The sequence below is a fragment of the Arachis ipaensis genome, chromosome B3 (assembly GCF_059453495.1).
Source record: "Arachis ipaensis isolate K30076 ecotype BB chromosome B3, ASM5945349v1, whole genome shotgun sequence".
NCBI classification, from domain to species: Eukaryota; Viridiplantae; Streptophyta; class Magnoliopsida; order Fabales; family Fabaceae; genus Arachis; species Arachis ipaensis.
The window spans coordinates 99,437,750-99,498,697 of record NC_142438.1 but is presented as its reverse complement, the minus strand read 5'-3'; the positions used below and the strand labels follow the sequence as shown (position 1 = coordinate 99,498,697).

Below are 60,948 nucleotides of genomic sequence, written 5' to 3'. Positions count from 1 at the left end.
AAATTATTTTACCTGACTGATCTACATATTTATTGAGTAAGTTCATGGGCTAAGTCATTAGCCATGTGATTTTTATCTACTCAGAGTGGAGAGTTATTTCTCATTGTGTAGGAAGTTGCTGCCGAGTAGGCAATTGTACCACTACAGTCCATGTAATTGAAGTATTGAAAGGAGAGTTTTACTTGCTCCCCGAGTCAGGTCGGACTCGGGTCTAGGGAGTCCAAATTTGATGTAGTTCAGGTAAATGACCCACCACGTAGATCTGACCTCGTTAATGGACCAGGTGGGACTCGCAGGTTTTACTCATGGGAGACTTTTCTTCTTTAGGTTTTGTAGAGATTTGACTCATTTTATGGGTCCAAATATGAACACCATATATTATATTTTAGAATAAACTACTTTTTTGACCCGCGAACATTTCAAAACGTTGTAAATCTACTCACGAAAAAATGAAACTAGCCTTATATCCACAAGATTCTATTGATAAAATTATCCAAATCCAAAAAAAAATTATTAAAATTTTCAAATTATCCTCTAGTAAAATCCAACTAACTCCAACTATAATACTACTCTATCCCCAATCACCAATCCTTCACCACCACCACCACCATAAATTGAGAGAACCTCAAAAATGTCATTAGCTACTGCCTTATAATAAACACTAGGCTTCTTTTTTTTGACATATAAAAAACCTATGATGTATGAACACTGACATGGATACGATATGACATGGGACACGCGGACATATGAATATAAATTTTTATAAGACATGGAGATACGGTATATATAAAATATAAATTATTTTTTAGATAAATTATAATGATATTTTAATATTTTATTAATATTAAATATAAATTAATTTTTAACTGTCTTTAATAATTTTTTTAATTATATAAAATATTTAGAATATCTTTTTGTTTCAATAAATAATAATATATACTAGTTTTAATTTCATTTTAAAAATACATGTTAAGAATAAGGCAGGACACGCTGACATGTGACGGTTTTTAGGTGTGTCCAAGTATGTCCGGAGAAGAATCTTTTATTTTTTATTAAGACGCAGTGGACACAGGGGAGACACGCGTGTCGGATGATTGTTGATGATTGTCGTGTCCAAAATATATCTGACACACAAACACAACAACTTAGCAAAGACATGACAACTTAGCAAAGTGTCCGTGCTTTATAGTTAGAAACATTCCCCAAAGGTTTTGCATTCGAATATGTAGTTGTAGAGAAAATCTAGCTTAAATTCCTTTACTTGGATGTCAAACAGTCAAGTTTTTGATAAACAAATCCCAATGTAATAATCTTTTTGATAAATTGTTTCCACAAACACATTCAATCAATTTTAATCCCAAAGTACAGTATCAAAGCTCAACAAGTTTCAATTGTTAGAAAGAAAAAAAATGACACAAAGAACCGTTATATTTCATAGTCAAGATTTAATGGAATTTGGAAAGAACTTTGAGATAGAAAGTGAGAAGCAAAACCTGTTACTAGGATCGACAAAAAAGATATCAAGAGTGAAAGTGAAGGTGCATTCGTCGAAAATTTGAATTTGTTTAGGAAGGAGGTAGTTTTTTCTTACATTTGATGATCAAATCGTTGGTATAGCCCAGCAATGCCATCAAAAGCTCATGAAGCATTTTTTCTAAAAAAATAAGAAGTTTTAGCACACAATGTAATTATGAATTGTGATGACGATTCATGTGAATTTTGTTAGGGATTATAAATTATTAATGATGTTAGTGATTAACAATGTAAAAGGTAAGGTAGGACTACTATTGGTGGTGGCGGTATATAAGATTAGATTCACTTTTTTTCATAGGCAGATATATGTGTATATTCAATATTCGTTGGTAGAAATGGTAATATATACTATATTTTAGGATAATTTACTTAAAGAAAACAATTGAAATTTATATATATGCAAATATAATAATTCCTAACTGATTACATGTTTGTCTTGTTACAAATCTATATAAACCATAAACCCTTACTACTTTTTATCATTTACACATAAATTGTACAACCCTTACCACGATTTATGAAGAAGCACGTATATACAATAGTTCTACGGATTATGTGTATATGTGCTTTTTTATAAACTGTGGTAAGAATTCCACGATTTATGTATAAATGATAAAAAATGGTAGAGATTCCATGATTTATATAAACATGATTTATAGTTTCGTGAAATTTTCAATTAGGTCCCTATACTTTTTTTTTCTTTTTAATTGGGTCCCTGCACCACATTTTTTTTTCAATTAAGTCCCTCTTAATAGTAATTGGCTTAATTTTATAAGGGCCCAACTAAAAAAAAAAGAATTGGTACAGGGACCTAAATAAAAAAAAGTGTAGGGACCCAATAAAAAAAATTTTGGTGCAAGGACTCAATTAAAAGAAAAAAAAGTATAGGGACCTAATTGAAAATTTTGCAAAATTATATGGACTAACAGAGTAATTAAACCTAATTTGAAATTACTATATTTACGTAAATATAAATTCCAAGTATTTTCTTTAGATAAATTATTCTATATTTTATTATTTATTTGATTATAATTTAATTAAACTGAAATCCAACTTAGGAATGGCAAAAACTCCCTGACGGGATGGGTACCCACGAGGATTTACCCGCTAGAGGATGAATATGGGGAGAATTTTGTACCACAGGAACAGAAAACGGAGATCTGTTTATTATACGGAGCGGAGGTAGGGATAGAAGTCCAAGTTCCATGAGGACCAGTATAATCTCCGTATATATAAAAAGACAATAATACCCGTGTCATTAGGGGTGTGCAAAAAAATTGGTTTCACTGAACTGAATTGAAACTGAACTGAAACTGTTTTAAATAAACCAGTTTTTTTAAATAAAAATTTGAACTGAAACCATAGTTTTTATGAAAACCAGTTTATTAAAAACCAGTTTTTATGGTTCAGTTTAGTTTTAAACCAAATTAAAACTGGTTTTATTTAAAGTCTAAAATTAGTTTTTACATACTTTTTCTCTCTCTCGCTCCCTTCACTTTCTCTCTCCCCTTCCTCTCTCTCTCCTCTTTCTCCCCCTCTCTCCCTTCTCTCTCTTTCCCCTTTTTTCCTTCTCTCTCTCTCTCTCTCTCCTCTTTGTCTCCCTCCTTCTCTCTCTATCTCTCTCCTCTCCATGCTCCCTCTCCCCCTCCCATCTCTCTTCGTCTTTCTCTCTCTCTTTCCTTCTCCCTTCCCGTCTCTCTTCCTCCCTCTCTCCTCCTCTTTCTCCCTTTCCTCTCTCTCTCTCTCTCTCTCTCTCTCCCTCTCGCTTCCCCTTTCTTTCTTTCTTTCTTTCTTTCTCTCTCTCTCTCTCTCTCTTTCCTCTCCCTCCACTCTCTTTGTCTCTCTCTCTTTCTATCTTTCTCCCTCTCTCTCCTTCCCCCCTTTCTTCCCCTCCTCTCTCTCTTTCTCTCCTCTTTCTCTTGCACTCTCTCCCTCTCTTTCTTTTTTTCTCCCCTCTCCTTCGCTCCCCTTCCTTCCCCCTTCTCTCTCTCTCTCTCTCTCTCTCTCTTTTTCCCTTTTATCTCTTTCTCTTTCCTATTTCTCTCTCTCCCCCTTCCCTTATTTCTCTCTCCTATTCTCTCTCTTTCTTTGCTCTCCTCTCTCTTTCTCCTCTTTCTTCCCTTCTGTTCTCTCTTTTCTCTTTCTCTCTCAACCTTCTCTTACTCTATATCCCTCTTCTCTCTCTCCTCCTCTTTTCTCCAAAATAAGAGAGAGAAGAAAGGAGAGAGAAAATAAAAAAAGGGGAGAAGAAGAGATAGAAAAGAGAGAGGAGGAGATGAGAGAGAAAAAGAGAGAGAGAGAGAGATAGAGAGAGAGAGAAGGGAGGGGAGAAAGAGCGCAAGAGAGAGAGGGAGAGAAATTGAGAGAGACAGAGAGAGGGAGAGAGAAAGAGAGAGGGAGAGAGAGAGGAGGGGAAGAGGGAAAGAGAGAGAGGGAGAGAGATATAAAGAGGAAGAGGGATAGGGGAGAGAGAGAGAGAGGGAGAGAGAGAGAGAAGGGGAAGAGAAAAAGAGAGAGAGGGAGAGAGAGATAGAGAGAAAGAGGGATATGGGAGAGAGAATGAGAGAAAGGGATAGAGGGAGAAAAGAGAGAGAGAGAAAAAAGGGAAGGGGGAGAAAGAGGGGTAGGGGAGAGAGAGAGGAAGGGAAGAGATAGGAAGATAAGAAGAGAGAGGGGGAGAAAGAGAGAAAAGGAAAATGGGGAGAGAGAGAGAGAGGAAGACAAAGAGAGGGAAATGGGAGAAAGAGGGGGAGAGAGAGAGAAGATGAAGAGTGAGAGGGGAAGGAGAGAGAGAGAAAGGGAGAGAAGGGGAGAGAGAGAAAGGAGGGAGAGAAGAGGAGAAAGAGAGAAAGAGGGGAAGAAAAGGGAGAGAAGGAAGAGTGAGAGAGAGAGAGAGAGAGGAAGGAGAGAGAGGGAGGGAGAGAGAGGGAAAGAAAAAGAATGTAAAATCTAATTTTATATATGTTAAGAGAGAGGGAGAGAGAGAGGGAGAGAAAGAGATGGAGGAGGGGGAGAGGAAAGGAGAAGAGGGAGAGAGAGAGAGAGGAAAAGGGATAGGGGAGAGAGAGAATGAGAGAAAGGGATAGAGAGAGAGGGAGAGGGGAGTGGGAGAGAGAGAGAGAGAGACAAAGAGAGGGGAGGGGAGAAAGAGGGGAAGGGGAAGAGAGAGAGAAAAGGAAAAAAGAGAAAAGAGGGAGAGAAAGAGAAAGGAGGGGGAGAGAGGGAGAGAGAGAAGAAGAGAGAGAGAGAGAAGGAGAGGGGGAGAGAGAGAGAAAAGAAGAGAGAGAGGGGGAGAGAGAAAATGTAAAAATTAATTTTATATATGTTAAAAGTTAAAATTAGTTTTAGCCTATAAACCAATTTAAACTGGTGCACTGTATTGTAAACTAGTTTAAAACCAGTTTCTTATTTGACAAAGTAGTTTGGTTCAGTTTCTAAACCATTTAAAATGGTTTAGTGCAGTTTCAGTTCAGTTTATGAAAAAACTGAATCATGAACACCCCTACGTGTCATATATATATTATATCAAAGTGAGGAGTTGAAAAATTTCCATGATTTTAAAAATTGGATGGAATCGATCGATTCGACTGGTCTAACCGTAAATCGAAAGTAATTACAGTTTGGTTAACTTTCTAATACCACAATTTTAAAAATCGATAAAAAATCGTTGAATTGGCTGGTTGGACCGGATCAGAATCCAGCCTGTTTGAGAGAAACGTCGTCATTTTTTGTTCATTTGGCTTACTGAACCATGCCTGATGCCTTTCCTCTCACTCTCATTCCTCTCAGCCTGAAGCTGTCAAGCAGAACTCTGAATAAGTGAATCCCCCCTCTCCAATCCTAGCCTCTCTTCGAGCCACTACTGCCGCCCTCCGTCGAGCCACTGCCGCCCTCCGTCCTTGTAACCACTGCTCTCCTCTTCCGCGAGCTCGGTCCAACCCTCGTCTTCATATTCTCGGCGTCGTTGTCAACTCGTCATCTTCTCTCCATCGTCTGGTCGGCGTCTTCTGTTAATCAACGGTCGGTCGGCGTCGTCTTCGAAGGTCAGTGGCTCAATGCTCGCTTGTTCTCTTCACTTGTTCAGTTGTTGTTTTTTTCTATGCTCAGTTTCTGTGATTTCTGAATTGACTTCAGCGAATGCATGTCTCGCTTCCGTGAGCCCAAGGACTGCGAGCTCCTCCGCGAGGTCTTTCTTTCTTTCTTTCTTAGTATTATTGTTGTTGTTCTGTTTCGTTCTTCATTGCCTCCTTCCTTTCTCTTTCATTCTCCAAAACCCTAATTCCAAATTACTCTATTCAATTCCACTTTCATTCGAGCTGCGCTTTCCAGATCTTAAAGCTTTTACAGTATAGCGTTGTTATCTGTTATCTTCATGTTTTGGTCATTTTGTTAAGTAGCGATTTCATAAACCACCAAGGAAAGTATTGTGGGGCACAAAATTAGAGCATGCCCGATAAATTATGCCAATTATGCTCGAGCATTATTATTTTTTTGACCACTATATAATGTTAATTTTTTGCCACTGAATTTCGGTAGGTTTTCTTTCGGCAAATTCTTTTTGCTGTAAAGCATTTTTCTAAATTATCACCCAGTTTCAGTTAGTCATTGGATAAATTTAACTTGTGTTCAAAATACTTAGCTTGTGTTGAAAATACAATATTTTTATACAAAAACTAAATTATATACTTTATGTCTTATGCTATGATGAACTCCTCCTTCTTAATTTGTGTACTTGATTTATCACCTCTAACGGCTTCTCAACCTTGTCATTATTCAATGAAACCTCCCATATATGTTTAAAAGGTTTAAGGATGTGCATGGAAATTTCAATGAAAAACTTGCCACATATGTTGAGGGACTCTTAAGCTTATATGAAGCTTCACATCTTAGAATTCATGGAGAAGACATATTAGATGAAACTTTTCGATTCACCTTAAATCCATTACTCTTATGAACGTTATTTTGTTTTATTTTATTTTTCAATTTGATGATATCTTTGATCTTTGTTGCCTATGTTGGTGTTTGTTGATGGCCTAGAGTTTTGAGATGTTTGTTAGATGAGTTTAGATTGTGATAAGTTTTGATAATTGTTATGTTTTGAGAAGGTTTGGTTCAGTGATTAAGTTGAGCTTAATTGTAGAAGAGGTATTGTTACTCAGTTGTAAGAATTGTGCAGTATTAATTTATTAAATAATTAGAATTGCATTTTGTTTGAACAGTGTTGACCTATTGAATAGTATTCAGTGATTGGAATTGCATTTTGCTATAGATGGTGATGATTTTCTTATGAAATGACTAAATTTGTATTAGACTACAAATGTGTTAGGGTATTATTTATAATTTATTTATTATTTTATTATAAAATAATTTTTTTGGTTTGATCACAGTTAAATCAGTTGGACCAATAAACCAATAAACTAATAACTAGAATTGTTCGATGGCCGACCCAGTTTTCAAAACCTAGAAAATTCCAAGTTTCCAACCCTAGCCATCACTCACACTTACTCACTCTGAACTCTGAAGCTCGTTCTCCCTCTCCTCTCCTCTCCTCTCACCACTACCAGTCACCACTGTTGTCCGCCATCTCCTACCCCCTCACCGCCGCCAACACGAGGCTCCTACCCTCTCCTCGCGCGCCTGAGTCTCATCAGTCATCCCGTTCGCAATCGCAACATTGTCATCGCCGCTGACCCAGCCAAGGAGAACATCTTCGTCGCCGCCTGACCCAGCCGAGGCAGCAGCGTCGCTTCAGAAACTCTTCGCATCTTCGCCTCTCCGCGTCTTCTCGTCTTCACGTTTTCGCCTCTTCGCCTTGTCGCCGATCTTCACCGTCAGCTCAGGTACTCTTCCTCCCGGCAAGTTCTGTGAACTACCATTTAAATCCATTCAGTTATGGTTTTAGGGTTCATCTTTCATATTATCTCTGTAATTTTAATTTGCTTTGCAGAACTTGTACTGATTTATTTTAATTTACTTTGAAGAATTCGTTAATTTTATTTTGCTTTGAAGAACTTGTTAATTTGCTTTGAAGAACTTGTTCTGATTAATCTTAATTTGATTTGAAAAACTTGTTAATTTTAATTTGTTTTGAAGAACTTGTTAATTCGCTTTGAAGAACATGTTCTGATTTATTTTAATATGCTTTGAAGAACTTGTTAATTTTAATTTACTTTGGAGAACTTGTTAATTATTATATTATTTCTGATTTTGATTATTCTTGATTTTGATTCTTTTCATTACAATTTATATTTCTGTGATTTTTGTGATTTCTTTGAAATTTTATGATTCCTGTGATTTGTGATTTTTTGTTCGAGTTAGGATTCAAATAAATCGGAATTTACCATCACTACTATCACAGGATGAAAGAAGGCTTGAGAATTATTTTTTTAGTTTTTGAATATGTTTAGTTGTTTTAATGTTGAGATAAATACCAAATCGGTACCCGAAAGATTCTGGCGCTGACAAAATAGTACATGACTTTTGTTATTGACAAAATAGTTCTCGGAAAATTTTAAAATTTGACAAAATTACCCCTAACATAAAAAGATGATGTCACATTGAACGGAAAATGCTAATGTGACCATCGAAAGAGAGCTCCGGCGACGTTAAAACCATGGTTCTTAAAACCGGACCGAACCGGCCGATCGAACCGGTTCAGCCGGGAACTGGCAACAAAAAGGGTCCGGTCTGGTGTCTAAAACCGCAAATCTGAAAACCGTTTGAAAATTGCTGGACCGGCCAGGAACCAGTCGGTTGGACCAGACCGAAAATCGGCCGGTTCTTTAATTTTATATAAAAAAAAGGAACGCTCCCCACCCCACCCACAACGCGTGACACTCTCCCTCTTTCCCCAAACCCACCCCCTCCTTCAAACTTTCTCTAACTTCTTCTGCCCGGTTCTGCCGCCGCCGTCGTGGTTGTCGGCGCCTTCGCGACTTCCTCCTTCCCCCTGTCCCAAACCCACAACTTGTGCTCCCTCTCTCTTTCGTTCCTAACCATGGTTCTTCTCAACCCCCTGTTCGCACTTCGCTCTCTTCTTCCTCGCTCGGCGTCCATCCTCCATCGTCTTCGTCCTGCGCGCTGTTGTCTTGTCGCCCCTATTCCCGATTCTAGGGTTTCCCCCGTTTTTGATTCGATTTGGGAACCCGAGGCGCTAGGGTTTCTACGCCCTGCCTGATCCGATTCTTTCTTCCTCCTCCTCTGAGAATTCAAGATGTTTTGGCACTTGGCTGGCTTGTCTACTGCGTCTCCTGTGAGTTCTGTACTCTCTCGTTTCATATACTACGATTTTTGTGCATTGTTCTGCAAGCTGCTTGGGTGCACTGATTTGTTGGTTGTTTTAATTTGTGTGGTTTTTGCTCAAATTTGATTTTCCATACGGAGGGTTCTTGCAATTAATTTACTATGCGATTGATTTGATTTAGTTTTTGGATGATTGATTACGGAATCTGATGCCATTGCTTGTTGCTATTGCTATTGCTGTTGCTATTGTGAGAATCAGAGTGATTGGAGTTTTGCCATGGTGGAAGCTCTTTGTAATTTCAGTTATGTTTTTAACTTCGTAATTGCTGTTTTATAATTTCTGGTTGTTGGTTGCTGGTTGCTGTTTTATAATTTTTGTAATGCTGCTGATTTGAGTTTGGAATTTGTGATTACTAATTTACTGATTTGAGGTTAGTGGAAAGTTGAGTCTGTGTTACTCTGTTTCAGGGATTTGAAGTTGAATTTGTGATTTGTGATTTCTTGGGTCTTTTGTAATGATGTTGATTTGAATTTGGAATTTGTGATTACTGATTTACTGATTTGAGGTTAGTGAAAAGTTGAGTCTGTGTTACTCTGTTTTCAGGGATTTGAGGTTGAATTTTTGAGGTTAGTGGAAATGGAAGCTCTGACATTTTTGTCAAGCTGAATATGAAACCCTCTGCCTCTAGTTTAACAATGTATGGTTTAGCATAATAATATATATATATATATGGAAGTGGGAGACATTAATGGGCAAGTGGGGCTGCACCAAATTGCGGCTTTCAGTTAAGGGGGCTATGCCATTGGATGAAGGGTTGGCAATTGGATTCAATACATCTAATTTGATCAAGTGTAAGGAAGCAAAACTGCAAAACAGAACAAGGGGTTGCAAAATACAAAAATAAATTGACGGTAGCTGGTATAAATTTAGTTTGATCAATGCTGCTGATTTGTGTTTGGAATTTGTGATTACTGATTAGTGACTTGTTAAGCTGCTGTTGTTAACTTGTTATGCACTTATGCTGCTGTTTTGTTATGGATTTATGGCATTGAGTGTTTTGAATTTTGAATTTGTGATAAGTGATTTGTGATTTGTGATTAGTGATTTTGTTATGCTGCTGTTTTAAATTTAGGGGTGATTATTTGTTATGCTACTGTTTTGAATTAATTTAGGAGCGATTAATGATTATTTCTAGTTGTGCTGTTGCTGTTTGCACCATTGCTCTTTTCACTATTTTACTTTGTATTTTGATAAAATTATATGGATTTGGTTGACATTTCATATAGTGTTTTAAATTTGGAAGATATTTAAGATTTATACTATAATTATATTTTATGATGTTTATTTATAATTTATTTATTATTTTATTTTGAAACGGTTCTTCCGGTTGAACCACCGGTTGAACCGGTTGGACTAGTAAACCAGTGAACCAGTAGCTAGAACGGTTTGATGACCGGTCCGATTTTCTGAACCTTGGTTAAAACCACCACCAATCCCTTCTTCTCCTCCTCCTCCTCCTCCTCCTCCTTCCCACCACCAACCCATTCTTCTTCTTCTTCTCCAGCGCCGACGAGGGAGGCAGGACGCATGCGACGGTGACGCAAGAGAGTACGACCCACTGTGGCGTAATGGAGGAGGGCGACATGTTTTCTCATGGCTGCTGCTTCACTTTCAAATATCTGTTCTCCTCTCACATCAACTGCCGCCACCACCACCAACCATATCTCCAAATCCTCTTCTTTCCCTCTCTTCCACAACAAAACCCTCCCTAAACCCACCGCCACCACCACAACACGTGCCGCTAGCTCCCACAACGACAACTCTCCAATCCCCAAGCCACAACAGCACCAACACTTGTCTCTCTTCTCCTTTACAAATGACGACGAAAAACCACGTGAAGAGTGTGGCGTTGCTGGAATCTACGATGAACCCGAAGCCTCCCGCCTCTGCTACCTCGCACCCCATACTATCCAGCATCGCGGTTAAGAAGGTGCCGGCTCGACCAGCTCTTCGGCCCTTTCTTCGCGTGCGTCCTCCCTCGCCGGCACCGAAGAAGAAGAAGAATGAGTTGGTGGTGGGAAGGAGGAGGAGGAGGAGGAGGAGTTGGTGGTGCTTTTTAACGTCGTTGGAGCTCTCTTTCCACGGCCATATTAATATTTTCCGTTCACTGTGACGTCATCTTTTCATGTTAGGGGTGATTTTGTCAAATTTTAAAATTTTTCAAGGACTATTTTGTTAATAACAAAAATCAGGTACCATTTTATCAGCGCCAGAATCTTTCGAGTACCGATTTGGTATTTACCTCTTTAATGTTTTATAAATATATTTAGTACAGATGTTTGTTGTTTATTGCTATTTAAGTATTTGAAAACAATAAAAAATATGTTTATAATAACAATTAGAAATAATCTTCATTTTTTTTCTAATTTTTCTGTTTTTTTTTTCATTTTTTTTATTTTTATTATTTTTTATAAAAATCCGCATAGACTCTGATTCCAGCGAATACGGGTCCCTGTTACTCGTCGCGGGGACGGGGCAGGTTTTGGAGACAAGGGCGGGGCCATGTTCCCGTCCTCATGGGATCTATTGCCATTGAGCCTGAATCTTTAGATTGACCGGTTTCTTACTAAATGTATCTCTTTGCCCTCTTTTATAGGGTGTTGCTGCCTTGCTGGCTGCACCGAAACCTGAAACCTGAAACTTAAAATTTTCTTGTCTCTCGATCACTCAGAAACCCTCATCATCAATGGATCCTCAAGCTGAGCCAGTTAGCTACATCTGCAGAGGTTTCTATTTCTCCTCTCCTCTCATCTCTCATATTTGTTTCTTCGATAATTCTTCTGCCTATGAGTGATTTTGGATTCTAGGGTTCTGAAAGACAATTTGTTCTTTTGAAGTTCTCTTTTTTCATTTGTTTCTTCATTGTGCAGATTGTGGTATGGAGAATACGCTGAAACCAGGTGATGTTATACAGTGCAGAGAGTGTGGTTACCGTATCCTTTACAAGAAGCGCACTCGTCGCAGTAAGCCCTCTCTTTTATAATTTGAATTTCATAATCCCTAATTTTCAATTTTCCTTTATTGTTTTCTCATAATTTTAGTTTATGTGATGTGTTGTTCATGGACGCCTAATTTTTCAATGCGTGAAAAGGTGCACTTTGTTTGGATGGTTTATTTTGAATAATGGAGGTTATCGAAACCCTAATTTTGGTTGCGGGTAAAATTGGAAACACCTTACCCGAATGAGTTTCATTCAGAAATATATCCTTACAGTTAAAACCTCTTGGGTTTTAAAATGTAGTTGCATGTTTAGGCTCCAAACTAGTCAACAAAATTGACCTTTGATTTTTGAATAGGGTTTGAGTCTCGGCCTCCTTAGAAGTTAGTACAATGACAAAAACTCGTATTTAAAAGTAGTAACATGGCTTATTTTTGTGTTTATTTCGAGATTCAAGTTTTCATCCGAGCATTTGGTAATCTTGCTTGATTCCTAACAATTATAGACTGTTCGAATTTGATGCTTTTTTTAAAGAAAATTATGAAGGAGGGTCTAGGAGTTTAATTAACCAATCATGTCAACAATAATCATGTCAACAATTATTTGTCCTCTTCATCATTTTGGGTAGTTGCTCATCTGATAAGTTATATCTAGGAGAGTTTGGTGGAAGCACTGAACCCTAAACAACTTAACCGTTGCTCCAAGGCTCCTTTTTCAAATATAACCCAATAAGAACAACAAAACCCAATGTGAAATGAAATAGATCAATCAAAAACATCATATGTTAGTGTTAAATGCTGACCATCTTCGCTGTGCCTAGGTCACGGAAAAATGGAAAATTATTAATGGCTGGGATTCTTCTGAGAATGACATGCTTGCATTTGATGCATTACTTTAAGACATACATGCAGTTTATCTACACTGTTCATTTACATCTTTATTTCTTTGGTTTTTATGCAGTTGTCCAGTATGAGGCACATTGACGTTAACAAAAACTGCTGTGGCGTTGGCAAGTATTTTCGAATGCAACCGTTAAAGACTTGTAATGAAATTGTGATGTGAATGTGCTGCGCTGTTTTAGTGCAGTCTTACGAAACTAAAATTTAACCATTAATGATCCTTCGAGTCTTGAACTATTAAAATGATTAGTACTTTTTAAAACAAATGGATCACCTACTACTATATGCCTATATGGCATGTTAAGAAAAAGTACAAAAAAAAGGATAAAAGTTCAACATAACTCAAATTTATAAAGACTAAACATATATGTAAATTAGGGGTGTGCAAAAAAGCTGGTTTTACTGAATTAAAGCTGAACCGAAACTGTTTTAAATAAACCAGTTTTTTTAAATAAAAAACTGAACTGAAATTATAGTTTTTATGAAAATCAGTTTATTAAAAACCAGTTTTTATGGTTGAGTTTAGTTTTAAACCAAATTAAAATTGGTTTTATTTAAATTCTAAAATTAGTTTTTACATACTCTTTCTCTCTCTCACCCCTTCCTCTTTCTCCCCTCCTCTCTCCCTTCTCTCTCTTTCCTCTTTCTTCCTTCTCTCCCTTCTCTCTCTCTCTCCTCTTTCTCCCTTTCCTCTCTCTCCCTCCTTTCCCTTTCTCTTCCCCTTTCTTTCTCTCTCTCCTCTCCCTCCTCTCTTTCCCGCTCCCTTCTCTCTCCTTCTCTCTCTCCTTTCCCTCCTCTCCCTCTCTCTCCCCTTCATTCCTCTCTCTCTCCTCCTTTCTCTCTTCCTCTCTCTCTCCCCCCTCTTTCTTCCTCTCTTTCTCTCATTCTCCTCTTTCTTCCCCTCCTCTCTTTCTCTGTCTCCATTTCCTCTCCCTCTCTCTCTCCCTCTCTTTCTTTTTTCTCCCATCTCTCTCGCTCCCCCTCCCTTCCCCCTTCTCTCTCTCTCTCTCTCTCTCTATCTTTTCCCTCCTCTCCCTCTCTCTCTCTCTTCCTTCCTCTCTTTCTCTCTCTCTCTCTTCCTCTTTTTCCTTGCTCTCCCCTTTTCTTTCTCTCTCTCTCTTCCCCTCTTTCTTCCTCTCTCTCTCCTTCTCCTCTTTCTTTCCCTCTTCTCTCTCTTTCTCTCTCTCTCCATTTTCTCTCCCTCTCTCCCTTCCCCCTTCTCTCTCTCTCTCCTTTTTCCTCTCTCTCTCACCTCTTCCTCCTCTCTTTCCCTCCCTTCTCTCTTCCTCTTTCTCTCTCTTTTTTCTTTTTTTCTCTTTCTCTCTCCTATTTCTCTTTCTCTCTCTTCCCTTTCCTTCTTTCTCTCTCCTCTTCTCTCTCTTTCTTCTCCTTCCTCTCTCTCTTTCTCCTCTTTCTTCCCTTTCTTTCTCTTTTTTCTCTTTCTCTCTTAACTTTCTCTCACTTTATATCTCTCTTCTCTCTCTTCTTTTTTCCAAAACAAGAAAGAGAAGGAGGGAGAGAGAAAAGAGAAAAAAGAGGGAAGAAGGGGAGATAAAAAAAGAGAGATGAGGAGGAGAGAGAGAAGGGGGAGAAAGAGCGCAAAAGAAAGAGAGAGGAAGAGAGAAGGAGAGAAAGTGAGAGAGAGAGAGAGAGAAAGAGAGAGAGGAAGAGGCAAGGAGAGAGAAGGAGAAAGAGATAGAGAGTAAGAGGGATGGGGGAGAGAGTGAGAGAAAGGCATAGAGGGAGAAAGAAAGGGGAGGGGGAGAAAAAGGGGCAGGGGAGAGAGATAGGAGGGGAAGAGAGAGGAAGATAAGAAGAGAGAGGGAGAGAAAGAGAAAAGAAAAAGGGAGAGAGAGAGAGAGAGAGAGAGAGAGAGAGAGAGAGAGGAAGGCAAAGAGAGGGAAATGGGAGAAAGAGGGGGAGAGAGAGAAGAGGAAGAGTGAGAGGGGAAGGAGAGAGAGAAAGGGAGAGAAGAAGAGAGAGAGAGAGGGAGAGAAGAGGAGAAAAAGAGGAAGAGGGGAAGAAAAGAGAAAAAGGGAGAAAGAGAAAAAGAGAGAGAGGGAGAGAAAGAGAGAGAGAGGGAGAGAAAGAGAGAGAGAGGGTAAGAAAGAGAATATAAAATTCAATTTTATATATGTTAAGAGAGAGAGAGGGAGAGAGAAAGAGAGAGGATGGGGAGAGAAAAGGAGAAGATGGAGAGAGAGAGAGAGAGAGAAGAAGAGGGATAGGGGAGAGAGAGAGAGAATGAGAGAAAGTGATAGAGAGGGAGAAAAGGAGAGAGAGAGAGAAGAAGGGGAGAGAGAAAGACAAAGAGAGGGGAGGGGAGAAAGATGGGAAGGGGGAGAGAGAGAGAAAAGGAAAAGAGAGAAAGGAGGGGGAGAGAGGGAGAGAAGAAGAGAGGGAGGAAGATGGGAAGGAGAGAGAGGGAGAGAAGGGAGATAGAGAGAGGAGGGGGAGAGAGGGAGAGAAGGAGAGGGAGTGGGAGAGAGAAAGGAGGGGGAGAGAGGGAGAGAAGAAGAGAGAGAGAGAGAGAAAGGAGGGGGAGAGAGGGAGAGAAGAAGAGAGAGAGAGAGAGAGAGAGAGAGAGAGAGAGAGAGGGGGAGGAGAGAGAGAGAGGGATAGGGGGGAGAGAGAGAGAGAAGGAGAGAGAGAGAGGGAGAGAGAGAAAATGTAAAAATTAATTTTATATATGTTAAAAGTTAAAACTAGTTTTAGCCTATAAACCAGTTTAAACTGGTGTTTTTTTTATTAAAATTGGTTTTATTTTTATGAACTGGTTTAAACTGGTGCACTGTATTGTAAACTGGTTTAAAACTAGTTTCTTATTTGACAAAGTAGTTTGGTTCAATTTTTAAACCATTTAAAATGGTTTAGTGCAGTTTCAGTTCAATTTATGAAAAAACTGAACCATGAACACCCCTAATGTAAACTGTGTTTTCTCTTTAGTCTTTTCTCTATCATTGTTTCAATCCCCCAACCCCATCTCTTTTATTTCCTTTTGGTCAGCCTTTTTTAACTTTTTGAACTGCTTGACAATCACAAGTAAAAAAAAAAGCATATTGTATTATTGTGAGGACAAATTAAGATATAAAATGGAAAAAGAAAAAAGAAATTTAAGCATCTATAAGCTGTCTCATGGTAATAGGAGATGCATATCTTGAAGGTCTATCAAAAAGTCTCGACAAAGATGCGAATAGAAGTTTCGGTAGGATGGACAGGATCTCAAAAAAGATGGTCTTGTCTGTTGGAACAAATAATAGAAATTGAGAGATATGGAAGCTCAGCATTCAGCTTACCAATTTTACAAGAAGCAGTTTTTATTTTTGTAATTCTGTAAATCCTTTTGTAATTCTATAAATCCTGAAAATGGCACATATGAACTCTCTTAAAAATGAAACATAAGGATCAAATCTAAATATTTTTAAAATTTTTGGAACATTATTTTTCTTTAATGGGGACTAGAATCAAAATTCACAAATTCATACAGGACAACTACTTGTAGAGTTTTACATTTTTTTTCCACCAAAATTCATTCAAGATTGTTTCGGTATCTTTTTTATGAGTTAGAAATTGAAGTGTCTTTTAAAAAGAAAGCTTAAGATTAAATATATATTCAGCGTAGGTCTTGTTGACTTATAGAATTGAATAATTTCTTATGCACGATAAATTTTATCTATCAAGCAGTTAAATTCTGACATCTTACTATATAAATCAATCTAAGAAAATTTACAAAATTTAGAATTGATTTGATATGCCATAGAGTTTAAATAAATACTTATTAAATCCGTAGAAATGATAAGGAGCTGATAAGTACCAACTGTGGATACTGTTGTTTTGTGTTGTTTAGTTCTCTTATTTTGTTATTAAATTATTTATTTTTTATTTTTTTAAAAGGAAAAGATTGAAAGTATATAAAACAAGTTTTGTAGGTATTTTCCTAATACCCTAATCCTAGTTCCCAATATATATGTTAATTATATTAAAAAAGATATATATGTAATATGAGTTTTTTTTTATTTTATAGTAGTAGTAGTTTTTTTAATTCAAACTATTTTTTATTTTTTGAAAAATTTATAGTTTATAATTTAAAATTAAAAATTAAAAATTTATAATTTATAGAATTAAGAGAAATAAAATAATTTTAAAAATATTAATTTCATAGTATTACTTTAATAATAATAATCAAGTGGGATTGCCTATTTTGGAACAGCATCATAAGAAAGATCAAGATGGCTTTTTATATATTTGTTTTTTAACCAACATTTAATCAATTTTATCATGAGAGATTCTATCAATTTTTCATTAAGTATAAAATTTTAACTTCATATTATTTGAAAAATAGCTTTGTTATTATCTATGAAGTACGAACGCTATTGTATTTGTTTATAAAAAACATTTTAAACATGATATTTATACGAATATGCAGATTTTTTGTGTCTATCTGTATCTTAATAAAAAATATTTTTTGGACACGCTTGAACATAATTTTAAAATAATATATATTTTAATATAAAAAATATAAAATATAATTATAATTTATCGAAAAATACTTTATATTTTATACAATAATATTAGGAGTCAGTATATTTTGTGATTTATAATTTTTAATTAGACATAATTAATATTTTTAATAGTGTGAGATTATATTTAATAGTGTGAGATTATACACTATTTTTCTACAAATTAAATGTTAGTTAAAATTTAATAAAAGTACAGTTAGATTTTTTCTATTTTATATGTCTCCATATCATATTGTATCCTGTTTTTGTGCATTACATGTTATTATATATTCTCTCTTTCTTAATGGGAATAGAATTATGTTGTTCCGCTTACTTATACACATTTATTTAGAACTGAATGCAATAAATATCAATATACAAGGATAGTTCAGTTGGGAGAGCGTCAGATTAAAGATTTGAAGGTTGTGTGTTCGATTCACCGCAAATTTTATTTTGATTTGGATCATTTTAGATCCTTAATCTTTAATAATCCATGTTTCTCTCATGGCCCCACTTCCATAAAATCCACCTCTTTTCCATGCATGAAGGTCTCTTTCAGGTCCTTTAACTACCAAAACAGATATTACAAAAACTAATATTAATGATATTTGGATCTTCAATCTAGACTATTCAACTCCTAATGTAGTAATCCTAGCTAGGTCCCGTTATTTTCAACATATAACAATGTATGAACAGGGTAAAACAAAGGGAGAAAGAAAACAATTGAAGAAAGGAATAAGAAAGATTGAATAAACTTAAAGAAATTTCATCTGTTTTATCACTAAATATTCCAGCACCTCCAGAGGCAAAGCTAACACCACCCAAAAAGAACACATTCTTGTTGTTGCGGGACTTGGACACTAGGGAGAGGTAAGGTGGTGAAGTTGGGATCCCCAATTTCTCAGCTTCATTCAATCCAATCATCATTGATTGAATTTGAACCAAATATTAGCAACAAATATATAGTTCATGCTTCAATAAAAAGAATAATAAGCCAATGCTATGATAACTAACATAACTTTTGGAGTTAAATTAATGAAAAATTTTATAGGGATTAAAATCAAAATCCATTATATTTACAAAAAACTACAAATTTATTTAAATTAATAGAAATATGGTACTAAAAAGTTAAAAAAATATTTTGCAAAATGGTTATTAAAATAAAATTGTTGGTTAAGAGAATAAAATTGTATACATTTTTTAATGCATTGAATGTACATATGGATTTTTTTTAAAAAAAATATATATATTTTCTATCAATCCACTCTGCTTACTTTATTTATATTTCACAGTTCATACGTCAACTTTTATGAATTTAGTGCATGAAACTAACTCCCATGTTATGTCATTTATATGTTTTTTGGCTGTCATCCCGTCATCAATCATGAGTTTCTTACTTTTATAGATGGAACCCGTAAAATCTTACGACCCGCACCACGTAAAGTGAATGGGGACGGGGACATAGGTACTCGTTTCATGGGACTCATTAAATCTATACGAATATAAAATTACTGATTTATTCTGATTTATCCCAATAAACTGCCAATTTTTTGGTCACTTAATTTAAATTAGAGGATTAAGTCCAGTTCTAGTTTATGAGCCATACAAACCTTAAGTACCTAAGGATAAGATGATTATATGTCACATATCACGTTAAGTCTAGGTAATTAGAGAGTTGTGAGGAATTAATTTTAAGTTGTTATTCAAGTGATTTAACTTTTTCAAGATTCAACAAGAATTCAATTAGGAAAGAGTTATCTTTCACTATACTCTAATCCCTAGGATGAAGAACGAAATTAATCATTGAATAAGTGCATTGATTAAGAGTGGAATAACAATGGTATTAATCCATTAAAATAACAGATCTTGTAACCTTAACAATGGAGGTTTAGTTGCTCATGGTGTGGAGAAACCCTAGTAGAGAAAAATGTAAAACTGCGGAGGAGGAGGAGGGGAAAAAAAGCCCTAAGTCAAGATATCTTCTCTTTTTATCTAATCCTAATTGATACAAAATTTGAATTCTAAAACCTCAAAATATCTTTCCTTAATTCAAAATTGATTAAAAAATTAAATTAGAGGAAGAGATTTAGTGCTGATTCACGTGGGGACCATTTTGGTTTGTACTACTGGCGCCAAACACGGGTTGGTGGTGTTTGGTGCCACTTGAGCAGTAATTTTTCATGCTTTACGAGGTCCCTAGAGCCAAACGCCGGGTCGTGAAATTTGGCACCACCATGGCAGAGGCGAAAGTGAGCTTTTTATGTTCTGGCACCAAACACCGGTGAGGTGGCATTTTGCGCCACTCTGGCAGCCTTGAATATGAAGCTTTTCTTCTTTCTGAACTCTGCCAAACTCGCCCGAATGCTACTTGTAATAAATCAAATTGCTGATACGCGAAAAACTCGTCTCGCAACAAATTTCCTTCGGCAAGTGTACCGAATTCGTCCTCAAGTAAAAACTCACAATAGAGTGAGGTCGAATCCCACAGAGATTGATTGATCAAGCAACTTTAATTAAAGGAATGTTCTAGTTGAGCGAACCAGAATTTGAGTTGAGAATTGCAGAAAATTAAATGGCGGGAAAGTAAATAGTGGAAACAGAAAATGCTAGGAATAAAGAGCTGAATGTAAATGGCGGAAAGTAAATTGCAGAATCTTAAATGGGAATGGGGCAATTGCTCATAAAAGTAAATCGTAGAAATTAAAGAGAATGGGTAAGATCAGAAATGGGAAATTCATTGGGCTCAGGAGATATTGCATTCTCCGGATCAAGTTCATTTTCATCTCTTCCTCAATCAATGCATTCATTGATCTCTTTGGCAATCTTAAGTGATCGAATTACAATTCCTTGTAATTCAATCTCTCAAATCTTGATCAATAGCCAATTCCTTGGTCAATTGCTCATGAGAAGAGATGAAGTATGGTCACTGATTATACCACATGCATTTCCCAAATCAAGTGTTGGAAGGATTATAGTCACATATCCATCCAAACCCAATTTGGTCCATCATGAAAAAACATTTCTAGCATGATCCCTTCATTCCTCTTTCAAGGTTCAGAAGAGATCCAAGTATGAATAGCTTCTTTTTCAAGATAACTACCCAATTGGATGAAGATCGAAAGCTTTCTAGTAAAATCAAGAGAAAAGATAGAAGAAGGAGAATGAAAACTAAAATTGATCCATCAAATTACAACAGAGCTCCCTAACCCAATGAAAGGGGTTTAGTTGTTCATAGCTCTGGAAAATGAAAACAAAGATGGAGAATACATGCTGAAAGTAAAACTAGAAGTCTAGAGAAAGTAAATACAGAGAGTAGTTCTATGCCCAAAGGCTCCCTAAAGTTTTCCAGCTCTCTAACTAATTCAAAGCTACTCCTATATATACTACTCTTCTGATCTTCTAGTTGGCTCTTCAAGTCTTGGGTATGGGCCTTTGGATCCTGAGTTTGAAGCAGTTATCTTCTTCATTGGGCTTAGCTTTGCTTGCAGAGAGAAAGTGTGAAGTAGGCAGGGACTTTCAGCTCAGGACGTTAGTGGTGTTAACGTTAAGTGAAAGTGTGGGTTCGAGAACGTTAGTGACAATCACCTTTTTCACTAACGTTGCTCGCCCAAGTATGAGCCACGTTAACGTCAACATTAGTGGCACAAACGTTACTACTAACGTTGCCTCTTGGTCCTTCGCACACGTTATGGGACTTACCTTTCCCAATAACGTTGATAAGTTTCCCCCTTCCTTACGTTAGAGTCCACGTTAACTTAGTTAACATGGCTCTTAACATAAGCTTGCCAATCCTTCGAGAACGTTAGTGACACTTACCTTTGTCACTAACGTTCCAATGTGCCCATATTTCTCACGTTAGAGTCCACGTTAACTAGGTTAACGTGGCTTCTAACGTAGTTATGCCAGCCATCTCCAACGTTAGTGACAAAGGTGAGTGTCACTAACGTTGGTTCCTCATCTCTTTATTCACGTTAGCTTTCACGTTAACTAAGTTAACGTGGGAGTTAACGTTGCTCATGGTGGCTCTTGGTGGTTCACCCCAACGTTAGTGACAAAGGTAAGTGTCACTAACGTTGGTGACCAATTGCTCTCTCCACGTTAGCTTCCATGTTAACTAAGTTAACGTGGGAGTTAACGTGGCTTATGGAAGCTTGGCCAACGTTAGTGACAAAGGTGAATGTCACTAACGTTGGCTTCCTTTTTGCTTCTCAACGTTAGAAGCCACGTTAACTAAGTTAACGTGGCAACTAACGTGGCCAATTATGAGCTTGGTCCAACGTTAGTGACAAAGGGGAGTGTCACTAACGTTGGCCTTATTGTATTCTTCCACGTTAGAGTTCACGTTAACTTAGTTAACGTGACTCTTAACGTGGGCTTATGATGGCTTCGAGGGCATTATTGGTGATTACCTTTCTCATTAACTTTCCAAGTTAGCACCCATTCCACGTTAGAGGTCACGTTAGTGGGACTAATGTGACTGCTAACGTGGTTCTTCTTTGCTTCCTTTGTCCTGAAATCAAGCAACAAAATGCATCAAAGTTCTAGTCCAAGTCATGAGTCATGCATCATCCAATTTATCATATAATTCATGCAAAATCCTCATGAAATCATGTAAAGTGCACAATGTATGCTTAAATCAAGATGTAACTGAATATCTACCCAAAACTAGCTTATTTTCTAAGAAAATGCATGAAACTACCCTAAAAACAGTAAAGAAGAGGTCAGTGAAACTGGCCAAAATGCCCTGGCATCACAACACCAAACTTAAAGCTTGCTTGTCCCTAAGTAAGTACTGGAACAAGAGAATGATGAATGGTATGCCAAGAGAAATGAGTCATTCTTGTGGAAGTCATGTTTCTGGTTTTATAGTGGTTTCATGCATAGCAACTTAGGTTCATTCCTTCACTGGCTTTCAGACCTTTATCATGTCCTAGAATACTCACTGTGATTGCATCCCATGAGACTTTTATTCATTGATCCTTTTGTTGTCATTTCAGGGCTTATTTGTGTTCTTAGGCTAAGTTCTCTGTAAGGGGGCAACTCTTTAAAATAAGCTTTCAGCCAACACTCCCGAACCAGTTGGTTCAAGGTGCTAGGTGTTGAAGTACCCCTAAGGACTTACTTCCTCAAGTCTCTCCCCCATACATACACACCACAGGCACATGGTTTGTTTATTTTCTTTCCTTGAGGTCTTGGTGTCCAGCACCTCTTTGGGCTACTAAATGTTCTGTAGCAAAGATTGCTCTTGATGGTGGACTTTCAGCTGATAATCCCGGGTTAGTTAACCCAAGTTACCAGGTGATAAAGCACCCCTGAGAGCTTAGTAATCCAAGCAGATCCTTGGTACAGGAACACCACAGACACATCCCTCAAGACTCAAACCCTTGGTGCCTAGCCTCTTTTCTTGCTATTTTTTTTATTCTTCAACTTTGATTGTTCTTTCCCTTTTTCTTATTAGGATCTTATTATTTAGCTAGTCTCATGGGTATGTTCAAAGCATAGTATTCATGACAGATAGTTGTCTTCCCACCTTGTGGTTGAACCAACTTAGCTAACTTATGACCACACCACAAACTCAGGAACTTACTCTATAGTATGAACTCCACTCTGGTCTTTTATAAAGCACTCATTCTCTTTTCATTTAATTCAAAAGGACAAGCATACAAGTAAGCAAAGTAAGGATGCAGTGACATAAAGACTAGCAAGCATAGACCTATTCAACAAAAAGCTTAAAAGACAGAATTTAAAAAAAATTCAAACTATCATGGAAGCATGTTCTATTTCATACAAGATCTTCCTTATTTAAGGCATAGAAAAAGATGGAGCAAAGAAGGAACTCCACCACCTTTTACTCATGTGGATGCCCATGCTCTCCTTCTTGCTTGTCCCCTTTGTGTCCCTCTTGAATGCTCGTACTCCCACTCCCTTTGCTCTTTCCAATCAATTTCTTCCAGAAACCACCATCTTCCATCTTCTTCTTTAGTGTTTCCTTCTGCTGTTTCACTTTCCTTTCCTCTTGTTCTGTAAAATCCTTTTGGACCTCATCATACGTAGGGATGGCATAGTGTAGATGATGCATATGACTAGACATGTAGTTCAACTTGGCTTGAGTGTTTACGTTGAACTCCTCCCTATGTAATTGCCGTCCTTCATTAAGTACACTGAACTCGTTGAATGCTTTCATCTGAGCTATTTGCCGCTGATTGAGTTCTTGCAATTGCTTATCTTGACGTTTTTGCCTCTCAGTAACTTGGTGGATGGCTTGAGTGAGTTGGGAGTAGTGTTCCTGTTGCTGCTCTATTTGTTGTTTCTGCCACTCCTCTTGTTGGCTCATCTAGTTTGACTGAAGGCGTAGTATTTATTCTTGTCCTTCCATATGTCTCATTCCCAAATCCTCAATGGCTCTTAGAAGGTGATTCATATTCAAGTTGGTTGGGTCATGATGTTCTTCTTGTTGATATTCTTCCTGATGAGACTCCTCTTGGTGAGATCCTTCTTTCGCTTTTAGTTTCCCTATTTGTGGCCTTCTTTGTTGCTGAGCAGGCGTAGTATAGACCAGACGCTGGAGTGTAACTAGCCTCCCAGGGTTCACCCAGTCTGAATTGCTATCCTCAAAGACCACCTTGGCCTTTGTGCACAATCTGAGAATGGTGCTGGGGTACCAAAGCCTGGCACCTGAATCAACCTTCTCAGCTGACTCTTGAATCCCCTCAGCTATGAGTTCATGCACATTGATTTCTCCACCTTGTACTAGGCAATGTACCATAGTTGCTCGATTAATATTGACCTCTGAATTATTTGCAGCTGGGAGGATAGACCTCCTTACGAGTTCAAACCATCCCTTGGCCTCCGGGCTAAGGTCTCCCCTCTTGATGAACCAGGGTCTCCCATCTGCATACCTCTCCCAGTCAGCTGCTATAACACAGATATCAGTCACGATTTCTGTGAGCTCATCATTGTCAGGGCTCTTACTTATCCTTGCATGATAACTGAGCTCATCAAAATGTGGTGATTTCAGGTGAAGAGTTCTTGTTATAGCATTTGGGCTGAAGTCCACCTCCTTTCCTCTTACGTAGCTTTTGAAAGTTGGAGCCTTGGTTTTGTCTTCTCTAACCATATTTGCATAGAACTCTTTGATGAGGTTTGCATTGATCTTTCCCTCTAGATTCGTGAGCCTTTGCCACCCTCTTTGTTCAATTTTCTCCCGAATCTGTGGGCACTCGTCTTCATTGATTTGGAAGGTTAACTCGGGCAGTATCTTTTTAAGCTTTATCCACTCAAATTCTTGTTCATGGAACACAGTTTTGAATCTCTTCTCATAAAAAAGAATGCTCTCCATTGGTTCCTTCCTCTTTTGCCTCTTGGAGCTTGATGATGCCATGAATTTGAGTTGCTGTGTGAGGAGATTGGAAGGTACGGATAGATAAGGAATTTGGTTGGTTAGGACAGGGTGTAATGAAAGAATTTTGGATGCCGGAAGTGTGAAGTGTGGAGAATGGGAATTTGAGTGTGAGGGGTAAGTACGCACTAGGACTCACTTATATAGGGAGATGATGAGGGGATGAAAGGTATGGATTGATGTGGAGGTTGTTGGATGGACGGATGGGGTTTTGTAGAGCATGAGCACAAGGATTCTCATCTTTATGAGGGCTATTGGTTCGGTCTTCAAGGGTCTCCTTTCTTCAATGTTGCATGGCAATATTTTCCAATGCATCCCCTTTGGGGCACGTGTGTTGTATCCTCCTTTTGTGGTGTCCGAACCTTCTTCATTTAATTATCCAATCAATCCCCTTCAATACTCCTTTCCTTTTCCCTATAGAAATAAAATAAGAAAAATCAATATCATAAAAAAGATTTAAACTTTACGGCTAGAATAATAAAGAAAAAGAATTAGATTATTTATTCATGAATACCAACTAACTAACTAACTGTGTATCCTTAGATGCATATTCGTGGCACCTTGGGTGACACCAAACTTAGTTTGTAGCACTGTGATGAAAAGTTTTTTTTCAAAGCTCCAAGACTAGCATGCTCTGGGTTGCATTCATGCTTTCTTAGCATGCTTTGAACACCAAACTTGTTCTTCACTATATACTGCATAATAAGGATTTTACCAAGTTTTTGTCAAGTTTGGGTTGGAATTCATAAATATTGACTTATTCACTATTTTCTAAAAGCATATAAAACATGGGTTGCCTTCTATGAAGCGCTTCTTTAGCGTCACTAGCTTGACGTTTTGCCTTCATCAGGGAGGTTGATAATGCTTCAAGTCTTCTCCTCTGGCAGTAGACCTATATCCAGTAGTTATATCAATGATCTCTACATGTTCCAAGGAGAGAACTCTGTTGATAGTGAAGACCTTAGGTAACTGAGATGGTACAGTGGGGAGATCAGGGGGGATATCTGGGAAGTAAGCTGAGATCACTTTATCCCCTGGAGAGAAGTCCTCGGTGGGGATCTTCTTGTTCCTCCACCTCCTTGGTACCTTCTTCTTTGTTCCTTGTGATGTTGTCTTACTCTTTGTGACCTCCTCCTCTAAGGAAATGTGGTTACTGGTCTCATATTTTTCTGGTGGTTTAGGTTCCTCCTGATTTTCTTTGAGCTGTGGCAATTGCTGTTTGCCTTGTTCATCAATCAAGGGGATCTCTAGAGGTGCTCGTTGTCCTTCAGTGCTTGTCTCTTCCTTCAGTGTCTCACTGTGATCCTTCCTTGGTTCCTTGTTCTCTTGATCTGTTTCTTGTGAGTGTTTGAAAACAGTGAAGGTGAGCTGTTCATCATGGATCCTCAAGATTAGCTCCCCTCGCTCCACATCTATGAGTGCTCTGGCTGTAGCTAGGAATGGTCTTCCCAATATGATTGGGTGAGTGTGACTCTCTTCCATGTCCAATATGACAAAGTCTGTTGGGAGGAAGTATTTCCCAACCTTTACCAACACATTTTCCACCACTCCTATTGCTTGTTTTTGAGTTTTGTCAGCCAGCCTGATAACTACATCTGTGGGCATTATCTCATTGATCTGCAGCCTCTTCACAAGGGATAAGGGTATTAAGTTGATGCTTGCTCCCAAATCACAGAGTGCTCTATCAAACATTGTTTCTCCTATGGCACAGGGGATATGAAAACTCCCTGGGTCCTTTCTTTTTGTAGACAACTCTAGTTGAATGAGGGCGCTGCACTCCTTGTTCATCACTATAGTTTGGCCTCCCTTGAGTGAGCTTTTCCTGGGGAGCAGTTCCTTCATATACTTGATGTATGCAGGCATTTGTTGGATGGTCTTGACGAATGGTATGTTTACATGCAGAGATGCAAACAAGTCAAGAAATCTTGAGTATATTCTCTTCTCTACAGTACCATTGAGTAGTTGGGGAAAGGGTGCATAGAGTCTCAGCAGCTCTTGTTGTGAGATTTTTGGTTCTTGGTGATCTTTTTCCTTCTTCTCTACTGAGGTATCTCCAGGTTATTCTGACTGCTTGCTTGGCTTGTCCTCAGTCTCCTTATCACTTATAGTGACCATCTTGCAATCTTCCCATCTTACTTTCTTTGTTTCACCTCTCAATTTTTTTCTGTATCACTTGGGAATCCATCTATAGGTTTGGGCATCTGCTCAGAGAGATATCCCACTTGAGATTCCAACCTCTTGATGGTGTCTCCCTGGTTCTTAAAATTTGCTCGTACTTCCTCCTTGAATGCCTTGTTGTCTTGAATCTCTTTGCCTATGCCTTCAAGTAGATTCTCAATCCTTGAGAGTCTGTCATCAAATGATGGTAGATTGGGATTAGAGGTGGAAGGATGAGGAGTGTTATTTTGGTTTTGATATGGATGTGGAGAGGTGTTGTCATGGTGGTGTTGATATATTCTCTGTGTGAATTGTTGGTGAGCTGCATTGTTGTTGGGGTTGTGATGTCTCTGATCTTGGCCTTGATCTTGTTGATTTCCCCACCCAAAGTTTGGGTGATTCCTCCAACCAGGGTTGTAGGTCTTGGAGTATGGATCATGATTTTTCCTAGGTGAATTCCCAATGTAGTTGGATTACTCCTGACTATCCTCTGCTTCTTCATTCACTCCTTCTTGGGTTGCTGATGAAGTGGTGATTGCTGCTACTTGGTTCCTCTCCATCTTCTTGGTGAGGTCAGCCAGCTGCTTGGTAATGAGCTTATTTTGTGCCAGCAGAGCATCTACATTGTTTAGCTCCATCACTCCTCTAGTGTTCCCTCTTTCAGAAGCATAGAAATAGTCATTTTCTGCTACAGTTTCAATGACGTCTATGGCCTCCTCAATGGTCTTCTTCTTGTTCAGAGATCTCCCGGATGAGTGGTCTACCGCTTTCTTTGATTCATAAGAAAGTCCTTCATAGAAAATGTGTAGCTGCACCCATTCATTGAACATATCTGGTGGACACCTCCTTGTCAGGTCCTTAAACCTCTCCCATGCTTCATATAGAGTCTCACCATCTTGTTGCCTGAAAGTTTGGACCTCAGCTCTCAGCCTATTGATTCTTTGGGGAGGATAGAATCTGGCTAAAAATTTATTCACCACATCTTCCCAAGTTGTCAAACTCTCCTTCGGAAAAGACTCCACCCACTTGGCCGCCTTATCCTTGAGTGAGAATGGAAATAAGAGCAGTCTATAGGCGTCAGGATGAACACCATTAGACTTCACCGTGTCACATATCCTCAGGAAGGTGGTTAGATGTTGATTGGGGTCTTCTTGGACGCCTCCTCCGAACGAACAGTTATTCTGAACAAGGGTGATGAGCTGTGGTTTTAGTTCAAAATTATTGGCATGGATGGTTGGCTTTTGAATGCTACTTTTACGGTTTCCTGTGTTTGGGTTGATGTAAGAGCCTAAAACTCTTCTCTCCTCCCCAGCATAATTTGCTCGACCTTCTCTGCCATGGTTGTGAGCCTCTTCTTCATGATGGTTTTCCATGTTTTCTTCCATGTTTGGTTCAAAGTATTCCTCCTCTTCCTCGGCACCAACTACTCGTTTTTCTCTTGCTTCCCTCCTTAATCTAAAGAAGGTCCTCTCAGATTCAGAATAAAAGGAAGTTGAAGCCCCGCTTCTTCTCTCTGTCATACAACCAACAAAGCACAAGCAAGAAAAATAGATGCAGAAAGTATTTCTGTTAGAATTACTGTTAGTGTGAGTGATGCAATATATCAAACAGTTAGTGGGTTAGTGAACTGAATTGTAAATAACTAAAAAAAAAAATGAAAAAGTAGGGGGAATGGAAGAAATTAACTAAAACTGAAAGTAAATTACTCAAACAGAAAATTAAATCAAACAAACTAAAAATGCTCAATCTAGTTATCCTCCAATTTAATCATTGTTGATTCAAAATCAATCCCCGGCAACGGCGCCATAAACTTGATACGTGAAAAACTCGTCTCGCAACAAATTTCCTTCGGCAAGTGTACCGAATTCGTCGTCAAGTAAAAACTCACAATAGAGTGAGGTCGAATCCCACAGAGATTGATTGATCAAGCAACTTTAATTAAAGGAATGTTCTACTTGAGCGAACCAGAATTTGAGTTGAGAATTGCAGAAAATTAAATGGCGGGAAAGTAAATAGTGGAAACAGTAAATGCTAGGAATAAAGAGCTGAATGTAAATGGCGGAAAGTAAATTACAGAATCTTAAATGGGAATGGGGCAATTGCTCATAAAAGTAAATCGCAGAAATTAAAGAGAATGGGTAAGATCAGAAATGGGGAATTCATTGGGCTCAGGAGATGTTGCATTCTCCGGATCAAGTTCATTTTCATCTCTTCCTCAATCAATGCATTCATTGATCTCCTTGGCAATCTTAAGTGATCGAATTACAATTCCTTGTAATTCAATCTCTCAAATCTTGATCAATAGCCAATTCCTTGGTCAATTGCTCATGAGAAGAGATGAAGTATGGTCACTGATTATACCACATGCATTTCCCAAATTAAGTGTTGGAAGGATTATAGTCACATATCCATCCAAACCCAATTTGGTCCAGCATGAGAGAGCATTTCTAGCATGATCCCATCATTCCTCTTTCAAGGTTCAGAAGAGATCCAAGTATGAATAGCTTCTTTTCCAAGATAACTACCCAATTGGATGAAGATCGAAAGCTTTCTAGTAAAATCAAGAGAAAAGATAGAAGAAGGAAAATGAAAACTAAAATTGATCCATCAAATTACAACAGAGCTCCCTAACCCAATGAAAGGGGTTTAGTTGTTCATAGCTCTGGAAAATGAAAACAAAGATGGATAATACATGCTAAAAGTAAAACTAGAAGTCTAGAGAAAGTAAATACAGAGAGTAGTTCTATGCCCAAAGGCTCCCTAAAGTTTTCCAGCTCTCTAACTAATTCAAAGCTACTCCTATATATACTACTCTTCTGATCTTCTAGTTGGCTCTTCAAGTCTTGGGTATGGGCCTTTGGATCCTAAGTTTGAAGCAGTTATCTTCTTCATTGGGCTTAGCTTTGCTTGCAGAGAGAAAGTGTGAAGTAGGCAGGGACTTTCAGCTCAGGACATTAGTGGTGTTAACGTTAAGTGAAAGTGTGGGTTCGAGAACGTTAGTGACAATCACCTTTTTCACTAACGTTGCTCACCCAAGTATGAGCCACGTTAACTTCAACGTTAGTGGCACAAACGTTATCACTAACGTTGCCTCTTGGTCTTTCGCACACGTTATTGGGACTTACCTTTCCCAATAACGTTGATAAGTTTCCCCCTTCCCTACGTTAGAGTCCATGTTAACTTAGTTAACGTGGCTCTTAACGTAAGCTTGCCAATCCTTCGAGAATGTTAGTGACACTTACCTTTGTCACTAACGTTCCAATGTGCCCATATTTCTCACGTTAGAGTCCACGTTAACTAGGTTAACGTGGCTTCTAACGTAGTCATGCTAGCCATCTCCAACGTTAGTGACAAAGGTGAGTGTCACTAACGTTGGCTCCTCATCTCTTTATCCACGTTAGCTTCCACGTTAACTAAGTTAACGTGGGAGTTAACATTGCTCATGGTGGCTCTTGGTGGTTCACCCCAACGTTAGTGATAAAGGTAAGTGTCACTAACGTTGGCGACCAATTGCTCTCTCCACGTTAGCTTCCACGTTAACTAAGTTAACGTGGGAGTTAACGTGGCTTATGGAAGCTTGGCCAACGTTAGTGACAAAGGTGAATGTCACTAACGTTGGCTTCCCTTTTGCTTCTTAACGTTAGAAGCCATGTTAACTAAGTTATCGTGGCAACTAACGTGGCCAATTATGAGCTTGGTCCAACGTTAGTGACAAAGGGGAGTGTCACTAACGTTGGCCTTATTGTATTCTTCCACGTTAGAGTTCACGTTAACTTAGTTAACGTGACTCTTAACATGGGCTTATGATGGCTTCGAGGGCGTTATTGGTGATTACCTTTCTCATTAAGTTTCCAAGTTAGCACCCATTCCACGTTAGAGGTCACGTTAGTGGGACTGACGTGACTGCTAACGTGGTTCTTCTTTGCTTCCTTTGTCCTGAAATCAAGCAACAAAATGCATCAAAGTTCTAGTCCAAGTCATGAGTAATGCATCATCCAATTTATCATATAATTCATGCAAAATCCTCATGAAATCATGTAAAGTGCACAATGTATGCTTAAATCAAGATGTAAGTGAATATCTACCTAAAACTAGCTTATTTTCTAAGAAAATGCATGAAACTACCCTAAAAACAGTAAAGAAGAGGTTAGTGAAATTGGCCAAAATGCCCTGGCATCAATTGCAAAACAACTCAAAGTAGCATTCGTGGTGGCTTAAAACACCAAAATCTTAAAATAATTCAACAAATCCGCGTGCAAATCACTAAGGAAAGATAAAAAAGATGCTCACACATCACAACACCAAACTTGAATTATTGCTTGCTGATGAGTCCATATTTGATGGTATATTTTGACTCAATTTGGATGGATTTTAGCACATGAACTCACACTTAAGTACCAAAATAGCATACTTTTATGTTTGATCCCTGATTTGATCTTAAATGTGAAAACATGCGTTTTAATGCTTAGATTAGTGATTTTCAATTCCACTCTTATGTCATTCGATGCCGTGATATGGTTTGTGAGTGATTTCAGGCCTTGGAGGCAAGAATGGATAGCCAAAAGTGGAGGAAAGCATGTACAAGGGAGAAAACATGATGAAAACAAGAAAAGCACACACAGCGAAGTGTGTGTGCGCACAGCCCTACGTGTGCGCGCACAAGCGATAATTTCCATGTGTGCGTACGCACAGGTCAATTTTCAGCCGAGTGTGTGGACGCAAACATCTGTGCGTTCGCACAGGTCCCTGCACGTGATTGCATTAATGAAAAATGTGCTGTGTGAATTTGGAGGCCCTTGGCTCATTTTTGGAAGGTTGTAATGCTGTTTTGGAGTGCTATATAAAGGAGACTTCAACACTTTTCAAAGGGGGGGATCACTTAGATAGTTTTAGAGAGTAATTAGGAGTAGGAGTAGGAGTAGCGTAGCATTGCTCTCTTAGGGTTTTATTTATCAATTTCCATTGAAGCATTTTATAGCAAGCTTTGATTTTTAAATTTACTTCTTCAATTGTAAGTACTCTCAATTTTCTCTTTAATTAAAGCACTTTTACTTTCACTTCCTTTTGGTTCAAGTTACTTTGTTCATATTGCAATTTTGTGTTTCTTGAATTTTTGATCAATGAATTTTATGTTTCATGCTTCCTTTATGTTTGATTGCTTGTTTATGTTTGGGTTTGTTGATAGTTAGTTATAGTTTTCCATTTTGCTTTGCAATTTTTCATATTTTACTTTTATGCATACAAGGTGTTTGTGAAAATGTCAAATCTAGATTTTGAGTAGATTTTCCCACCTTGGCTTGTGGTTTGAGTTCCTAGGATATTAGAGTCAAAATGTCCGACATTTAGTGGTAATTCTTGGGTAGTTAGTCGACTTTTGTTTCCATTAACGCTAGCCTTTTATCAACTAGTTTGGTAAGTTAGTTAGGACTTATGGATTAAGGTCAATTATGCTTGCTTGACTTACTCCTTGATGGTTGGGGTTGAGTAGGCGAGATTAACTCATCATAATTACCATAGTTGTGGTTATGGCGATGATAGGATTCCTTGGATCCTCATTCCCAAGTTAAGGTTCTTTATTTCATTTATAGCATTTTCACTAGTTTTGATCTTGTTTCCTTTTACTTGCATTAATTCCAATTTTGGTCGTTGCTTAGTTCCTTCATTGCTTAGTTCTTTTAATCTTTAGTTATTTGATTGCACAAAACCCATTTTGTCCCCTTAACAACCGAAAGCGTAACATTTCATTTGTATTCCTAGGAAGAACGACCCGAGGTTGAATTACTCTCGATCTCAGTTTATACTTTGTATTGAATTTAGTATTTGATTAAGAGAATTCATCGTTGGTTTGGACTATGCTACTAACGAATTGATTTTCGATTCTAAACCGGCAAAAGTTCTTCTTCATCAAATTTGGCGCCGTTGCCGGGGATGTAAACGGTGTTATATCTTTTGGTTGTTGTAAATATATTAATAGTGTAAATAGCTCTTTTTGGTTGTTTGGTTGTTTTTCTTAGTAGGATTTTGTTTATATTTTCTTGATGACTTTTTCACACCATCAACACAATGCACCCCAATGGAACCCAAACACTTACCTTTATAGTTACCAATCTCATACACCATCCCCTCGCTACATACAAAACTAAAACCCTTACCCCCATGAGTTTGATTGTCAACCTTCATCACCTCAATCTTCATCTTCATATATGGATCAAGTCACACAAGAAGTACTTTTCATGCTCATTCAAGAACAACAAGAGTTCCAGAAGAAGCAAGAGCAAGTCATGTCTACCTTAGCAAAAGCTTTGGGTCATTTAGCTTCATTGCGTTCATGCCACAAGCAAGAAATTATAGTGGATGAATGTATGGGACCAAGTAAAAAGTGTGGAGTGAAAGAAGAATTCCAAAATCAAGAAGAAGACGTCAAGTCACAACATGAAGTGCAAAAGGAGATAAATGAAGAGTGGTAGGAATTGATCAAGAGGATTCCATCATTCAAGATTTTTCGTCCAACTTGGATAATTCCTTCTATGACCTTCATGAATCTCCATTGTTAAAATTGGAAGGAGATGTTGATGTGGACTTCACACAACCTCCGATTTTTGACTTGAGTGATGATGAAGAAGATTCAAAAGAGGTTGAGGAAGATTCTATTTGCCAAGAAGTGAAATCATTTGTGCGAGAGCGAATTGAGTGGGTGAAGACTTCTCCAACAAGATTTCTAGGCCCACATCAATATGCCGTTTTATAAATGGATGGTCAACTCCGAACCTTTCTTAGTGTAGTGGTTGGTGAAGAGAAGAATGTTAATTGGCAAGGAGATGGAATGTTCATCAAAGGAGCCAACTTAACATTTGGAGCTCAATTTTGGTGTGAGAGCTAATATAGTGGATTCCGGGGAGAGCACAAGCATATCAATGGTGATAGAGGAACTCAAGTATGGGATCCAGGTATTAATTTCAAGAATCAATACTTAAGGATCCTAATTGCTAGCTTGAAGTCTCTTAGGAGTTTAATGCAATTCATTTGGGACCCCGGAGGTTGAATCAATAGCAAACTTGGTTGGAGATGCTAGGAGGAGTGGAAGCATAAGCCGCCCTAGCAAGGATCTTGGTATGCGAAATTGTGATCATCAATGGCGCCATCATCATGGTACGCACAATTGTAATCTCAACTCTTTATCACAACTCCGCACAACTAACCAGCAAGTGCACTGGGTCGTCCAAGTAATAAACCTTACGTGAGTAAGGGTCAATCCCACGGAGATTGTCGGCTTGAAGCAAGCTATGGTCACCTTGTAAATCTCAGTCAGGCGGATTCAAATGGTTATGGAGAATTGATAATTAAAAGATAAATAAAACATAAAATAAAGATAGAGATACTTATGTAATTCTTCGGTTGGAATTTCAGATAAGCGTATGAAGATGCTTTGTTCCTCCTGAACCTCTGCTTTCCTATTGCCTTCTTCCAATCATTCATACTCCTTTCTATGGCAAGCTTTATGTTGGGCATCACCGTTGTCAATGACTACTTCCCGTCCTCCCAGTGAAAACGTTCCAAATGCGCTGTCACTGCACGGCTAATCATCTATCGGTTCTCGATCATGTCAGAATAGGATCCATTTATCCTTTTGAGTCTGTCACACGCCCTATAATCGCGAGTTTGAAGCTCGTCACAGTCATCCGTTCCCAGATCCTACTCGGAATACCACAGACAAGGTTTAGACATTCCGGATCTTAAGAATGGCCGCCAATAATTCTAGCCTATACCACGAAGGTTCCAATCTTAGATTAGAAACCCAAGAGATACGCATTCAAGCCATTGCTAGTAGAACAGAGGTGGTTGTCAGGCACATGTTCATAGGTGAGAATGATGATGAGTGTCACGGATCATCACATCTATCAAGTTGAAGAACGAATGAATATCTTGGAGAAGAAATAGACTTGAGTTGAATAGAAAAACAATAGTACTTTGTATTAATTCTTGAAGAACAGCAGAGCTCCACACCTTAATCTATGGTGTGTAGAAACTCCACCGTTGAAAATACATAAGAAAAAGGTCTAGGCATGGCCGAATGGTCAGCCTCCAAACGTGTCTAAGATAGCATAAGGCTTCTCAAAGATCCATGGTATCCAAATACAATAGCAAAAGGTCCTATTTATAGAAAACTAGTAGCCTAGGGTTTACAGAAATCAGTAATTAATGCAGAAATCTTCTTCCGGGCCCACTTGGTGTGTGCTTGGGCTGAGCATTGAAGCTTTAATGTGTAGAGACTTTTCTTGGAGTTAAACGCCAGCTTTTGTGCCAGTTTGGGCGTTTAACTCCAGCTTTTGTGCCAGTTTTGGAGTTAAACGCCAGAATTCTTGAGCTGACTTAAAATGCCGGTTTGGGCCATCAAATCTCAGGAAAAGTATGGACTATTATATATTTCTGGAAAGCCCAGGATGTCTACTTTCTAAAGCAATTGAGAGCGCGCCAATTGGGCTTCTGTAGCTCCAGAAAATCCACTTTGAGTGCAGGGAGGTCAGAATCCAACAGCATTTGCAGTCCTTTTTCAGCCTCTGAATCAGATTTTTGCTCAGGTCCCTCAATTTCAGCCAGAAAATACCTGAAATCATAGAAAAATACACAAACTCATAGTAAAGTCCAGAAAAGTGAATTTTATTTAAAAACTAATAAAAACATAATAAAAACTAACTAAAATATATTAAAAATATACTAAAAATAATGCCAAAAAGCGTATAAATTATCCGCTCATCACAACACCAAACTTAAATTGTTGCTTGTCCCCAAGCAACTGAAAATCAAATAGAATAAAAAGAAGAGAATATACAATGAATTCCAAAAACATCTATGAAGATCAGTATTAATTAGATGAGCGGGGCTTTTAGCTTTTTGCTTCTGAACAGTTTTGGCATCTCACTTTATTCCTTGAAGTTCAGAATGATTGGCATCTATAGGAACTCAGAATCCAGATAGTGTTATTGATTCTCCTAGTTAAGTATGTTGATTCTTGAACACAGCTACTTTATGAGTCTTGGCCATAGCCCTAAGCACTTTGTTTTCCAGTATTACCACCGGATACATAAATGCCACAGACACATAATTGGGTGAACCTTTTCAGATTGTGACTCAGCTTTGCTAGAGTCCCCAATTAGAGGTGTCCAGGGTTCTTAACCACACTCTTCTTTTTGCTTTGGACCTCAACTTTAACCGCTCAGTCTCAAGTTTTCACTTGACACCTTCACGCCACAAGCACATGGTTAGGGACAGCTTGGTTTAGCTGCTTAGGTCAGGATTTTATTCCTGTGGGCCCTCCTATCCACTGATGCTCAAAGCCTTGGATCCTTTTTATCACCCTTGCCTTTTGGTTTAAAGGGGTATTGGCTTTTTCTGCTTGCTTTTCTTTTTTTTTCTTTTTTTTTCTCTTTTTTTTTCTGCAAGGTTTTCACTGCTTTTTCTTGCTTCAAGAATCAATTTTATGATTTTTAGATCATCAGATAACATTTCTCCTTTTCCCATCATTCTTTCAAGAGCCAACAATTTTAACATTCATAAACAATCAAATTCAAAAATATGCACTGTTCAAGCATTCATTCAGAAAAACAATAGTATTGCCACCACATCAAGATAATTAAACTGTTTTAAAATTCGAAATTTATGCACTTCTTTTTCTTTTTCAATTAAAAATATTTTTCATTTAAGAAAGGTGATGGATTCATTTTCATAGCTTTACGGCATAGACACTTAGACACTAATGATCATGTAATAAAGACACAAACATAAATAACATAAGCATAAAAATTCAAAAAATAGGAAAATAAAGAACAAGGAAATTAAAGAACGGGTCCACCTTAGTGATGGCGGCTTGTTCTTCCTCTTGAAGATCTTATGGAGTGCTTGAGCTCCTCAATATCTCTTCCTTGCCTTTGTTGTTCCTCTCTCATGGTTCTTTGGTCTTCTCTAATTTCATGGAGGAGGATGGAGTGCTCTTGGTGCTCCACCCTCAGTTGTCCCATGTTGGAACTTAATTCTCCTAGGGAGGTGTTGATTTGCTCCCAATAGTTTTGTGGAGGAAAATGCATCTCTTGAGGCATCTCAGGGATTTCATGATGGGGAGTTTTCTCATGCTCTTGGTGAGGTTCTCTCACTTGTTCCATCCTTTTCTTAGTGATGGGCTTGTCCTCATCAATGAGGATGTCTTCCTCTATGTCAATTCCAGCTGAATTGCAGAGGTGACAAATGAGATGAAGGAAGGCTAACCTTGCCATAGTGGAGGACTTGTCCGCCACCTTGTAGAGTTCTTGGGATATAACCTCATGAACTTCTACTTCTTCTCTAATCATGATGCTATGAATCATGATAGCCCAGTCTATAGTAACTTCAGATCGGTTGCTAGTAGGAATGACTGAGCATTGGATGAACTCCAACCATCCCTTAGCCACGGGCTTGAGGTCATGCCTTCTTAGTTGAACCGGCTTTCCTCTTGAATTACTCTTCCATTGAGCGCCTTCTTCACAGATGTCCATGAGGACTTGGTCCAACCTTTGATCAAAGTTGACTTTTCTAGTGTATGGGTGTGCATCTCCTTGCATCATAGGCAAATTGAATGCCAACCTTACATTTTCCGGACTAATGTCTAAGTATTTCCCTCGGACCATTGTAAGCCAATTCTTAGGATCCGGGTTCAAACTTTGATCATGGTTCTTGGTGATCCATGCATTGGCATAGAACTCTTGAACCATTAAGATTCTGACTTGTTGAATGGGGTTGGTGAGAACTTCCCAACCTCTTCTTCGGATCTCATGTCGGATCTCCGGATATTCGCCCTTTTTGAGCTTAAAAGGGACCTTGGGGATCACCTTGTTCTTGGCCACGATTTCATAGAAGTGGTCTTGATGCACCCTTGAGAGGAATCTCTCCATCTCCCATGACTCGGAGGTGGAAGCTTTTGCCTTCCCTTTCCTCTTTCTAGAGGTTTTTCCGGCTTTTGGTGCCATTAATGGTTATGGAAAAACAAAAAAGCTTTAGCTTTTACCACACCAAACTTATAAGGTTGCTCGTCCTCGAGCAAAAGAAGAAAGAAGAGAGTAGAAGAAGAAGAAATAGAGGAGATGGAGGGGGTTTTGTGTTTCGGCCAAGGGGGAGAAGTGGTGTTTAGGTTGTGTGAAAATGAAGGAGTGAAGATGGGTTTATATAGGAGTGGGGAGGGGGATATGGTTCGGCCATTAGGGGTGGGTTTGGGTGGAAAAGTGGTTTGAATTTGAATGGTGAGGTAGGTGGGGTTTTATGAAGGATGGATGTGAGTGGTGAAGAGAATGGTGGGATTTGATAGGTGAGGGGTTTTTGGGAAAGATGTATTGAGGTGATTGGTGAATGGGTGAAGAAGAGAGAGAGAGGTGGGGTAGGTGGGGATCCTGTAGGGTCCACAGATCCTGAGGTGTCAAGGATTTCTCATCCCTGCACCATGTGGCGTGCAAAATGCCCCTTGCTGCCAATCTTGCCGTTAAACGCCAGGCTGCTGCCCATTTCTGGCGTTTAACGCCAGCTTCTTACCCATTCCTGGCGTTAAACGCCAGTCTGGTGCCCATTCCTGATGTTAAACGCTCAGAATGGTGCCAGACTGGGCGTTTAATGCCCATTCTGCTACCCTTACTGTCGTTTAAACGCCAGTAAGTTTCTCCTCCAGGGTGTTCTATTTTTTATTCTGTTTTTCCTTCTGTTTTTGATTTTTCAATTGTTTTTGTGACTTCACATGATCATCAACCTATAGAAAATATAAAATAACAAAAGAAAATAGAAATTTAACATAGATAATTAAAGATTGGGTTGCCTCCCAACAAGCGCTTCTTTAATGTCAATAGCTTGACAGTGGGCTCTCATGGAGCCTCACAGATGTTCAGAGCAATGTTGGAACCTCCCAACACCAAACTTAGAGTTTGACTGTGGGGGCTCTGTTTGACTCTGTATTGAGAGAAGCTCTTCATGCTTCCTCTCCATGGTGACAGAGGGATATCTTTGAGCTTTAAACACAATGGAGTCTTCATTCACTTGAATGATCAATTCTCCTCTGTCAACATCAATCACAGCTTTTGCTGTGGCTAGGAAGGGTCTGCCAAGGATGATGGATTCATCCCTACACTTCCCAGTCTCTAGGATTATGAAATCAGCAGGGATGTAATAGTTTTCAACATTTACCAAGACATCCTCTACAAGTCCATAAGCCTGTTTCTTTGAATTGTCTGCCATCTCCAGTGAGATTATTGCAGCTTGTACCTCAATGATCCCTAACTTCTCCATTACAGAGAGAGGCATAAGGTTTATACTTGATCCCAGGTCACACAGAGCCTTCTCAAAGGTCATGGTTCCTATGGTACAAGGGATGGAGAATTTTCCAGGGTCTTGTCTCTTCAGAGGTAATTTTTGCCTAGTCAAGTCATCCAATTCTTTGATGAGCAATGGAGGTTCATCCTCCCAAGTCTCATTACCAAACAACTTGGCATTTAGCTTCATGATTGCTCCAAGGTACTTAGCAACTTGCTCTTCAATAACATCTTCATCCTCTTCAGAGGAAGAATACTCATCAGAGCTCATGAATGGCAGAAGTAAATTCAATAGAATCTCTATGGTCTCAGTCTGAGCCTCAGATTCCCATGGTTCTTCATTAGGGAACTCCTTGGAGGTCAGTGGACGTCCATTGAGGTATTCCTCATTGGAGATTACTGCCTCTTCCTCCTCTCCAGGTTCGGTCATGTGAGATGTGTTTATGGCCTTGCACTCTCTCTTTGGATTCTCTTCTGTATTGCTTGGGAGAGTACTAGGAGGGAGTTCAGTGATTTTCTTACTCAGCTGACCCACTTGTGCCTCCAAATTTCTAATGGAAGATCTTGTTTCAGTCATGAAACTTTGAGTGGTTTTGATTAGATCAGAGACAATGGTTGCTAAGTCAGAGTGGCTTTGCTTAGAATTCTCTGTTTGTTGCTGAGAAGATGATGGAAAAGGCTTGCTATTGCTAAACCTTTTTCTTCCACCATTATTATTGTTGAAACCTTGTTGAGGTCTCCTTCCATGAGAGATTTGGATGATTTCTCCATGAAGGATTATAGGTGTTTCCATAGGGTTCTCCCATGTAATTCACCTCTTCCATTGCTGGGTTCTCAGGATCATAAGCTTCTTCTTCAGAGGAAGCTTCCTTAGTGCTGCCTGTTGCTGCTTGCATTTCAGACAGACTCTGAGAAATCATATTGACTTGTTGGGTCAATATTTTATTCTGAGCCAATATGGCATTCAGAGTATCGATCTCAAGAACTCCTTTCTTCTGATTTGTCCCATTATTCACAGGATTCCTTTCAGAAGTGTACATGAATTGGTTATTTGCAACCATTTCAATGAGTTCATGAGCTTCTGCAGGCGTCTTCTTCAGATGAACAGATCCTCCAATAGAGCTATCCAATGACATCTTGGATAGTTCAGACAGACCATCATAGAAAATTCCTATGATGCTCCATTTAGAAAGCATGTCAGAAGGAAATCTTCTGATTAATTGCTTGTATCTTTCCCAAGCTTCATAGAGGGATTCACCTTCCTTCTGTCTGAAGGTTTGGACTTCCACTCTAAGCTTGCTCAATTTTTGAGGTGGAAAGAACTTTGCCAAGAAGGCATTGACTAGCTTATCCCAAGAGTTCAGGCTTTCTTTAGGTTGTTAATCCAACCATGTCCTAGCTCTGTCTCTTACAGCAAAAGGAAAAAGCATAAGTCTGTAGACTTCAGGGTCAACCCCATTGGTCTTGACAGTGTCACAGATTTGCAAGAATTCAGCTAAGAACTGATGAGGATCTTCCCATGAAAGTCCATGAAACTTGCACTTCTGTTGCATTAGAGAAACTAATTGAGGCTTAAGCTTAAAGTTGTTTGCTCCAATGGCAGGGATTGAGATGCTTCTCCCATAGAAGTCGGGAGTAGATGCAGTAAAGTCACCAAGCACCTTCCTTGCATTGTTGGCATTGTTGTTTTCGGCTGCCATGGTTTCTTCTTCCTTGAAAAGCTCTGTTAGGCCCTCTAAAGAGAGATGTTCTTTAGCTTCTCTTAGCTTTCTCTTCAAGGTCCTTTCAGGTTCAGGATCAGCTTGAACAAGTATGCCTTTATCTTTATTCCTACTCATATGAAAGAGAAGAGAACAAGAAAGTAGAGAATCCTCTATGTCACAGTATAGAGATTCCTTGAGGTGTCAGAGGAAAAGTAGAATAGAAGGAGGAGGTAGATGGAAGAGAATTCGAACATATAAAGAAGGAGGGAGTTCGAATTGTACCTTGAGGAGGAGTGTTAGTCCTTTAAATAGAAGGATGTGAGAAGAGGGGAAGAATTTTCGAAAATTAAAGTAAAAGATTTTGAAATAATTAAAAAGAAATTTTGAAAATTTGATTGATGATTTTCGAAAATTAAGATTGGGAAAGAAATTAAGTGATCTTTGAAAAAGATTTTGAAATTAGAAATAAAAAAGATATGATTGAGAGTTAATTTTGAAAAAGATTTGATTGAGAAGATATGATTGAGAAGATATGATTGAAAATCAATTTAGAAAAAGAAAGTTTTTAAAATTAAAGTTGATTACTTGACTAACAAGAAATTAAAAGATATGATTCTTAAAATTTAAAATTTGATTCTTTCTTAATAGGCAAGTAACGACTTGAAAATTTTGAAGTAAATCTTTAATTATAACATGGATTTTCGAAAAAAAAAAAATGGAAAGAAATTGATTTTGAAGAGATATAATTGAAAAGATGTGATTTGAAAAAGATTTGATTTTGAAAAATTATGAAGATTTGAAAAAAATCTAAATTAAAAACAAAATCTTCCCTCTAGTGTCATCCTGGCATTAAACGCCCAAAATGGCATCCATTCTGGCGTTTAACGCCCAAAACTCTACCTTTTTGGGCGTTAAACGCCCAGCCAGGTACCCTGGCTGGCGTTTAAACGCCAGTTTTCCTTCTTCACTGGGCGTTTTGAACGCCTAGCTTTTTCTGTTTGATTCCTCTGCTGAATGTTCTGAATCTTCAATTCTCTGTATTATTGACTTGAAAAGACACGATTTTGAATTTTTTTTTGAATTTTTAATGATGAGAAACAATCAAAATACAACTAATCTTAGGAAACTCAAATCAAACAATGCATGCAGGACACCAAACTTAAAAATTTTCATATAAGAGACACTAACAAATTGAGAATGCATATGAGAAACAACAAAACACACAAAATAAGCGAATTTAAAGATCAGAGCACTGAAATCATCAAGAACAACTTGAAGATCAATGAAGAACATATTGCATGTATTCGAAAAATGCAAGAAGAATAAAAACATGCAATTGACACCAAACTTAAAAATTGATACTAGACTCAAACAAGAAACATAAAATATTTTTGATTTTTATGGTTTTATAAATTTTTTTGTGATTTTCGAAACTTATATGGAAAAAGAAAATAAAGAGAATCAAAACTTTTAATGAGAATTCTAGGAATCATGCAATGTTAGTCTAAAGCTTCAGTCTAAAAAGATTAGACATGTTTGGCCAAGCTTCAGCAGGACATTACATTCAGCAGCTAAATTGATGAGAATCAATCAGCTTTTGTGATGCTAAGAACATCACCTTGAAACTCTAGAATTCATTCTTAAAAATTCTGAAAAGTACCAAATCTAAGCAACAAGATGAACCGTTAGTTGTCCAAACTCGAACAATCCCCAACAAGGGCGCCAAAAACATGGTATGCAAAATTGTGATCATCAATGGCGCCATCATCATGGTACGCACAATTGTAATCTCAACTCTTTATCACAACTCCGCACAACTAACCAGCAAGTGCACTGGGTCGTCCAAGTAATAAACCTTACGTGAGTAAGGGTCGATCCCATGGAGATTGTCGGCTTGAAGCAAGCTATGGTCACCTTGTAAATCTCAGTCAGGCGGATTCAAATGGTTATGGAGAATTGATAATTAAAAGATAAATAAAACATAAAATAAAGATAGAGATACTTATGTAATTCTTTGGTTGGAATTTCAGATAAGCGTATGAAGATGCTTTGTTCCTCCTGAACCTCTGCTTTCCTATTGCCTTCTTCCAATCATTCATACTCCTTTCCATGGCAAGCTTTATGTTGGGCATCACCGTTGTCAATGGCTACTTCCCGTCCTCTCAGTGAAAACGTTCCAAATGCGCTGTCACCGCACGACTAATCATCTGTCGGTTCTCGATCATGTCGGAATAGGATCCGTTGATCCTTTTGCGTCTGTCACACGCCCCACAATCGCGAGTTTGAAGCTCGTCACAGTCATCCCTTCCCAGATCCTACTCGGAATACCACTGACAAGGTTTAGACATTCCGGATCTCAGGAATGGCCGCCAATAATTCTAGCCTATACCATGAAGGTTCCAATCTTAGATTAGAAACCCAAGAGATACGCATTCAAGCCATTGCTAGTAGAACAGAGATGGTTGTCAGGCACATGTTCATAGGTGAGAATGATGATGAGTGTCACGGATCATCACATCCATCAAGTTGAAGAACGAATGAATATCTTGGAGAAGAAATAGACTTGAGTTGAATAGAAAAACAATAGTACTTTGTATTAATTTTTGAAGAACAACAGAGCTCCACACCTTAATCTATGGTGTGTAGAAACTCCACCGTTGAAAATACATAAGAACAAGGTCTAGGCATGGCCGAATGGCCAGCCTCCAAACGTGTCTAAGATAGCATAAGGCTTCTCAAAGATCCATGGTATCCAAATACAATAGCAAAAGGTCCTATTTATAGAAAACTGGTAGCCTAGGGTTTACAGAAATCAGTAATTAATGCATAAATCTTCTTCCGGGCCCACTTGGTATGTGCTTGGGCTGATCATTGAAGCTTCCATGTGTAGAGACTTTTCTTGGAGTTAAACGCCAGCTTTTGTGCCAGTTTGGGCGTTTAACTCCAGCTTTTGTGCCAATTTTGGAGTTAAACGCCAGAATTCTTGAGCTGACTTGGAACACCGGTTTGGGCCATCAAATCTCGGGCAAAGTATGGACTATTATATATTGCTGGAAAGCCCAGGATGTCTACTTTCCAACGCAATTAAGAGCGTGCCAATTGGGCTTCTGTAGCTCCAGATAATCCACTTTGAGTGTAGGGAGGTCAGAATCCAATAGCATCTGCAGTCCTTTTTCAGCCTCTGAATCAGATTTTTGCTCAGGTCCCTCAATTTCAGCCAGAAAATACCTGAAATCACAGAAAAATACACAAACTCATAGTAAAGTCCAGAAAAGTGAATTTTATTTAAAAACTAATAAAAACATAATAAAAACTAACTAAAATATATTAAAAACATACTAAAAACAATGCCAAAAAGCGTATAAATTATCCGCTCATCAGATCTCCTCACCAAGTCCAACTTAGGACTATAAACCAAAGTTCTAGGTAGGAGACACCCAACCATGGTAATATCCTTCTAGCTTTCTCTCTTTTACTTTTTTTTTCACGAATAATTGGCAATATTGCTAGGTTGGTTAGATTTATTTTGATGTTTGTTAAGTGATTTTAGTGAAATAATGTGTTTTTAGGAGTTTTATGATGATTTGGGACTTGAAAACCTGTTTTGGATGTCATGTTTGATGCCTTAGAGGCAAAATTTTTGTTGCGGGAATAGAGACCTGTGCGTATGCAAAGCCTTGTGCGTCCTCACAGTTCCCCTGTTTTTCAGTTCCTATGCGTGCGCACAGCTAAATACGCATGCACACCCTTAAACACTCCCTCTGTTCCCAGCACGTGCACAGCTTGTGCGTAGGATCACTACCCCTTTCTCTCCTTCTGTGCGTCCGCACACCATGCATGCGGCCAGACACATCCCCTTTAAAAAAAAATCTCTTGTGCGAGCGCATCGCTTTGTGCGCTCACACAGCTTGAACAATCCCCCTGGCCAAAGCGCACACATAGGCTGTGCGTGTGAACCCAACCCTTTTTCTTCTTTTATGTGAGCGCACACCCTCCTGTGCACCCGCACAGGCTGCAATTCCCCTTCTGTCCGCAGCGTCCGCATGACCTTGTGCGTGCACATACCTTTCATTCTTTTTCCCTATCCGCGTCCGCACACGACCTTGTGCATCCGCACAGGTCACTTTTCGAACGTTAATTCGAAAAGAGGAGTGTTGTGCTTTAGTTTCCAACCCACACCCCAAACCTTTCTTCTTCTTCTCTCTGAAACCAACCTCTCCTCCTCACACCACCACTTCCCTCCACCCCACGACCAACCACCACTGGCAAACCCCCGTGCCGCCATCGCCCCTCTCTCTCTCTCTTCCTTTTTCCTTCTTCCCTCTCTTCCACATTTCCTCTTCTCTCTCTTCCCTGTCCCTGCCACCGGGTCACAGCCCTAGGCTGTACCTTCAGTCCGGCAACTTCACCAGCAGCGGCGAGCTCCTATGCCGCCGTGACGTTCACCACCTCCCACTCTCCATCTACTTCCTTCCTTCCTTCTGCATTACAGGTTTCAACCCCTGTTTCCCTGTTCCTGTTCCATTTCCACTGTTTTATTTTACATATTTTTAATTTGATTTTTAATTTTGTTTTAGTCATTAAGTGGTTATAGGTTAGTTGATTTCTGTTTCGGATTGAATGTTGCTGACGCTGGCTGATTATTTGGATTTTGCTGGGACTGAACTCTATTGTGTATAAACTGTGAATGTGAACTATGACTGCTGCCATGTATATTAATCTGTGTTTGCTGGTTATTATCTCTGCACATATTATGCTTGTTGAAATGCCTGAATGGGATTTTTGAATCTACTTCTGTGTCTGATCAACACCGATTTTGAATTTTCCTCCGTTCTGTATTCTTACTTCTTACGTGTGCAATTTTTCTATTCTTGAGAATGCTGCCTAAGATTGATTGATTTATGCACTCTGTGTTTAAGTTGGAAAACCAATTTGAAATTGAAATTTTACAGCTATGTTTCTTCTGTTTGGTGTCCATTGTACTGTGCATGCCACATTTTACTTGATGAATTGCTAGCTGAGCACTTAGTTGTTAGCTTTTGCCGAGATATCAAACTGAACCTGAATTTTGCAGCCGGGTATATTATTGAGCCGAAATTCATTCTGTCTGATGCATGTGCAAGTGAATAACATGCTAGTTACTGCATTATATGCTAACTGCCCACTGCTTTTTGTTCCAAAGCCAAATTAGAATTAATCTTGACATTTTGGAATCTGTCTGGTACCTTTTTCCAGCAGTACACATGATGTTTGTTTTGTGAATTGATCAAATGCTTATTCATGTATCTTTAATATCAATGAAAATATACATAGCAACTTGTTTCTTTATGTTTTTGAGCAGTGCACCTTGTTTTTCAATCAAGCATTGCTTTGGCCAAGAGATTATGTATATGGGATCATTTCTTACTTATCAACATGAATATGTCATGCTTTCACTATGGCTTTGATTCTTGCCTTTTGTGTCAAATTCTGCAAACTCTTTCAATTTCCAAGGCACAGTTGCAACTATCATTTCTTTCAATTCAATTCACTTGAATCACACACCTGAGTCATGTATACCCTTTAATTGTTGATTACTCTCTTTTATGACACTTAGGTTGCTTGATTTTGGGGAAGTGCATTTTCTTTTGAACATTCAACTATTTTATACATGTTTTCCCCCAATTGAGTGTTTGTTTATCTGATTGGCTCTTAATTGAATTGTTTGATTATATCCTTCTTCTTCTTGTGAATTTTATCTGTTTCTCCTGAGTTGTATTCTATTTTTGTCTTTTTCAGGATGGCCCACAAAAGAAAGGAGAAAGCCAACCCCTTGGCTCGTCCTCCTCCTGTGCCTCCAAGTGACCAACCAGACACATTCATTAACTCTGAAGCCCAAGAACAATATAAGAAATTGGAAAAATGGGCCTTCCATTATGAGAGAAAGCTCAACCTGCCTGAGAAATATGCGGACCAGATTCTCATTCGACTAAATTTTTATCATTGGGAATTTGTAAAATTCGACCCGGTGGAAGTAAATGAACACCAGGTCAAGGAATTTTATGCAAATTTCCGCAAGAGGGATGCCCAAACTATTTTTCTAAGAGGTGTCACCTTGGACACCTCTAATACTGCTTTAGAGGCCCTCTTGGATATTCCGCATATTCCTTCGGCTCGAGACGCTTACACTCAAATAATGACGGACGTGACAATGGGCAAGATTTCTTTGGATGTGGTCCTGGAAAAGATTGGCCAGCCTGAGGCTAGATGGGAATATGGTGCGTAGAAATCGTGAAGGTTCATTCCTTGGTAACGGCGCTAAAAACTTAATACGCATGTTCATAATCTTAGTTCTTTGTCACAACTTCGCACAACTAACCAGCAAGTGCACTGGGTCGTCCAAGTAATAAACCTTACGTGAGTAAGGGTCGATCCCACGGAGATTGTCAGCTTGAAGCAAGCTATGGTCATCTTGCAAATCTTAGTCAGGCAGATTCATATGGTTATGGATTTTTGATAATTAAAATATAATTAAAATATAAATAAAACGTAAATTAAAGATAGAGATACTTATGTAATTCATTGGTGAGAGTTTCAGATAAGCATATGAAGATGCTTGTTCCTCCTGAACCTCTGCTTTCCTATTGTCTTCATCCAATCATTCATACTCCTTTCTATGGCAAGCTGTATGTTAAGCGTCAATGTTGTCAATGGCTACATCCTGTCCTCTCAGTGAAAATGGTCCAATGCGCTGTCACTGCATGGCTAATCATCTATCGGTTCTCGATCATACTGGAATAGGATCCATTGATCCTTTTGCGTCTGTCACTACGCCCAGCACTCGCGAGTTTAAAGCTCGTCGCAACCATCCCTTCCCAGATCCTACTCGGAATACCACAGACAAGGTTTAGACTTTCCAGATCTCAAGAATGGCCGTCCATGGATTCTAACTTATTCCACGAAGACTCTGATTAAGGAATCCCAGAGATATTCATTCAATCTAAGGTAGACCGGAAGTGGTTGTCAGGCACGCGTTCATAGGTTGGGAATGATGATGACTGTCACGATCATCACATTCATATTGAAGTGCGAATGAATATCTTAGAATCGGAATGAGTTTGAATTGAATAGAAAAATGATAGTACTTTGTATTAATTCATGAGGAACAACAGAGCGCCACACCTTAATCTATGGTGTGTAGAAACTCTACCGTTGAGAATACATAAGAGCAAGGTCCAGGCATGGCCGAGTGGCCAGCCCTCATAAAGGTCTAAGATAGCATAAAAATGATCAAAGATGTCTAATACAATAGTAAAAGGTCCTATTATATCAGACTAGTTACTAGGGTTTACAGAAATGAGTAAATGATGCAGAAATCCACTTCTGGGACCCACTTGGTGTGTGCTTGGGCTGAGCATTGAGCTTTACACGTGTAGAGGCTTCTCTTGGAGTTGAACGCCAGTTTATAACCTGTTTCTGGCGTTTAACTCCACTTTGCAACCTATTTCTGGCGTTTAACTCTAGAATGCAACATGGAACTGGCGTTGAACGCCAGTTTGTGTCATCTAAACTCGGGCAAAGTATAGACTATTATACATTGCTGGAAAGTCCTGGATGTCTACTTTCCAACGCAATTGAGAGCGCGCCATTTGAAGTTCTGTAGCTCCAGAAAATCCACTTTGAGTGCAGGGAGGTCAGAATCCAGCAGCATCTGCAGTCCTTCTTCAATCTTTGAATCTGATTTTTGCTCAAGTCCCTCAATTTCAGCCAGAAAATACCTGAAATCACAGAAAAATACACAAACTCATAGTAAAGTCCAGAAATGGGATTTTTCATTAAAAACTAATAAAAATATACTAAAAACTAACTAAATCATACTAAAAACTATGTAAAAATAATGCCAAAAAACGTGTAAATTATCCGCTCATCACAATACCAAACTTAAATTGTTGCTTGTCCCCAAGCAACTGAAAATCAAATAGGATAAAAAGAAGAGAATATACTATGAATTCCAAAATATCAATGAAACTTAGCTCCAATCAGATGAGCGGGACTAGTAGCTTTTTGCCTCTTGAATAGTTTTGGCATCTCACTTTATCCATTGAAGTTCAGAATGATTGGCATCTATAGGAACTTAGAATTCAGATAGTGTTATTGATTCTCCTAGTTCAGTATGTTGATTCTTGAACACAGCTACTTTATGAGTCTCTGCCGCGGCCCTAAGCACTTTGTTTTCCAGTATTACCACCGGATACATAAATGCCACAAACACATAACTGGGTGAACCTTTTCAGATTGTGACTCAGCTTTGCTAGAGTCCCCAATTAGAGGTGTCCAGGGTTCTTAAGCATACTCTTCTTTTTTCTTTGGACCTCGACTTTAACTGCTCAGTCTCAAGTTTTCACTTGACACCTTCACGCCACAAGCACATGGTTAGGGACAGCTTGGTTTAGCCGCTTAGGCCAGGATTTTATTCCTTTAGGCCCTCCTATCCACTGATGCTCAAAGCCTTGGATCCTTTTTACCCTTGCCTTTTGGTTTTAAGGGCTATTGGCTTTTTCTGCTTGCTTTTTCTTTTTCTTTTTCTTTTTTTTTTTACTTTTTTTTCGCCATTTTCTTTTTTTTTTCTTTTTTTTTCTGCAAGCTTTTGTATTCACTACTTTTTCTTGCTTCAAGAATCATTTTTATGATTTTTCAGATTATTAAATAACATGTCTCCTTTTTCATCATTCTTTCAAGAGCCAACATATTTAACATTCATAAACAATAATTTCAAAAGACATATGCACTGTTCAGGCATTCATTCAGAAAACAAAAAGTATTGTCACCACATCAAAATAACTAAACTAGTTTCAAGGATGAATTCAAAACCATGTACTTCTTGTTCTTTTGTAATTAAAGCATTTTTCATTTAAGAAAGATGATGTATTCATAAGACATTCATAGCTTTAAGACATAGACACTTAAACACTAGTGATCATGTAATAAGACACAAACATAAATAAACATAAAGCATAATAAACAAAAAACAGTAAAATAAATAGACAAGGAGATTAAGGAATGAGTCCACTTTAGTAAGGGTGGCGTCTTCCTCTTCTTGAAGAAATAATGGTGCTTTTGAGCTCCTCTATGTCTCTTCCTTGCCTTTGTTGCTCCTCCCTCACAGCTCTTTGATCTTCTCTAATCTCATGAAGGATGATGGAGTGCTCTTGATGCTCCACCCTTAGTTGTCCCATGTTGGAACTTAATTCTCCTAGGGAGGTGTTAATTTGCTCCCAATAGTTTTGTGGAGGAAGGTGCATCCCTTGAGGCATCTCAGGGATTTCATGGTGGGGGATTTCCTCATGCTCTTGTTGAGGTCCATGATCTCTTATTTGCTCCATCCTTTTCTTAGTGTTGGGCTTGTCCTCTTCAATGAGGATGTCTCCCTCTATGTCAATTTCAGCCGAATTGCAGAGGTGGCATATGAGGTGAGGAAAGGCTAACCTTGCCCAAGTGGAGGACTTGTCAGCCACCTTGTAAAGTTCTTGAGGTATAATCTCATGAACTTTCACCTCCTCTCCAATCATGATACTATGGATTATGATGGCCCGGTCTATAGTAACTTCAGACAGGTTACTAGTAGGAATGATTGAGCGTTGAATGAACTCTAACCATCCCCTAGCCACTGGTTTGAGGTCATGCCTTCTTAATTGAACCGACTTGCCTCTTGAGTCAATTTTCCATTGAGCTCCTTCCTCACATATGTCTATGAGGACTTGGTCCAACCTTTGATCAAAGTTGACCCTTCTTGTGTAGGGGCATGCATTCTCTTCCATCATTGGCGAGTTGAACGCCAGCCTTACATTTTCCGGACTGAAGTCTAAGTATTTCCCCCGAACTATGGTAAGACAATGCTTTGGATTCGGGTTCACACTTTGATCATGGTTCCTAGGGATCCATGTATTTGCATAGAACTCTTGAACCATTAAGATCCCGACTTGTTGAATGGGGTTGGTGAGAACTTCCCAACCTCTTCTTTGGATCTCAAGTTGGATCTCTAGATACTCATTATTTTTGAGCTTGAAAGGAACCTCAGGGATCACTTTCTTCTTGGCCACAACTTCATAGAAGTGGTCTTGATGGACCTTTGAGATGAATCTCTCCATCTCTCTGGGCTCAGAGGTGGAAGTAATTGCCTTCCCTTTCCTCTTTCTTGAGGTTTCTCTGGCCTTAAGAGCCATTAATGGTTATGGAAAGACAAAAAGCTATACTTTTACCACACCAAACTTAAAATGTTTGCTCGTCTCCGAGCAAAAGAAGAAAGAAGAAAGGAGATGAAGAAGAGAAATGGAGGAGAGGGAGAGAGGAGTGTATTCGGCCAAGGGAAAGAAGAGAGGGTTGTGTTGTGTGAAAATGAAGAAGGAATGAGGGGTTTATATAGGAGTGTGGGGAGGGTTAAGGTTCGGCCATTAGGGTTGGGTTTGGGAGGGAAAAGATTTTAAATTTTGTAGGTAGGTGGGGTTTATGGGGAAGAGTGGATGGATGTGAATGGTGAAGAGGTGATGGGGAATAGTGATTGAGGTGATTGGGGAAGGGTATTTGGGGAAGAAAGTTATGAAAAGGTGTGAAGAGGAGAGAAGAAGATGTGGGGATTCTGTGGGGTCCACAGATCAAGTGGGGTCAAGGACTTAACATCCCTGCTCCAATTAGGCGTGTAAAATGCCCTTGTTGTGCAATCCTGGCGTTTAACGCCAGACTGCTGCTTGTTTCTGGCGTTAAACGCCCAAATGTAGCCTATTTCTGGCATTTAACGCCAGGCAGATGCTTGTTTCTGGCGTTAAATGCCAGCTTGGGTCTTGTTTCTGGCGTTAAACGCCAGACAGATGCTTGTTTCTGGCGTTTAAATGCCAAACTGCTCTCCTCCAGGGTGTGCTATTTTTAATGCTATTTTTCATTCTGTTTTTGATTTTTCAGTAGTTTTTGTGACTCCACATGATCATCAACCTACTAAAACACGAAATAACAAAAGGAAAATAAAATAGATATAATTAAATAACATTGGGTTGCCTCCCAATAAGCGCTTCTTTAATGTCAATAGCTTGACAGTGAGCTCTCATGGAGCCTCACAGATGTTCAGAGCATTGTTGGGACCTCCCAATACCAAACTTAGAGTTTGACTGTGGGGGTTCAACACCAAACTTAGAGTTTGGTTGTGGCCTCCCAACACTAAACTTAGAGTTTGATTGTGGGGGCTTTGGTTGACGCTGCAGTGATAGAAGCTTTTCATGCTTTCTCTCCATGGTTACAGAAGGAGATCCTTGAGTCTTAAACGCAAGGTTGTCCTAATTCAGTTGAAGGACCAATTCTTCTCTGTCCACATCAATCATAGCTCTTGCTGTGGCTAGGAAGGGTCTTTCAAGGATGATGGATTCATCCTCTTCCTTTCCAGTGTCTAGGATTATGAAATCAGCAGGGATGTAAAGGCCTTCAACCTTTACTAACATGTCCTCTACTTGTCGATAAGCCTGTTTTCTTGAGTTGTCTGCCATCTCTAATGAGATTCTGGCAGCTTGCACCTCAAAGATCCCAAGTTTCTCCATTACAGAGAGGGGCATTAAGTTTATTCCTGACCCCAGGTCACACAGAGCCTTCTCAAAGGTCATGGTGCCTATGGTACAGGGTATTAAGAATTTGCCAGGATCCTGTTTCTTTTGAGGTAATTTCTGCCTATCCAATGCATTCAGTTCATTGGTGAGCAAGGGAGGTTCATCTTCCCAAGTCTCATTACCAAATAATTTGGCATTCAGTTTCATGATTGCACCAAGGTACTTAGCAACTTGCTCTTCAGTAATTTTTTCATCCTCTTCAGAGGACGAATACTCATCAGAGCTCATGAAGGGCAGAAGGAGGTTCAATGGAATCTCTATGGTCTCTAATTGAGCCTCTGATTCCTTTGGTTCCTCGAAGGGAAACTCCTTATTGGTCACTGGACGTCCCAGGAGGTCTTCCTCACTAAGATTCACGTCCTCCTCCTCCCTTGTAGGTTCGGCCATGATGGTTAAATCAATGGCCTTGCACTCTCTCTTTGGATTTTCTTCTGTATTGCTTGGGAGAGTACTAGGAGGAGTTTCAGTGACTCTTTTACTCAGCTGGCCCACTTGTGCCTCCAAATTTCTAATGGAGGACCTTGTTTCATTCATGAAACTTACAGTGGTTTTAGATAGATCAGAGACTATATTTGCTAAGCTAGATGGATTCTGCTCAGAATTCTCTGTCTATTGCTGAGTGGATGATGGAAAAGGCTTGCTATTGCTAAACCTATTTCTTCCACCATTATTAAAGCCTTGTTGAGGCTTTTGTTGATCCTTCCATGAGAAATTTGGATGATTTCTCCATGAGGGATTATAGGTGTTTCCATAGGGTTCACCCATGTAATTCACCTCTGCTATTGCAGGGTTCTTAGGATCATAAGCTTCTTCTTCAGAAGATGCCTCTTTAGTACTGTTGGATGATTCCTTCAATCCATTAAGACTCTAAGAGATCATATTGACTGGCTGAGTCAATATTTTATTCTGAGCCAATATGGCATTCAGAGTATCAATTTCAAGAACTCCCTTCCTCTGAGGTGTCCCATTACTCACAGGATTCCTTTCAGAAATGTACATGAACTGGTTATTTGTAACCATGTCAATGAGTTCTTGAGCTTCTGCAGGCGTTTTCTTTAGGTGAATGGATCCACCTGCAGAATGGTCTAATGACATCTTTGATAATTGAGACAGACCATCATAGAATATATCCAGGATGGTCCATTCTGAAAGCATGTTAGAAGGACACTTTTTGGTCAGTTCCTTGTATCTCTCCAAAGCTTCATAGAGGGATTCACCTTCCTTCTGTCTGAAGGTTTGAACATCCACTCTAAGCTTGCAAAGCTTTTTAGGAGGAAAGAACTTGGCTAAGAAAGCCGTGACCAGCTTATCCCAAGAGTTCAGGCTGTCTTTAGGTTGAGAGTCCAACCATATTCTAGCTCTGTCTCTTATAGCAAATGGGAAAAGCATAAGCCTGTAGACCTCGGGATCAACTCCATTGGTCTTAATAGTATCACAGATCTGCAAGAATTCAGTTAAGAACTGAAAGGGATCTTCAGATCGAAGTCCATAAAACTTGCAATTCTGTTGCGTCAGAGAAACTAGTTGAGGTTTCAGCTCAAAATTGTTTCCTCCACTGGCAGGGATTGAGATGCTTCTTCCATGTAAATTGGAATTAGGTGCAGTAAAGTCACCAAGCATCTTTTTTGCATTGTTATTATTTTTGGCCATGCCTCCTTTTTCAAAAATTTCTGTCAGATCTTCTCCAGAGAGTTGTGCTTTAGCTTCCTCTTCAGAGTCCTTTCAGGTTCAGGGTCAGCTTCAACAAGAATGTTCTTATCCTTGTTCCTGCTCATATAAAAAAGAAGAAAACAAAAAAGAAGGAGAATCCTCTATGTCACAGTATAGAGATTCCTTATGTAAGTATAAGAAGAGAATAATGGAGGAAGGAAAAGATAAGAATCCAAACACAAGGGAGAGGAATGAGTTCGAATTCTTGGGTGAAAGAGGGGTGTTAGTAGATGAATAAATAATTAGAAAGAGATGAGGAGAGGAGAGATTCAAAAATTAAATAAATTAAAATAAAAGTATTTTTGTTTTTAAATTGAATTTAAAATAAAAAATAAAAATTAAAGTTTGAAAATTAAGAAAGGAAAATTGAATCAAATTAAATTAAATTTAAAACAATTAGTTAATTTAAAAAGGAATTTTGAAAAAGAGGGAAGGAATTTTCGAAAATTAGAGATAGAATTAGTTAGGTAGTTTTGAAAAAGATATGATTGAAATAGTAAACTTTTAAAAAATCAAACAAAAAGTCAAGTAGTTAATTGAAAAAGATTTGAAAATGAATTTTTGAAAAGATAAGAAGTTAGAAAAGAAGTTGGAAAAGATTTTGAAATTGATTTTGAAAAAGATGTGATTGACATTTATTTTGAAAAAGATTTGAAAAAGAAATTTAAAAAGATTTAATTTTTGAAATCAAAGTTGATTACTTGACTAACAAGAAACTAAAAAGGTATTATTCTAGAGTTTAAAGATTGCACCTTTCTTACTAGGCAAGTAACAAACTTAAAAATTTTGAATCAATCACATTAATTGTTAGCATTAATTTCGAAAATATGAAATAAAAATAAGAAAAAGATTTTGAAAATCAATTTGAAATTTTCGAAAATCATAAAAGAAAATGAAAAAAATTTGAAAAAGATAGAATTTTTAAATTGAAAATTTGATTTGACTCATAAGAAACAACTAAATTTTAAAAAGTTTTGAAAAAGTCAACTCAAATTTTCGAAAATTTATGAGAGAAAAAGGGAAAGATATTTTTTTTTTATTTTTGAAATTTTAATGATGAGAGAGAAAAACACAAAAAAAAGACACAATGCATGGAAATTTTAGATCAAAACACATGATGCATGCAAGAACACTATGAATGTCAAGATGAACACCAAGAACACTTTGAATGTCAAGATGAACACCAAGAACTTATTTTTGAAAATTTTGAAGAAAAGAAAAACATGCAAGACACAAAACTTAGAAATTTTCAAACTTTAGACACTAACAAATTGAAAATGCATATGGAAAACAAGAAAAAACACAAAACAAGAAATTTTAAAGATCAAACAAGAAGACTTACTAAGAAGAACTTGAAGATCATGGAGAATGCAATGCATGGATTTTCGAAAAATGCAAGAAAGAGATAAACATGCAATTGACACCAAACTTAAAAACTGACACAAGATTCAAGCAAGAAACATCAAATTAATTTTTTTGGTTTTTATGATTTTATAAGATTTTTTTTTTGGTTTTTTTTTCGAAAATTATTTTGGGTAAAAGGAAAAAGAAGAATTTTTTTTATATATTATTTTTGAAAATAAGAAATAAAAAAGCTTAAAAATAAAATAAAAATACCTAATCTGAGCAACAAGATGAACCGTCAGTTGTCCAAACTCGAACAATCCCCGGCAACGGTGCCAAAAACTTGGTGCGCAGAAATCGTAACGGTTCATTCCTTGGTAACGGCGCTAAAAACTTAATACGCACGTTCATAATCTTAGTTCTTTGTCACAACTTCGCACAACTAACAAGCAAGTGCACTGGGTCGTCCAAGTAATAAACCTTACATGAGTAAGGGTCGATCCCACGGAGATTGTCGGCTTGAAGCAAGCTATGGTCATCTTGCAAATCTTAGTCAGGCAGATTCATATGGTTATGGATATTTGATAATTAAAATATAAATAAAACGTAAATTAAAGATAGAGATACTTATGTAATTCATTGGTGAGAGTTTTAGATAAGCGTATGAAGATGCTTGCTCCTCCTGAACCTCTGCTTTCCTATTGTCTTCATCCAATCATTCATACTCCTTTCTATGGCAAGCTGTATGTTAGGCGTCACCATTGTCAATGGCTACATCCTGTCCTCTCAGTGAAAATGGTCCAATGCGCTGTCACTGCATGGCTAATCATCTGTTGGTTCTCGATCTTACTGGAATAGGATCCATTGATCCTTTTGCGTCTATCACTACGCCCAGCACTCGCGAGTTTGAAGCTCATCGCAGCCATCCCTTCCCAGACCCTACTCAGAATACCACAGACAAGGTTTAGACTTTCCGGATCTCAAGAATGGCCGTCCATGGATTCTAACTTATACCACGAAGACTCTGATTAAGGAATCCCAGAGATATTCATTCAATCTAAGGTAGAACGGAAGTGGTTGTCAGGCACGCGTTCATAGGTTGGGAATGATGATGACTGTGATGATCATCACATTCATATTAAAGTGCGAATGAATATCTTAGAATCGGAATAAGCTTAAATTGAATAGAAAAACAATAGTACTTTGTATTAATTCATGAGGAACAGCAGAGCTCCACACCTTAATCTATGGTGTGTAGAAACTCTACCGTTGAAAATACATAAGAGCAAGGTCCAGGCATGGCCGAGTGGCCAGCCACCATAAAGGTCTAAGATAGCATAAAACTGATCAAAGATGTCTAATACAATAGTAAAAGGTCCTATTTATATCAGACTAGTTACTAGGGCTTACAGAAATGAGTAAATGATGCAGAAATCCACTTCTGGGGCCCACTTGGTGTGTGCTTGGGCTGAGCATTGAGCTTTACACATGTAGAGGCTTCTCTTGGAGTTGAACACCAGTTTGTAACCTGTTTCTGGCGTTTAACTCCACTTTGCAACCTGTTTCTGGCGTTTAACTCTAGAATGCAACATGGAACTGGTGTTGAACGCCAGTTTGAGTCATTTAAACTCGGGCAAAGTATAAACTATTATATATTTCTGGAAATCCCTGGATGTCTACTTTCCAACGCAATTAAGAGCGCACCATTTGGAGTTCTGTAGCTCCAGAAAATCCATTTTGAGTGCAGGGAGGTCAGAATCCAGCAGCATCTGTAGTCCTTCTTCAACCTCTGAATCTGATTTTTGCTCAAGTCCCTCAATTTCAGCCAGAAAATACCTAAAATCACAGAAAAACACACAAACTCATAGTAAAGTCCAGAAATGTGATTTTTCATTAAAAAACTAATAAAAATATACTAAAAACTAACTAAATCATACTAAAAACTATGTAAAAATAATGCAAAAAAGCGTATAAATTATCCGCTCATCAGAATACAACAAGGGAGAGCAGCCAGTTCCGCTGAGAATTGCGTGCACTGACCTCAACCCAGAGACAAGGATCTGGCAGCAGATCATTGCCGACTACATTCTTCCAAGCATGCATGCCACGCATATCAGAGTCCGTGTGGCAGTTTTGCTGTGGGCTATTCTGAAGGGGAAGAGGATCTATGTTCTTCCCCTTATCAGAGAGTCGATGATGAAGGGGAACCAACAGCTGAAATACAACATTCTCTTTCCATCATTGATCACCAGATTAGTAGCTCTATCTGGTGTAGAAAGACGCCCAACATACCGGACGTCTGTGTACATCAGTAAGCAGCCATTTCTGTCATACGCCGATTATGACGGGCTGTCTCAGAAGAAGAGGAAGACCACTGAGTCTACATCAACAGCAACAGAGCCTTCGGCACCTTCTACAGCACCGGCACCCACATCCCAACCCCAGACACCATATGAGTTGTGTCGGGAGATCCTTCAGGCTGTCCATCGATTCGAACGCTGCAACATTCGCCGCTTCTACTGGATTGTGGTGAAGTTTGAGGGTAGAGACCCTGGGCCACCTCCTCCAGATACACCAGAGCCTGAGGCCGAGGAGCCTGCATCTGAGGCGCCAGCAGCTGAAGCTGGCCAGGTAGTCCAGACACCTAAGCAGAGACCTGAGGAGCGTAGATTTGAGCAGCCGACAGCTGGAGCCGAGTTGACAGTTGAGATGGCAGTAGAGACAGCTGACCAGGCAGCCGAGACAGCTGACCAGGCAGTTGAGTCCACACTAGTGACATCCGGAGCCCTCATTGTTTATCAGCGTCATCATCACCCACCACCATCTGACAGTGGAGCTTCACATGGTTGATTCCCCCGAGTGATTATTTTGAGCACTGAGGACAATGCATGACTTAAGTGTGGGGGAGGATCTGCGTTATTTTGGGTGTAAACATTCTTTCCTGAACACTCTTATTTAGTTTATTTTCAGTTTTATTATGCTTTTGTTGATATTGACAGCACCTTATTTTTTGCTACCGTTTAGTACTTTAATATATATATATATATATATATATATATATATATATATATATATATATATTAACTTCGCTTCTAGTTATCTTTAGTATTGCATTTCTAGTTTGGTATATATATTGCATCCTTATATTGCTGGTATATAATAAACATATGGATTGTGATTGGATGATGTGAATAGCTTATGCCTAGTTTATCTTGATCCTAATTGTTCATGTTACTTTTTACTTGTTGAAAATTAGGAAAAGAACTAGGAAATTTTGAAAAATTTTGCATCCATCACATCATACATACATATAGAAAATAATTTTGGTGAAAAACAATAAGGATTTTCAAGAATTTTGTGAAGGGCATGCTATTGGATTGATTGAGAAAAATGCATTCAAACTTGCTTGAATGATTTCTTTTTGGAACATAGAAGAGTAAAGAATAATTACCTTGTGAGTTTTTAGGCAATATTGAGTGGTTACACATTTTAACCACTAATTTTGTTTATTGTGTGATATATCTCTTCTATGATTATAATCTTGGTTTTGCTTAATTCTTTATTTCCAATGATTGATGTTTTGAATTGCATTGAGCATGATTGAGGGCATCTTTGTTTAAAAGCTTACTTTTCCTATATAGCCTACCCTTTGCATCTACCATTGTTAAATCCTTTTGAGCTTTAATTAACCCCATTGTTTATAATATTACCACATCACAAATTTAAGCGAAAAATCATGTCTTACCTTAGATTGTATCCTTGATTGGCTTAGGTTGGAGAAGTGTGTATCATTTAAGTGTGGGGGAATCTTTTGGGAAACTTTGGTAGTAAATGAAAATGTTTAATTTGGGTATTTCATTGAAAATTTTAGAAAATGGGCGCACTCATGTATGAGCTACTAGAACCATATGCATTTAATTTCAAAAAAAAAAAAAACCCTTCATCATAAAAAGGGCGCGAAATTACCCAAAAGGGTAATCAAATGAATAAAGAATTGCATATGCGATGTTTTTGTGAGAAAAGCATACATGAGTGTTTGTGAAAAAGAATTAATGGAAGGTTAGGATTGCATTTTGTTTTGATTTGGTTGATATAGGTTGATGTGGATGACTTAAACTAATCAAGGATTCAACCATTTTAGTCCACTTGGCCATATCTATCCCACCTTTACCCTAACACTATTACAATCATATGAAGTCCTCATGATAATTGCATTCATGCATCACTTGTTGTTGATTATTAGATGAAAAGTAATTCCTTGAAAGCATGATTAGGAGAGACTTGAGTGATTAAACCCCTAAACACTGAGTGACTAGAGTGTATACACACCTAGTGAGGGTTCAATTACTCAACTCTATGTTTCCATTCTTCTTATCATGTACTCTTGCAAGTTGCTTCACTTTGATGAGTTGAATAAATTCTTTAGATTTTGGATGCATTGGATTATTTCCTTGCTTAGCCCTATTATTCCATACTTGCTTGGAAACTTGATTGTTTGTTTTCACCAATTTCATATAGATACTATAGATAGATATATAGATATAGATCGTATATAATATACTTGCATGCATATAGGTAGTTGCATTTAATAAGTTGATTACCCCTTTGATCATTCTCCTTATTAGTTTAGCATGAGGACATGCTATCGTTTAAGTGTGGGAGAATTGATGAGTCCATATTTGATGGTATATTTTGACTCAATTTGGATAGATTCTAGCACATGAACTCACACTTAAGCACCAAAATAGCATACTTTTATGTTTGATCCCTGATTTGATCTTAAATGTGAAAATATGCGTTTTAATGCTTAGATTAGTGATTTTCAATTCCACTCTTATGTCATTCGATGCCGTGATATTGTTTGTGACTGATTTCAGGTCTTGGAGGCAAGAATGGATAGCCAAAAGTGAAGGAAAGCATGTGCAAGGGAGAAAACATGAAGAAAACAAGAAAAGCACACACAGCGAAGTGTGCATGCGCACAGCCCTGCATGCACGCGTACAAGCGAGAATTTCCATGTGTGCGTACGAACGAGTACCTGTGCGTACGCACAGGTCAATTTTCAGCCGAGTGTGCGGATGCACACATCTGTGCGTCCGCACAGGTCCCTACACGTGATTGCATTAATGAAACACGTGCTGCGCGAATTTGGACGCCCTTGCCTCATTTTTGGAAAGCTGAAATGCTGTTTTTGAGTGCTATATAAAGGAGACTTCAACACTTATCAAAGGGGGGCTCACTTAGATAGTTTTAGAGAGTAATTAGGAGTAGGAGTAGTGTAGCATTGCTCTCTTAGAGTTTCATTTATCAATTTCCATTATAGCATTTTATAGCAAGCTTTGATTTTTAAATTTACTTCTTCAATTATAAGTACTCTCAATTTCCTCTTTAATTAAAGCACTTTTACTTTCACTTCCTTTTGGTTCAAGTTACTTTGTTCATATTATAATTTTGTGTTTCTTGAAGTTTTGATCAATGAATTTTATGTTTCATGCTTCCTTTATGTTTGATTGCTT

The 60,948-nt window shown here is 38.4% G+C and overlaps 1 protein-coding gene and 3 non-coding genes across 4 annotated transcripts; all 4 read left to right on the top strand.

Moving 5' to 3' along the window:
• Positions 1-5,248: 5,248 nt before the first annotated feature.
• LOC107630681 (DNA-directed RNA polymerases II, IV and V subunit 12) lies at positions 5,249-12,916 on the top strand. Its single transcript, XM_021119057.2, has 5 exons — positions 5,249-5,576; positions 5,668-5,719; positions 11,508-11,562; positions 11,707-11,799; positions 12,735-12,916. The coding sequence occupies exons 2-5, from the start codon at positions 5,675-5,677 to the stop codon at positions 12,755-12,757; spliced, it is 216 nt and encodes a 71-aa protein (XP_020974716.1). The 5' UTR covers positions 5,249-5,576; positions 5,668-5,674; the 3' UTR covers positions 12,758-12,916.
• A 14,637-nt stretch (positions 12,917-27,553) lies between these two features.
• On the top strand, positions 27,554-27,660 carry LOC148571752 (small nucleolar RNA R71). Its single transcript, XR_015908608.1, has one exon. It is a non-coding gene; the product is annotated as a small nucleolar RNA R71 (small nucleolar RNA).
• Positions 27,661-40,238: 12,578 nt separating this feature from the next.
• LOC148571751 (small nucleolar RNA R71) lies at positions 40,239-40,346 on the top strand. Its single transcript, XR_015908678.1, has one exon. It is a non-coding gene; the product is annotated as a small nucleolar RNA R71 (small nucleolar RNA).
• A 13,181-nt stretch (positions 40,347-53,527) lies between these two features.
• Positions 53,528-53,635, top strand: LOC148571750 (small nucleolar RNA R71). The gene has a single exon (XR_015880420.1). It is a non-coding gene; the product is annotated as a small nucleolar RNA R71 (small nucleolar RNA).
• The last annotated feature ends 7,313 nt before the right edge of the window (positions 53,636-60,948 follow it).

Bases quoted from the DNA above. Each gene is read 5' to 3' on its own strand.
- LOC107630681 (XM_021119057.2), top strand. From the start codon at position 5,675: ATGTCTCGCTTCCGTGAGCCCAAGGACTGCGAGCTCCTCCGCGAG. The intron at 5,720-11,507 runs GTCTTTCTTTCT...TCGATCACTCAG, and splicing joins ACTGCGAGCTCCTCCGCGAG to AAACCCTCATCATCAATGGA. The intron at 11,800-12,734 runs GTAAGCCCTCTC...GTTTTTATGCAG, and splicing joins CAAGAAGCGCACTCGTCGCA to TTGTCCAGTATGAGGCACAT.